Source organism: Dromiciops gliroides, chromosome 2 (genome assembly GCF_019393635.1).
Source record: "Dromiciops gliroides isolate mDroGli1 chromosome 2, mDroGli1.pri, whole genome shotgun sequence".
NCBI lineage: Eukaryota > Metazoa > Chordata > Mammalia > Microbiotheria > Microbiotheriidae > Dromiciops > Dromiciops gliroides.
This window is the reverse complement of record NC_057862.1, coordinates 548,098,747-548,170,835: the sequence shown is the minus strand read 5'-3', so window position 1 is coordinate 548,170,835 and position 72,089 is coordinate 548,098,747. Positions and strand designations below refer to the sequence as shown.

The 72,089-nt window shown below is 39.9% G+C and overlaps 3 protein-coding genes across 4 annotated transcripts; 1 reads left to right on the top strand and 2 right to left on the bottom strand.

Moving 5' to 3' along the window:
* The first annotated feature begins 12,119 nt into the window (after positions 1 to 12,119).
* LOC122742904 (zinc finger protein 239-like) lies at positions 12,120 to 25,555 on the top strand. 2 transcript variants are annotated; one of them, XM_043987490.1, is made up of 5 exons: positions 12,120 to 12,262; positions 16,068 to 16,156; positions 16,525 to 16,651; positions 23,657 to 23,770; positions 24,307 to 25,555. In XM_043987490.1, exons 2-5 carry the CDS (start codon positions 16,124 to 16,126, stop codon positions 25,302 to 25,304), a joined length of 1,272 nt encoding a protein of 423 aa, XP_043843425.1. In that variant the 5' UTR covers positions 12,120 to 12,262; positions 16,068 to 16,123; the 3' UTR covers positions 25,305 to 25,555. The 2 variants fall into 2 exon arrangements, with proteins under 2 accessions (XP_043843425.1, XP_043843426.1); XM_043987491.1 differs by lacking the exons at positions 12,120 to 12,262; positions 16,068 to 16,156; positions 16,525 to 16,651 and adding an exon at positions 22,188 to 22,660.
* A 10,638-nt stretch (positions 25,556 to 36,193) lies between these two features.
* LOC122739285 (zinc finger protein 2-like) lies at positions 36,194 to 36,759 on the bottom strand. Its single transcript, XM_043981086.1, has one exon. The coding sequence runs from the start codon at positions 36,662 to 36,664 to the stop codon at positions 36,194 to 36,196; it is 471 nt and encodes a 156-aa protein (XP_043837021.1). The 5' UTR covers positions 36,665 to 36,759.
* Positions 36,760 to 37,466: 707 nt separating this feature from the next.
* On the bottom strand, positions 37,467 to 60,956 carry LOC122742907 (zinc finger protein 90-like). Its single transcript, XM_043987499.1, has 5 exons — positions 60,836 to 60,956; positions 44,532 to 44,620; positions 43,982 to 44,108; positions 38,558 to 38,665; positions 37,467 to 37,598 (listed from the first exon to the last, which is right to left on the bottom strand). Exons 2-5 carry the CDS (start codon positions 44,562 to 44,564, stop codon positions 37,522 to 37,524), a joined length of 345 nt encoding a protein of 114 aa, XP_043843434.1. The 5' UTR covers positions 44,565 to 44,620; positions 60,836 to 60,956; the 3' UTR covers positions 37,467 to 37,521.
* Positions 60,957 to 72,089: the final 11,133 nt, after the last annotated feature.

Here is a 72,089-nt window from a genome sequence, read left to right as displayed (position 1 = left end):
CCAGCAGCCTCAATGCAAGAGGAAAGAACCCTATGCTTACAACAGAGTCAGTCAGTGCTACCTCTGAGACAGGACATGTGAAACCTTCAAGGATCTCTAAGGGCAGCAAGGGTGGAGCCCTGCCTTGAGAAAGACCAGGGTTGGTTAGCAAGCCACAGGGTGGGAACCTTATAAACCCCAGTGAGCAGCCTCAGACAGAGAAGCAGAATGATGACACAGTGCTCAGACCTGGACGGCCCAGGACTACAATCTCTGAAGTCCCTCACACCCTGTCCTGAGGATCCTCGGAAGACCCTGTTGATCTAGTGCCCTAAATCTTAATAACCTCTTTTTTTTTTGGTGAGACAATTGGACAGTGCCTTAAATCTTAAAGATAGTGGATATTGAGAAGGGGTGGACCTGACCTCAGAAAGTGAAGGTCACCATAAGAACCTAAGAGATTTGAGGTGAAACCAAGCAGGATTGACTGGCATAAAGCCCAGCTCAGAAGCTAAAGCCAGAAAGATGAGTAAGCCAAAGAAAACACCCACAAGTAACCAAAAAAGTATCATAAATCTAACACCATAACAACTGCAAGCAGAGACTCAAAGGGAAAAAATGGATTTTCTGCAAGGACTACAAGAATATCCATCTATGTAATAGGGGTCTGGTACAAGCAAGGCCTTTTTTGAAGATGATTATAGTTCCTGCTGTGAAGCCAACTGAGAAAGGTTCCTTTCAACCATCTGATAAGCCTACCAGTTATAGAATATCTACAGATGCTTCACAGTCTCTTAGGCATTTGCCTTACTCACTATCACAATTTTCCCAGAAGGCATCTTCTAAGCATCCTTCACTTGGAGAAGTTGTATCAATTGAGCAAGCTGAGGGGCTTTCCACATATTACACTAATAAGAAATAAAGCAAGAGATTTTTTTGAAATGAAATTAAAAGTCTGGAAGAATTTAAAGAAGAATTAGTAGCTTAGAAAAGAAAGTGGTCAATCTTACTTAAGAAATGGACTCCCTGAAAGCTAGAATAGAACAAACAGGAATCAATGACCCCATAAAACAGAGAGATATTAGAACAAAATCAAAAAATTGGAAAAATAAAAGAAAATGTAAGATATAGGATATAAACAACTGAACTAGGAAACAGGTCAAAGAAAGATTATTTATAATCACTGGGCACTCTGAAAACCTTGATTTAAAAAAAAAGTTATATGCTTTATTTCAAGAAATCATAAAGGAAAACTACCCAGATCTATTAGAACCAGAGGGCAAAGTAACAACACCACATTTCCTGGACAACTCAGAAACACCAAAAGAAGTCCCAGGAGTGTCATAACCAAAATCTACATTTTCTACATCCCAGAAAAAATATTGCAAGCATTCAGGAGGAAGTGATTTTCGACACAAAGGAGCTAGAGTCAGGCTCATATAAGACTTGACAGCTTCTCCTAAAAGCCCGGGAAGGGCTTGGAATACAGGTGAGTAACCTCTTCCACCTCAAGACTGTACAATTTAGCCAGCAGCCTGTAGGCAAAAGGAAAAGGTTCTCCCTTTACAGCAAATTCAGCACCACCTTTGAGACAAGACGCATGTAGCCTACGTCACTTTTTTAAAAAAAGTAATGAACATTATGTATAGTCGTGGGCTCCAATTTTCATCCCTCCTTCCCTCCCTCTCCTCCCCCCTCCCTGAGTCAGCAAGCAATCAGATATAGGATATACATGTACAATTATGTAAAACATTACTTTATTAATCATTTTGTATAAGAAATTTGAAGAAAAAATGAAAGAAATTGAAAATAGCATGCTTCAGTCTGTGTTCCATCAATATCAGTTCTTTCTTTGTAGGTGCATAGTATGTTTTATCAATAGTCCTTTGGTATTGTCTTGGATCATTGTATTCTTTTTTTTTTTTTTTGACTTTTTTTTTTTTTTTTAGTGAGGCAATTGGGGTTAAGTGACTTGCCCAGGGTCACACAGCTAGTAAGTGTCAAGTGTCTGAGGCCAGATTTGAACTCAGGTACTCCTGACTCCAGGGACGGTGCTCTATCCACTGCACCACCTAGCTGCCCCAGATCATTGTATTCTTGAGAATAGTTAAGTCGTTCACAGTTCTTCATCAAACAATATTGCTGTCAGGGCAGCTAGGTGGCACAGTGGATAAAGCACCGGCCCTGGATTCAGGAGGACCTAAGTTCAAATCCAGACTCAGACACATGACACTTACTAGCTATGTAACCCTGGGCAAGTCACATAACCCTCATTGCCCCCCGAAAAAAAAAATTAATTAATTAATTAAAAACAAAAACAAAAACAAAAAACCAATATTGCTGTCTCTGTGCAAAATGTTTTCTTGATTCTGCTCACTTCACTCCACATCAGTTCATACAAGTCTTTCCAGGCCTTTCTGAAATCATAGCACAATAACATTCCATCACCATCATATACCTCAGCTTGTTTAGCCATTCCCCAATTGATGGGCATTCCTTTGATTTCCAGTTCTTAGCCACCACAAAAAGAGCTGCTAGAAATATTACTATTATGATCTTTCCTGATTCCAGAGGTGATAGATTTAGTATGCAAAAAGAGACATGCATTTTTGTACAAATCATTGAGGAAATTTGTTTTGCTGATTATGCATACTGTATTTGTTACAAGAAAAGATGTTTTTTCTTTAACTTTTTTTCAGTGGGGGTGAATGTGGGAGGTAGAAGAAAGAGATTTCTATTATTTTTTTTTTGAGGGACAATGAGGGTTAAGTGACTTGCCTAGGGTCACATAGCTAGTAATTGTCAAATGTCAGGTCCTCCTGAATCCGGGGCTGGTGCTTTATCCACTGCTCCACCTAGCTGCCCCTCTATTATTTTTTAATTTTTTTATTAAGTGCCAGGCTCTGTGGTAAGTTTTTTACAGATATTATCTCATTTGATCCTCATAACAATCTTGTGTGGAAGGTGCTGCTATCATGCTCCCCTTTTTACAGGTCAGGAAACTGAGACAGAGGTTAAATGACTTGCCAACGGTCACTCAGCTAGTACATGTGTGAAACAAAATTTGAACTCAAGTCTTTCTGCCTCGAGGACCAGTGGGCTATAGAACTGTGCATACCTGACCCAACAATACTACTGCTAGGTTTATATCCCAAAGACATCCCCCTAAAGAGAAAAAGACCTATTTGTACAAAAATATTTATAGCAGCTCTTTTTGTGGTGGCTAAGAATTGGAAATCAAAGACATTTGCCTACAAAAATATTTCTCCATTTCAAATTACATATTTGTGTGAAACTAGATTTTCTTCACAAAATATCACCAGATTTAACACAGAAGTAGACATGAGAATCCAGCTATCTTTTATTAATCTAGACATTAAAGCAATTTTGCAAAAAAACATATGTAAAACAATGCCATTTTCCTCACTTGGGGCGGGGGAGTGTTTGGCAAAATAACATTTTTCATTTAAATGTTTATACATGTTAACATGTAATGGTTTGTTATTATTTTTTTCAGTGCAACAACATTTATTTTATTTTTCCAGTTACATGTAAGGGTAGTTTTCAACATTAATTTTCATAAGATTTAGAGTTCCAAATTTCTCTCCCTCCCTCCCTTTCCTCTCCCCTCCACAAGACACCAACTGATCTGATATAGGTTATATATGTACAAGGGCTCTTTTTATCAGTTCTTTCTATGGGGGTGGATAGTATGCTTCATCATTAGTCCTTTAAGGAATTAATTGTGATTTGGGGTTTCTGTGACCCCATCTTTGGCTAAAATTAGAAACCCCAGCATGCCCATGCATGCTGACCTTACGCTGGACACCTGCATGCCTACATGGGCCAGGCCAAATTATAATGGGGCAGCCAGGTGACTTTAGCATCTGGAAGCTGGCCCACTGGCAGCTGTAGAGCTTGGGGCTGTGTGTGTGGTCGGCCCTGTTTTCTGGTTTCACAGCCTTGTTTTCTGGTTTCACAGAGGTTTTTGGGAAGAAGCCAGGAAGGAGAGAGCTCACTCTTGTGTGCACGGGAGAGAGGAAGAGAGATGCTGGTGTGGTGGTGAGTTTGTCTATCCCCTTTTTCATTGTCCCTAGCTCTATTAACTTCACCTGTGTTGTAGATTTGTTCCCATTAATAAAACCTGTTTTGTTTATTGAAAAGCGGCTGTTAATTTCCTTTCTTACCCCAGTATTATGGCAAGCTGCCCAATTAATGCTCCCCATACTAAATTTGGCCCTTACAGTCCTTTGGTATTGTCTTAGATCATTGTATTGCTGAGAGTAGTTAAATCATTCACAAATCATAGAACAATACTACTGTCACTATGTACAATATCCTCACAGTTCTGCTCACTTCACTACACATCAGTTAATATTTTTTCCAGGTTTTTCTAGGATCATCCTGTTTGTCATTTCCTATAGCACAATACCATTCCACTACAATCATATACCACAGCTTCTTCAGTCATTCCTCAACTGATGGACACTTCCTTGATTCCCAATTCTTAGCCACCACAAAAAGTTGCTATAAATATTTTTTGTACAATTTTCCCCTTTTTCTCATTTTCATGATTACTGTTGTTAACTGTTTCCTGCCATCCTATTCCCTTCCCCATGATATTTACTCTATTATCTATCTTTTTTTCACCCTATCCCTCTTCAAAAGGGATTTGCTTCTGTCTGTCTCCTCCTGCAATCTGCCTTCCCTTCTTTTGCCCCTCTCTCTTTATCCCCTTCCCCTCCTATTTTCCTGCAGGCTTAGATAGATTACTCCACGTAGTTGAGTGTGTATGTTATTCCCTCCTTGAGCAATTCTGAGTAAATTAAGGTCTTTGAACCTATTCTGATGAGTGTAAAATTCATTTACTGCCCTCCTCCTCCCTCATCTCTTCCCCCATTTCATAAGCCCTTTCCTTTCCTGTTTCTTTCATGTGGGATTTCACCCCATGCTACCTCTGCCCTTCCTGCTCTCCCAGTGCATTCCCCTCACCCCTCAATTTAACCCTAAAGATGTCATCATGGGGCAGCTAGATGACACAGTGGACAAAGCATTCACCCTGGACCCAGGGGGATCCCAGCCAAAACCCGGCCTCAAACACAAGACAGTCACCTACTGCATGACCCCAGGTATGTCCCCCAACTCCAATTTTTTATGGTTCTCTAGAGTCTTATATTTGAAAGTCAAATTTGCCATTCAGTTCAGGTCTTTTCATCAGGAATACCCGAAAGTCCTCTTTTTCATTGAAGTCCCATTTTTTCCTCTGAAAGATTATGATCAGTTTTGCTGGGTATAGGTGATTCTTGGTTGTAATCCCAATTCCTTTGCCCTCTGGAATATCATGTTCCATGCCCTCCTGTCTTTTAATATAGAAGTTTCTAGATCTTGTACTATCCTGACTGGGGCTCCACAGTACTTGAATTCTTTCTCTTTGGTTGCTTGCAATATTTTCTCCTTGACCTGAGAGCTCTGGAATTTGGCTATAATATTCCTAGGAGTTTTCCTTTTGGGATCTCTTTCAGGAGGTGATCAGTGGATTCTTTCAATTTTTATTTTACCTTCTGCTTCTAGAATATCAGGGCAACTTGGAAGATGATGTTTAAGCTCTTTCCTTGATCATGGTTTTCAGGTATACCAATAATTTTCAAATTATCTCTCCTGGACCTATTCTCTAGGTCAGCAGTTTTTCCAAGAAGATATTTCACATTGCCCTCTATTTTTGGGGGGGGGGTGGTTTGGTTTGGTTTGTTTTTTTGGTGAGGCAATTGGAGTTAAGTAACTTGTCCAGGGTCACACAGCTAGTAAATGTCAAGTGTCTGAGGCTGGGTTTGAACTCAGGTCCTCCTGACTCTAGGGATGATGATCTATCCACTGCGCCACCTAGCTACCCCCTCTTTTTTTCATTCATTTGGATTTGCTTTATTGTGTCTTGGTTTCTCATAAAGTCACTGGCTTCCATTTGTTCAATCCTAATTCTTAGGCAATTATTTTCATCAGAGAGCTTTTGTACCTACTTTTCCATTTGGCCAATTTGGCTTTTCAAGCTGTTGACTTTTTTCTCATGTCTTTCCTGCATCTCCCTCATTTCTCTTCCCATTTTTTCCTCTACCTCTCTAACTTTATCTTCAAAGTCCTTTTTGAGCACCTCTATGGCCTGAGACCAATTCATATTTTTCTTGGAAGCTTTAGATATAGGGGCCCTGACGTTGACATCTTCCTCTAAGGTGCACCTCAATGTTCTTTGTCACCAAAGAAACTTTCTATGGTCCTCACCTTTCTCTGTCTGCTCATCTTGCCTTTCTTTTACTTGACTTTTAGCTCCTTAAAGTGGGGCACTGTTTCTAGGCTGCACTATACCAAGCTTCAGAAGGTCCTGATTGGTATGATTTAAGGAGGATCAGGTTCTTCACTCACCTGGGCTGTTCCCTGGTCCATAGATGACCCCAGACCAACTTGCTAATCAACCAGCTTTGTGTGTTGTGGTTGTCAGCTCTGAGGAGCCTGTGCCCCTCCCCCACCTGGGCCACTGCTACTCAAGCCTACCTACCTCCTGGTTCTTAGCAGGGGTGAAAAACCCAAATTCTGCCTTAGTACCAGCAGAGACCCCTGTAATCTCCCCCCTGCCAAGGGCTTAGCCCTCTCACCAGACTGTGAGCTTAGTTCCAAACGACATTGGTGCTGCAGCTGATTCAGAGGCTCCAGAGGAGGGGGGGTGGGTTCTCTCTCTGGAGAGGCCTTCCTGGGGTCAGTGTGACTGTGGGATTGGGCTCCACCCCTGTCTCAGCACAGCAGCTCCCTCCTTCTGACCTTCCAAGCTGTCCTTGGTTGGAAGATGATTTCAGCACATTCTTCTGTGGATTTTGCTGCTCCAGGAATTGTCCTATGGCATTATTTGGATGTTTTTTGGAGAGATCATGTCATGATTTTGATAGCTCACTGCCTTTCTCTGCCTTCTTGGATCCACCCCAAAAGTTTGTTGTTGTTGTTATTATTATTATTATTATTATTGTTTGTTTGGTGGGGCAATGAGGGTTAAGTGACTTGCCCAGGGTCACTCAACTAGTAAGTGGCAAGTGTCTGAGGCCGGATTTTAACTCAGGTCCTCCTGAATCCAGGGCCGGTACTTTATCCACTGCACCACCTAGCTGCCCAGTTTGTTATTATTTTTAAGGAATTGATCATTAATTTTTTTAAATTTTAATTTCTAATATGGAAAATATCAATACATATAAGTCACATAAACAAAAGTTCTTTGGTATCCTTAAGAGTGTAAAGGGATCCTGAGACCAAAAGCTTGGATTATATCAGACTACATAAACTCTTTTTTTGGGGGGGAGGGAGGCAATAAGTGTTAAGTGACTTGTCCAGGGTCATACAGCTAGTAAGTGTCAAGTGTCTGAGGCTAGATTTGAACTCAGGTCCCCCTGAATCCAGGGCCAGTGCTTTTTCCACTGTGCCGCCTTGCTGCCCTGACTACATAGACTCTTTTTGATTTTTTTTTTTTTTAGTGAGGCAATTGGGGTTAAGTGACTTGCCTAGGGTCACACAGCTAGTAAGTGTTAAGTGTCTAAGGCCGGATTTGAACTCAGGTACTCCTGACTCCAGGGCCAGTGCTCTATCCACTCCGTCACCTAGCTGCCCCCCTGACTACATAGACTCTTAAATGTCTTTTTCAGTTCTAGATCTATGATCTGTCAATTATTTTAATCCCAAATTAATGTTTTACTCTTTTAAAAATTGAGAGGGCATGCTAAGAACATTAGCTACAAAACCCTGACCACCCCACTAAATTTAGGATTCACTCTTCCAATAATTATCTTATGGGGAAAATGGGTGGGGTTTGGGGGTAGGGGTTCTTAGGAATTCCTCTTTAAAGAATTAGACCCTCTTGCACACAAATCCAATTAGAATAAAATAATAGGGGGCAGCTAGGTGGCACAGCGGATAAAGCACTGGCCCTGGATTCAGGAGGACCTGAGTTCAAATCTGACCTCAGACAGTTGACACTTACTAGCTGTGTGACCCTGGGCAAGTCACTTAACCCTCATTTTCCTGCAAAAAAACAAACAAAAAAATAAAATAATAGTTTCTTTAGGAGCTAGGGAAAGGAAACCAAGAGAAAAATCCTTGGACTTCTTCGCATGGGGAGAAGGCATGGCACAGAGGCGTGGCTCTCTGAGATACCTTTCTCCTCGAGCAGGGGACAGGCTAAAACTTTATAGAGGACTGATAGTGGTCTAATGTGGTGATCATCTTACTGTGGAAAGTTACCTTACTGAGGGAGGATCATCCCCCACTGGTGGTGGCTGGGGGAAGTTGGGTGACTGGTGGCTCTGGATCTCTCAAGCCATCTCTCTCTCCCTCACACCACAAAGACAGCAGCCACACCTTATCTTCCTTGTGAGAATCAGAGTGCCACTCCCCTGCTGAGAAAGACATTGTGAGAACCAGGGCACTGCCACCCTGAGAAGAAAGCATGTGACTAGCATCTGGAAGTTACATCTATTCATAGAAATGCCTGTAAGTCATGTCAATCAATGCTACCAGCCAATTAGCTTGGAGCTGTGTGTAGGGATGGTGCCTGGGTGGCCCTGCAGGAGTACGGGGATCTTCCTTTTCAGTTGGAGGTCCTGGCAAAGTCACCAGGGTAGCTAGGTTTCCTTCTGAACTACATGTGTTCTCTCTTTTGCTAACTTCCAAATACTTTAATAAATGCTTAATGCCCCAAAGACTGGTGCTATGAGCTTCTAATTTAAGGTGATCACACATTAGATTTTTAGTCACACATTTAGATTTCATACATCACACCCTGAGGGGTGGGGGAGACTGGAATGAAGAGTGGTGGTCCTGGAGCTAGCTCAGTCCCCATCTGGTGCCACTTATCTCTTTAGGTGTGTCTATCCTTTGGTTTAGTTTCTTAAGGAGAATGTTCTTTGTTGTACCCCAGAAAACTTCTGAGGTACCCTGGCCCATTCAAATGAGGTACCCAGATGAGGTACCCAGGCCCATAACAATTACCTATAACATCCCAAGAAGATCAAGCACAAACTTACTATTATAGTTTCCTTTATAGTAAGATACACATGCTGAGAACACTTGTGGACAAGGCACTCATGCCTTGGTTACTGCTTGACCCCAATGTCTTTTCTCATGGTCTCCCCACAATCACAGCATCTCTGCTAAGGTGGGCTATTGGGCCTGGTCCCTCCACAGCTCAGCTCCTAACTGCCAGGACTAAATTATTCCTTGAATCCAACATTGGCTCCCTTCTCTACTGCCACAGATCAGGCTTCTTGGAGCTGGTTCCTGCCTCCCAATCTCTAGATCTGACTGTCTCTCAACTCGCTTCTAAATGTGTTATTTCTTCTTCTTCTTCTTCTTCTTCTTCTTCTTCTTCTTCTTCTTCTTCTTCTTCTTTTTGCAGGGCAATGAGCGTTAAGTGACTTGCCCAGGGTCACACAGCTAGTGTCAAGTGTCTGCGGCTGGATTTGAACTCAGATCCTCCTGAATCTGAGGCCAGTGCTTTATCCACCGTGCCACCTAGCTGCCCCCTAAATGTGTTATTTCTTAATGGGCTGCAAAATACCAGAGTGAATGGGAGGGGAAGGAGAAAAAATTCCCCTTTCCAATTTACTTCTATAGAGAAATTATGATCACACTCCACAAACCTACTCCCTAACTTGAAAGACTAGTCAAAGCTGGCAAGCTTGACTCTTTAAAAGCCATTAGGAGGTGACCAATCTTTTGCCAACCAAAAGACAAGCTGCCCCTCTAATTCCATCTAGAAGAATTCTTTCACACAGAATAAAGGGGTAACATGGCATGATCTTTACTCTTTTAGGACAGTAGTGCCTTATTTTCTCCGCCCTTTCTGTGATTTTATCAAAAAGTCTAAGGGAAGATTGGATAAACTGTTCAGGGACCAATTCATCCTAGTTACATCTTTTTAGATCCAGAGCCCCCCACAGTGCCTGGCATATAGTAGATGTTTGATAATTGCCTGTTGGTTGGTTACAAAAGTAAGCACATTTGTAGTGTCCATGTATATGCCTTGGCCTCCCATTTCTTGTTGGTCCTTCATCCCAGAAGAGGACCATTGACATCATGAGTGTGATGTCACAAGTCACTACTTGTGAGTGAATTGGATTTGGGTGAGTCAGAGCTGAGGAAAGTCAATGGAGTCCAGTAGCAAGACAAAGGTTAAGACCATGGTCAATGGCTCAGGATGCAGTGGGTGACCTTGGCCTTTCTAAATCAAAGTCTTTCCTAGGTCTCAGTTTGTCTGAGGTTCCACCCATTCAATAACTAAGGGCAAGTTAGGACTGAGACAAAAGATGGCTCAATTTACAGTCCCAAGGATATAAATCTAGGAGGGAAAGAACCTCAGAGTTTTGGACTGGAACAGAAAATAAATGCTATTTACAGTCATTCTAAGCCATCAAAACCCAAACAGTAAGTCACAGAGGCTTGGGCTGGGCCTATGATTGACCATTCCAAGAAAACCAGAATGATTTGGGTTTAAAGTCTTAGTCAAGTAGCCCTATTTAAAACACAATGAGCTTTTTAAAAGCCTGTGTTTCAATAAATTAAAAATGAAAACTACACAAAAGTAAATTGTCTTAGCTTTGTAAGGGGAAAAAGGAGAGAAGGAGGAGAAGGAGAAGAGCATTTCCTAGTTCCTGTTTGGACTGAAAGGTTGGGTTCCCCAGACGCCAGATACTACTAGTACTATCATATAATATGATAAAGACACAATAGAAAACCTTCTCCTAAGAACTTGGTTCACTACTTCCCACAAACATACACAGCATCCATGGAAGAAGTAGGCTTAAACTTAGGCCAGAATAGTAGTGATATCCCCATTTTATATTAAGGAGACTGGGGCAAAGAGAGGTCAAGTGACTTGTTCAGGGTCACACACAGCTAGTAAATGTCTGTGGACAAATTTGAACTCAGGTCTTCCTGACTCTAGGACAAGCCGCTTTAGACATTGAACCACCTTTAGACAATGCACCACCTAGCTGCTTTTGTTGATAGAATTAGGAAAATACTCATGTATTTTCTCTTATTCAGCAGGCAAAGATTGTATTAACATATACATACATGCTTACCAATGTTATTCAACAAATGTAACGTGCCTATGTATATGTCCCTTCTTGCATAGTGATGTTTTGTGTGTAGATGCCCAATAGAAGTGTGGTAACTGGTAGGAATGTGCCATTGTGAACATAGGAAGATCTTGTCATCACTTAAATGACTATATTTTTTAAAATTAAATGTCTTTTGGTTTGAGCTAATAAGCTCTTTCTGGTTGCCTTAGTAAAAGTAAACATATAAATGTGGGATCATGAACTATGGTTTTGAGGAGGTGCTGATCCACAAAGTACTTCGAACCTGGTGTCCAGGTTTTTGGTTTTTTTTTTTTTTTATTTGTTTTTATTTTGGGAAGGGGACCGACCACGTGTGAAGCAGCCCTGGGTGTTGGACTTTTCCTTCTAAAGAATTTAGAGTGGACTCCAGTCCTCCTGAGAGTCCAGTGATGCTCCAGGTGTGTATGCAGAGCTCAGACCTGGCACACCTGAACTTGTAGGTGGGGCAGAGGGCGGAGAAAGACAGCAGAGATCTGGGCTCCGTCTGCAGCCTTAAGGCTCCCTGGCATTAAATGCATATCTTGGGCCCAGGGTAGATATGAGGCACTCTATAAACAACACCCAAAGACAGGCGAAGGCGGCTCCCAGAGCTTCTCTTCCTCTAGGTGGAGCGTACTGTAGGGAAAGGGATCAGCTCCGTCTCCGGATCCCCTCAGCTACCAACTAGCTGTACAACCTCAGAAAAGCCTCATCTACTACTCTCTGGGCCCACAGCCAGTTGACAAATGGGACCCCGCACCGCTCCTCCTCAGTAGTAAGGAGAAAAGAGACACAGAGAGCTACCAAGTATTTCAAGGTTCTTTTTTCGGAGTCGCGGAGGAGGTCGTTGCCATGGCAACCGAGAAGCGTGGTGGTGGGGAGTCAAATCTGAAAGTCTACCCATGGCGACTGCATAGGTGGGAATCCCGGACTACATTTCCCAGAGGCCATAGAGCCACGCCGACTCTTACACTCAGACTCAATCCCCCAGAATCCCCCTCTCGAGGCTGGTCCAGGCAGTCTGGGCTCTGGAGGCGAAGCTCCCTGGGGAGAGAGCAAGCTTGGCTTCCTCTTCGGACCATAACCTCTGTGGCCTCATAACTCAGGATCGGACCTGGAGAATAGCAGTTTTTCTGGACCGTCTCGGGTCGGAGGTAAAGGCTGGTCTGTGGGGGCGTTCAGGGACTGAGGGAAGTGGGGTCTGCAAACACTGGGCAGGTTGGGGGCTTGAAGATCCCCATTTGACACATCGGGAAACTGAGGCGCAGAGAAGGGAAGTCCTGCCCCGACTCGCTCAGTCTGTCGGTGGCAGAGACAGGAATCGGACCGAGAACATTGGATTCCCAAGGCTAGGCTCTCTGCTCCCCATGATGCGATCCTTCTCTTCCCTCCCCCTTTCCTATCAGAAGCCCAGCCCCATGTCACACATGTCACTCCCCCACTCAAGCAGCTTCGGTGGCTCCCTATATCCCTTGAAACAGAGTTCAGATTCCTCAGGGTAGCCCTTTGTGATTTGGCTGTGGACCCAGCCTATCTCTCCAGCACGACTGCACTTTACCCAGTGACTGGCGAGTGCCCCCGTACTGATGTTATCTTCCATCTGTACCTTGGCAAAACCTATGGCGATCTAGCATAGGGTGTCAGAGGCTTGGCTCTCTGGTAGGGATAAATCCTCCAACCCCCAAGAAGAGAGAGAGACCCTATCCTTTAGTTAGTCCTTCCCCAGAAACCTTAAATCCTGGCTTTGCTGATACAATTAAAGCTCCCAAAGAGAAGCATTCCTTCCGTTCAGGACCAAAATACAGTCTTAGAAGTCACTTTCTGTTTTAGAAAATATTGATGTATTTTGGTTTTGTATTATTTTCATATCCCTATCCAGCGAACCATCCCTTATAAGAAATACAAAACAAACAAACAGTTCAACAAAACTGACACCTTAAGCTGACAGTCTACCTCTGCAAAGAGGAGAGGGAAGTTCATTTTTTCATCTCTCCTCTAGGGCCTAGTTCTTTCCACTTTCAGTAAACCTTCAGGGAATTCCAGTACCAAAATGGAGGGAAGGACCCCCTTTCTGGTTTTTTGTTGAACCCATCCCTGGAGCTCTGTCTGTTAAGGGAGGCCTAAGATTGATACAGAATCAGTCCTGTTATAGCCAATGCAAGAAGAACAATTCTTGACCATTCTACCCGGGGACTTGGGTGAGAGCATAATATCCAAGTCTTGTTTTTGTTTTTGATTTGGGGTTTTTTGGTGAAGCAATTGGGGTTAAGTGACTTGCCCAAGGTCATACAGGTAGTAAGTGTCAAGTGTCTGAGGCTGGATTTGAACTCAGGTCCTCCTGACTCCAGGACCAGTGCTCTAGCCACTGTGCCACCTAGCAGCCCCATGAGAGCATAATATCCAGAGAACAATAAGGACCTCAAATGTTTCAAGATGTGAAAATGAACCATCTCCAAACAAACAAAAAAACTTGAGTTGGGGAGAATACAGTGGCTATAACTGACCAGGTCTGGGCTGCCTTCTGGTCTCACTGAGTTATTGCTTGAGGCTTCAATACTGGACTTCTCATATCATCTCTTTTCATATTCTCCTCTCTTTTCCCCATGTTCAACAAGCCTGAAAGGTAAAGGTGGGGACAAAACGGTTTCCACTGGTTTCTCCCATAAATAGCATGTAGATAGGTGAACATGCATACCTGTGCATATGTATACATATGTGCAAGTGAGTAAACTTGTATGGAGAGACTTGTGGCAGGCAGACCAACCAGAAGGCTATGACCACAATTTAGATATGAGGAGATGAGGGCCTGCACCAGGGTGGTGGCAGTATCTTTTTATTCTGCAGGCCACAAGTCTCTCAACACTTCAGTTTTCCACTCAGCCATCAAAGTGAGTTTCCTAACCAAGTCCATCCATGTCAATCCTCTGCTTGTTAAACTCCAGTGGCTCCCTGTCACCTCCAGGATCAAATATAAAATCCTCTTTTTAGCTTCTAAAGTCCTTCATAACCCAGCTCCCCCAGCCTTTCTGGTCTGTACAACTTACCCCCCTACACATACTCTTCAATCCAGCATCACTAGCCTTCTTACTGTTCCTAAAACAAAACACTCCCTCTCCTGACTCCAGACATACTCTCTTCCTAGAATACCTTCCTCTTTCATCTCTGCCTCCTGGCTTCCCTGAAGGCCCGGATAAAATCTCACCTTCTAATTCCAGTACCCCTTCCTCTGGTGATTATTTCCTCTTTGTCCTGTCTATATAGCTTGTTTGTAGATATTTGTTTACCTGTTGTCTCCCCCTTTAGACTGGGAGTCCCTCGAGGTCAGGGACTGACTGTCTTTTTCTTTTTTTTCATATCTCCAGAGCTTAATACAGTACTTGGCTCTTATTAGGCACTTAATAAATGTTGTTAACTGACATTGACATCCTAACCTAACAAAAATAGGATTCTCTTTAGTAGGTAAGGGTATATTTGAAGTATGTTACTAAAAAAAGTAGTGAAATTGATTTGTAGAATCACTATCATTTTTAGTCATATATTAATATCCCTGTTTTATAATAAAGTAGCTAGAATTATCTAATGCTTTAAGGCTGGATAGTACAGTAGATAAGGCAATGGGCCTGGCTCTGTGTTAGCTAGTTGGCACAGTGGATAGAGTGCTGGGCCCAGAGTCAGGAAGACTTGAATTCAAATACAGTCTCAATAACTTATTAGCTGTGTGACCCTCAATAAGCCACTTAACTTCTGATTTCCTTAGTTTCCTCATCTGTAAATGGAAATAATACTAGCATCCATATCCCAGGATTGAGGTGAGGATCAAATGATGCCTGACACATAGTAGGTGCTATATAAATCTTAGCCATCCTTATTAGCAAAGTGCTTTTAACACATCATCTCATTTGATCCTCACCTTGCGTACCACAGATACTGTTGTCTCTATTTTACCAGATGACCACTATGAAGCTGATAAAAAAGCTGGTTAAAAAGGGGAGTGGGGAGGAGTGATCATCCTCAGCTCATTGTCTCACCTATATATCCAAGTAGTTATCAAGTCTCGTGAATTCTACCTTCCAGCATCTTTTTTCCTTTTCTACCTCCTCCCCAACACATTGAAAAAAGAAGAAAAACAAAACCCATGTAAGAAATATATATAAAAATAAAACAAATTCCAGTGATTGGCCATGCCCCCCCAAAATAACTATTTAATTATGTAATTAATATATCAATAATTAGTAATAAAATTTAAATGTATTATATTAATAATTAACAATATATCAATGATAAATTTATTAATTATATAAAACATATAATTCATTCCGTATCTCGAATCCATCACCTCTCAGTCCAGAGGTGGGTAGCATCCTTCATTAGCAGCCCTCTGGAATTGTGGATGGACACCACATTGATGTTTGTTTGTACAATATTTTTGTCTACTACTCTGTACTAGTTCACCTAAGTCTTCCCAAGTTCCTCTGAAACTGTCCCTTTATCATTTCTTATGACAATATAACATTCTCAGACCATAATTTGTCCAGCCGTTTCCCAATTGATTGACACTTCGTTAATTTCCAGTTCTTTGCCACTATACAAGAGAAGCTCTAAATTTTTTGTTTGTTTTTTTGAGAGGCAATGAGGGTTAAGTGACTTGCCCAGGGTCACACAGCTAGTAAGTGTTAAGTGTTTGAAGCTGGCTTTGAACTCATGTCCTCCTGAATCCAGGGCCGGTGTTTTATCCACTGCACCACCTAGCTGCCCCAGCTCTAAATATTTTTGTAGATAGGGGTTCTTTTCCTCTTCTCTGATCTTGGAAGGGGCAAGGCTACTGTGCCTGGGCTACCTTTGACATCCTTTGTAGAGTTTAGAGAGACAGAGAAATCACATGCTTCAGTTATTTAGATATTTCTAACCTGGTGAATCTGGTAGCTCCAAGGCATGATCATTGCCCCTCTTCTCGCCTAGGCCTGCATTCTCAGAACTCTGCCTTTTTCCAAGAGAGGGCCACAGAAGAGGAGGGAATGGCTGCTGTGACCCTGATAACCAAAGCCCAGGTGAGCTGATTTTTCCTCTCTTTTCTAAATGAAATTTCAGTTTCCAGAGTGTGGATACTTACCCTTCTCATCGTCATGTAACTTCTCTGGCTCTCTGACCCCCCTCCTTGTGGATGAAGGATTAAGGAAGACAAGAGTTTTGCTTGACCAGTGGTCATCCTCATTGGAGCTTAGTGATAAGCATACCAACATGGAAGAGATACCTTCCTACCTCAGGTCAAATGCTGCAACTTCTCTCCTACTCAGAGTTCTTACTATCATCAGAACTACTCTATCCATCCCATCAATCCCTCCAAATGTTCTTATTTCCACACTTTCCCATTAGGTAGGAAAGGTTTTATGGGTGAGCAAGAATATGTTTGTTTCAGGAATCAGTGACATTCAAGGATGTGGCTGTAAACTTCACCCAGGAGGAATGGGGACAACTGACTCCTGCTCAGAGGGACCTCTACAGGGACGTGATGCTGGAGAACTATAGAAACCTCATCTCACTGGGTAAGGATGGCTTCTCCCTGTGATTCAGGACCTGTCTTAAATTAAGCAAATTCTCCTCTTTGCTAAAGAGTAGTGGATGCAGGGTTGGGATTGGATTTATTGATGTCTCATTGTGACTGTGTGTCTTAAAGATAGTCATGTAACAGATATCTGTAGGAACTGCTTTGAAACAACAGTAATGGCTGTGTAACTGTGAAGGTGATCGGGAGGTCCTACTGTGTGCTCTGGGACCAGGTGAAGGGTGGGGTCCTGGAGAGGATGAGGACCTTAAGAGGTCTGAATGCATCAGGAGTAAGAACAGGTTGCAGAGCTGCCAGATGAGCCCATGGATTTAGAAGTGATGAGCCAAAAGGTAAAGAGAAGAGGCATGGAGGAGGGAGAGGAGTCACTGTAGAGTCAGCAAAGCAAGGGCCCAACCTTTCAAGAACCACTCAGGCAGACATTTGGTAGAACAGAATTCGGTAGGCCTTCAGGGAAACTATAGAACTTGAGTCAAGAGCAGTGGATAAAGAAGGGGGTAGAGAAAAATATGATTTCTTAAGTCTAAAGGGAGGGAACCAGAAGTAAAGGTGAATCAGGCAATAGTAATGGCAAGGTAATTTCCACATGGAGCCTAGACCTGAAATGAATAGAAACATCCTAATCTAGAAACCAAACTGAGCAGAAAAAGAAAGCTAATATGCCCTAGAACTGATAACAGGTGTGGCAAATTGATTAAAGAAAGCGAAGGCAAGTGGTACCTATGAAGAAATAAGCCAAGCAAGAAGCAGGGCAGGGGAGGGGGGCTGGGTTGCCAAGGGCTGGTGTCAACAGTATAGCAGTTCTGGAGTTGTCAGTGTATGAGAGAGAATTGGTAAGAACCATGGAGCCTCTGAATTTCTTACCTGAATTTTGACTCAGGGTTTGGGTCAGAGATTTCAAATACTTTATTGGCCAAGAAACAAAGCATTTCTTCTCTCCTTAACAGGTGAAAATGATGTACATCTTAAGTTGAAATGAAGAAGCTTCAATACACTATTCCTGAGACTGTAACTTCCTTGTCCTCTTCTCCTACAGGTCAAGGGCTTTCACCTAAGATAAGAGCACATATCTGCTTTCTGGAAAGATAATCCTGAACCTCCTTCAGAAGTTACCACAACTCCTTTTGAGTTTTCCTATCATATCCTTTTTGGATAAGGAGGTGGATTAGCATAGGGAAAAGAAAAGTCAGGAGGCCTGAGTTCAAGTCTCATCCTCATTAACCATTCAAACCTGGGCGAGTCCTTTCACCTCTTACCTTAAGCTTTCTTTCTGATGGTGGGGGTTGAATTATATGATCTCTTAGTTCTCTCTAGCTCTAACATTATTTGATTCACAAAATCTCAGAGTTGGAAGCTACTCTTTTCTTCACTAGGCAAAGATCCTTGTTTCCTTTAAGCAGTCATATGGTGTGAACTCAAGGCCGTTCACTATCCTGATTATCTTCCTCTGGTTGCTTTCCACTTTATCAGTATCCTTACTGAATTATATCCTTCCAGATGTGGCCTGACCAGGACAAAATAGAGCAAAAGTATCCCCACCCTAGCCTCAGATTACGTTTCATGGTGGCCAGATGACATTCTTGACTCATCCTGAGCTTTCAGGCTACTAATCCTTCCAGATCTTTTTTTTTTTCAGATGAATAGCTCTTTAGCCATGCCTCCTCCATTTTGTACTTTGGAAATTGAGTATTTGGAATCCAATTGTAAGACAAAGATTCTCTGTTTCTCTTCTCTTACTGAACACAAGTATTAGGACTCAAAACCCCAATGTAGGGCAGACAGATTGCTCATGGAAGGTGAAGGTTGTATGCAACTCTCTACAATTGCTGATTAACCCCCATGCCTAAAAGTTTCCTGAAGTTGGTATCCAGTGCAGGCATCTTCTAGATTCTGGCTTTTATTATTATTATTATTATTATTATTTTTAATTTTTAGTGAGGCAATTGGGGTTAAGTGACTTGCCCAGGGTCACACAGCTAGTAAGTGTTAAGTGTCTGAGGCCAGATTTGAACTCAGGTACTCCTGACTCCAGGGCCGGTGCTCTATCCACTGCGCCACCTAGCTGCCCCTAGATTCTGGCTTTTAAAGACAGTACTTAGAGCAGTTACTTAGTGCATGCAGAATGAAGCACTGAGATACATTTAATGTTGGTTAGAAGAATTAGGAGAGAGTAGTTCTGTGCTCTGAAGAGAAAGGTGAGAATAAGTCTATGTTGGGACTTGGTGTAGCAGGGAACTGTCACTCTAATCCAATGTAAAGCTTAGGACATAAGTACTTGGGAAACTCTTCCCAGGGAGGGATGTCAGAGTGTTCATTATGGGTTGGACATTGTTGTGGATTTTGCCATCTCTGATTCATGGATACCAGTCAGTTGTCCAGGGCTTCGATGGAGACCCCAGTCAGATTTTGTGTGTGGAAATGTTTTGCTCTCCTTGTAGTCTCCACATGGAAAAGAGAAGGCTGGGGGAAGGGGGTAGGCAGGGCATGCCACAAACAACCTCAGATGCTAGTGGTAAAGTGCTGACCAGTCTGTGCTAGTGAGTCCATGCTGGAATTAGCATTTCCCAGGAAGGCAGTTCCCCCTTTTCCCGTCACCTTAGAGTGTTTTGCATAAGCAGTCAGGAGGGATAATTGCATTAGCCTCTGCTGCTCAGTTTTGTTGTTGTTGTTTTGTTTTTTGTAACTGGTGGAGCAGCAGACCTGCCTGAGGGAAAGTATTTGAGTGGAAGTCACCCTGTCATTGCCTCTAGAGCAGGGCTTCTTAAACTTTTTCCACTCATGACCCCTTTTCACCAGAGAAATTTTTACACAACCCTGGGCATATAAGTATATAAAATAGGTATACATAAACCTTTTACTGTTGCCAGATTTTTCTCAACCTCCACATTCAGTTACTCGACCCCATGTGGGGTCACAACCCACAGTTTAAGAAGCTTTGCTCTAGAGTAGCTGGAGCCAACCAAGTGGTTAAAGGATAAACAATTAAGTCTAGAGCCTTTGTGGCTACGGCCTAGCAGGTAAAGGTAGGTATTTTAACAAGGGCACTATAGGGCATACCAACAGCCATCTTTATCAAGGCTTAAGGTTATATTTCACAATTATTTTAATTTTCATTTATTTAATTATTTGGATATTTAAATGTTTTGGGTTTAGAAACCTGGGCCATCCAGCCAATCATTGTTTCTGGGGCTGTGCTCCAGATGGTACATGACACCCTGATGAGTAGATGCAAGGGAAACTACCACTAGGGATAATGGGGAGGTCCCTGTGGTGTGCCCATACTGATCTAGTCTAGGGCTATGTTTCCAATGTAATGATCTAGGGAACTTGCAGGCAACCCTCACTTTGAGTAGGGAGATTTGAGTAGCACCCTTTTTCTTTCTTTTTTTAATTTTTCTTTTCTTTTTTTATTTCTTTTAATTTTTTAGCAACCTTTTCCAGATTGAGTTCTGAGAGATAGGACTAAAACTCCCTCATAAAGTCTCATATAATAACAAGAGTCTAAGTCTATAGTTCTCAGAATTTCCAATGACTGCCCTGAAGCTTTTAGGGTGGGAAAGAGTACATCTATATACCATCCACTTCAAGGAATAACATTGTTAGAGTCCTGAAAAATTTCTGGGTTGAAAGTATGGACTGATGCAAGGCAGGGGGCTGCTGTTTTATGAAGAAATGTATCTTGGTGAAAGGGAGTGGGGAAGAAGCAAGGAAAAAAACACAGAGGACTCAGTATCAAAAAAATGTCCTGAACAGGCTGATGAATAAACAGGAAGAAAATAGAGAAAAGGAACCTCTCCAGGCAGAGGAGAGAGCAAAAGTAAAAAGAAGGAAAAGTGAGGAAGGAGTTAACAGATGAGATAGATGTTCTCACCGGAAGCAAAAAGACCACTTAAAAGTGCATTGAGAGGCAGCTAGGTGGTACAATAGGTAAAGCACTGGCCCTGGATTCAGGAGTACCCGAGTTCAAATCTGGCCTCAGATACTTGATACTTACTAGCTGTGTGACCCTGGGCAAATCACTTAACCCTCATTGCCCAGAAAAAAAAGAGTAGATGATGGCAACCAAACCTCATTTAAAAAAATAAAAACAAACAAACAAAAAAAAGTGCATTGAATATAGGGAAACTTGGTTAGATGGCAAAACTGTCTAAATACTGAAAAAAAATCACAGAACATGTGTAATGTGACTCCACTTTCCTCTCTGGGACCCAAGAACACAGTCTTCCTTAAACTCTACTCTAGGTAGAGATGCTGTTGTTGTCATCCTTCGTTCTCGAAGAGGACCACACAAAGAAAAGCAGCAGAGGGAAGAAAAAAATGCTTGTTTAAAACAGAAGGACAACTATGCTGAACCACAGTGATTAATTACTCCATGGTCTGCAAAAGAACAGTCAGGCTTTCCTTAACACTGATAAATAGTCCAAGTACCTTGTTAGAAACCAGTTCACAGGGAAGTTAAGTTAATATCTGGAGTAGTTACTGGACTAGTGGATGTAGAAAGTAGAGTTGCAGTACTGGCATTAGTGAAAGGGGGAAAATGAGAAAAATAAATTTAAAATAATTTTTAAAATAAAAAATTTTAAAAGAGTATTTATTAACCACTTACTGTCTAAGTGCTGAAGAGGAAACATAGAAAAACAAGGCAGTCTCTGCTTTTAAGGAGTTTACATTCTAATGGGGGAAACAACATATATAGATTTCAGCTGTAAGTCAGATGGAAAGATCCCATGGTCCTTAGGGTAAAGCAACAAAGCTGATGATAATGAATATTCTTTAATGTCATTTCTACTGATAATCATATCAACTTGTAATGTTAAACCATTAGACAATGCCAGGACTTTGGTGGCAAGAACTTTCCTTTCTAAGTAGTTGACCCAGTCACATCTTCATAGAGGTTGCTTCCTGGGAAGGTGGTTATGGAGTGCTGGGCTGGAAGCAGGGCCTGTTGTATAGAGACTTCTGTCACTCCCCAAGCTTGGGCTTATCTTCCTGATGGTGACAGTCAGCATTTGAGGTTGATGGTGTCAAGAAAGCGAGCCCTTTCTTCACAGTGATTTCTCTGCTTGATGATGGCTACAAAGCATCAGCTGCAAACAAGGCCAGTAGTCTTGCTAAGGCTCTTGGGTTCTGGGTCCTCAGCTATCTCATTAGGTCTGAGAGGAGGTTGTGGTTTGACTTCCCTTGCACATGCTACCTCATCTCTCCTTAGGATGCCTTATTGCTTCAGCTAAGCTTGATGCCTGGCCCACAGGTGGCACTTGACCAGTTAGTTATGGTTCATGTTCTGCCACCAACTGATCAACAAGTCAGTTTTTTCTCTGTTCTTCATTTATAAGATAAACAGACAGAGGGGGCAGCTAGATGGTGCAGTGGATAGAGCACTGGCCCTGGAGTCAGGAGAACCTGAGTACAAATCCGGCCTCAGACACTTAACACTTACTAGCTGTGTGGACCCTGGGGCAAGTCACTTAACCCCAATTGCCTCACTAAAAAAAAAAAACAAACAAAAAAAAACCCCAGATAAACAGACAGAGCTTGAATGACAGGATATGGGAAAGTTAGGAGAGATCTGTCTAAAGCCTCAGGTTTACAGAGGTGGCTAGAGAGAATAAATCTTTGTACAGAAGGAGGAGATGGTATGTCTGCATCAGGACTGTATATGTCTGGAGAGGATGAAAGGCTAAACAGATCAATGTATGTGAAAGTTGTGGTTTGTCACCCCATGGAAATTCTCTGGGTGAGAATGAATGTGTATATTGGTGGAGAGGCAGGGTAGATAGGGGCAGGGTTGGGCAATGCTTTGGGTCATAATGTACCCCACATACGTTAATACCAGTGAGGGGGTGAGGTAGGGGCTGGAATTAAAAAAAACAACAACAAAACACCTTAATTACATATTATATACCTGAATGGCAAAGTTCTGAGCTTCTTGTTTCCATAAGGGGAAAAGTGATCCAGAGATGTAGTATGAATGAAAAACCTGGCAAGTGTAAGTGTTCAAAGGATTTGAACAGCTTTCAGAAGAAATATAAATGATGAACAACCATATGGAAAACATGCCTCAATTATAAATAATGAGAAAAAACACCTGAAGTTTCCATTGACAGTCATCAAATTAATAAAGGTGATAAAGAACATAAATTGTCAGTGGCAGAGGGGTTTTGGAAAATAAGAGACACTTATACACTGTTGGTGGGGTTATGAATTAAAGCAACAGCACTAGGAAACAATTTAGAATTGTACAAGAAAAGCTGATCTTGGTTAGCGACCCTTCCTCCCATAATTCCAAATGGTTTTCAAGAACAGTTTGACTAATTCACACCTCCACCAATTAGTGTGTCTGACTTCCCACAATGACTTGGTGATTCCAGTACTAGATATATAGCCCCAAAGTAAACAATGATAGAAAAATGCCATGTAAACATATTCCTAGCAGGACTTTCTGTAAAAAACAAATTGAAAATAAAGTGGGTGTCCATTGAATGGGGAATGGTTGAACAAACTGTGGTATATGAATATAATCAAATATTATATTCTATAATTGTAATTCTATTAGAAATGATATGAGGAAGTCATAGAAATATGGGACAGTTTATATGAGGTGATGAAGAATGAAGAAAGTGGAACCAAGAAAACAATACACACAAATAGTTACAGAAATGAAAATAACATTAAAAGGTAGCTGAATTTAAATTAACTGCATGAAACATTCCTAGTTCCAAGATACAGAGAAATATATATATATATATATATATATCCCTCCTCCCTAGGGACTAGGTAGGAGACTACAGGTGTAGAACATTGCATGCATTCTCATGCAGTTGCTTTGTTGATTGTAATGCAAAAGACAACAACAAAAGATACCAATAATTATTTTTAAAGAAAGATGAAGTAAGTTAATGCAAGTGAGTCCTGTCAGAGGATCTTGGATAATTCTTTGTCCTCATAAGAAACAGTTGTGTTTTATTTTCTTCCATACAAACAGGGTTTCCTATCTCTAAACCAGATGTGATCTTCAAATTGGAGCAAGGGAAAGAGCCATGGATATTCAATCTGCAGAAATCCAGAGAGAGAGAGATCCCAAGAAACTCCTCTCCAGGTGAGTAAGGGACTCAGTAGAAGAAACAGGACAATCATTTAATGAGAGAAAGCTCTCTTCCAACTTTGGGGGTAAAGGAAAGGTGTGTCTCACCTGTGGCTGTCCTTCTTCACGTGTATCCTTACCTGCCATTTCTTCTCTTTTCCTCATGCTTTCTAGAGACTACCTTTCCTTACTTACTAAAAGTTCATTTTCCCCGATTACATTCTGTTTCTTATTTATTTGCTATTGCTATTTATCACTGTCCCCTGCACTTAACACACACTCTAGTGACCCTTACCACACTCCTGGATAGGAACTTTATATTTTCTGTTCACCTTATTTGATGATATAGCCACTCTCCCCCTACTTCTATTCCCTTTTCGGTTCTCTCCCACCTCTTAGCCTCTTTCCAGATTACAAGACTGTTTTTGGAAGTGACAATAACATGGGTACCTAGTGGGCATTTTTTTCTTTCACTATCTTCTTCCCAGTATAGCATTTCTTTTTTTTACAGCACAGAGAATAGATTAATTTGTTTTTTCTCTTGGTTCTAGACTGGGAGAGTAAACCTGAAACCCAACAGTCAACTCAAAATGAGAACATTTCTGAAGAAGCAGAATCACCAGGGATATTAGTTCCTCTAGACCCTACATTCAGAGACATTCTTCTGTCCAAGGGCAGATTAGAGAAGCATCAGGAAAACTCTGAAGGAGGAAAATGGAAGAAATCCCTTTCCTATGACAATACTTTCAACCAGTTGTCAATTAGTCTCACAGAAAGTCCCATTAAAGAAAGAGAGCACGAATGTAAAGAATGTGGAAAAAAATTCTTTGACCGCCCATCCCTTACTCGACATAAGCGGGCTCATAAAGGAGAGAAGCGCTATAAATGTAATGAATGTGGAAAAGCCTTCTCTAAACATTCATCTCTTACTGAACATGACAGAATTCATACTGGAGAGAAACCCTATGAATGTGATGAATGTGGAAAGGCCTTCAGCCTGAAAAGTAACCTAACTCGACATCAGCTAACACATACTGGACAGAAACCCTATGAATGTGATGAATGTGGGAAGGCCTTTAGCCGTAGAAGTGGACTTATGAGGCATCATATGACTCATACAGGAGAAAGTCCTTATAAATGTTATGAATGTGGAAAAGCCTTCTTTAACCCATCATCTCTTACCGAACATGAAAGAATTCATACTGGAGAAAAGCCCTATGAGTGTGATGAATGTGGGAAAGCCTTCTCTAACCAGTCATCTCTTACTGTACATGAGAGAATTCATACTGGAGAAAAACCCTATGAATGTGATGAATGTGGGAAAGCCTTCTCTATACATTCATCCCTTACTGTACATCAGAGAATTCATACTGGAGAGAAGCCTTATGAGTGTGATGAGTGTGGGAAAGCCTTCTTTGACTGTTCATCCCTTACCAGGCATCAAAGAACTCATACTGGAGAGAAACCCTATTTATGTAGTGTGTGCGGGAAAGTCTTCAGTAGCAAGGCATCTGTCATCCAACATCAACGACGTTATGCCAGAGAGTAATGTAGGAATATAATAATTTAAGGAAAATTTCCATCATATTTGTCATTTTATTGACTACCAAAAAGTCAACGTGGGAAAATGGGTCCCCATAGACACTTAAAAATGGTATTATCTTAAACAGATGGGTGGAGGAGTAGGAAACAGACATTTATTAAGCACCTACTATTTGTCAGGCACTATGCTAAGCACTTTACAAATTTCTTATTGATATTCTCACAACAACCCAATGTTATGATTTCCATTACACATGAAGAAACTGAGGCAGACAGAAATTAGGTGACTTGTTGAGGGTTAAATAGCTAGTAAGTATCTGAAGGCTGGGATTGAACCAAACCTTCCTGACTGAACCCAGAACTTTATCCACTATGCCAACTAGCTAATGGAGATCTATATAAACCTGCTACCCCTTTTAGCTGTTATTCAATTTCTCTTTTTTTCTATTCAAACTCCTTTTTCTACATATACTATGTTGTGAATCTGATCCAAGGTACCCCAGATTCAAGATATAACTCTGAGGCTCCCCCTTCAAGAAAATCCCTGGCCTGTCAGTCTCATAGATTCATAGTTCTTGGTGTGCATAAATACTTGAAAGGAGACTTCTGAGAAAATGGAAGAATGAGTCATCAAAAGAGAACATATTTCCTTAGTTTTCCCCTATAAAATATCAGTTTTATAAAATCTTCCCAAATTATCAGGAGCGTCAGAAGCATTGGAAACAATATTGTTTTCAGAATAAATTAGTATGCTGTCTTTGGCTAACAGTGGCAAAAAGGAGAGTAAATCCACATTTCCCAGCATATAGTATAATAAATTTCCAGTAGAAAAGAGATCTAATATAAAATGAAGTATGTAAAACAATTAGTTGTGGAATATGTGTATATTTCGCAATTACAGAGATGTAGAACATGTTTAACCTCAAAAGAAATTTTGGGAGACAAGTCAAATTTGATTATAAAAAAGGACTTTCACAAAAAGCAATCTAGATTTTAAAAAGAAGGAAACAGACTAGGGAGAGTCCTTTAAATACTTCTGATAAAAGTTTGGCATCTGAAATCTGCAAGAATCATAGGTTTTTAACCCAGAAGAGACAAAGTCATCTAATCCAATCCCTTCCTTTTACAGATTAGAAAACTCAGGCACAGAGAAGAAATGACAAGTTTATGAGAGTAAATTTTATTCTTTAATTAAAGAATATGAACGGTCAGTTTGAGGGTAAGGGAGGACAACGTATAATGAACCACCTGGGGGGCAGTTAGTTGGCTTAGTGGATAAAGCACCAGCCCTGGATTCAGGAGGACCTGAGTTCAAATTCAGCCTCAGACACTTGACACTTAATAGCTGTGTGACCTTGGTCAAGTCACTTAAACCTCATTGCCCAGCCAAAACAAAAAAAATGAATCACCTGAAAAAAAATTTTCAAATGCTCAAATAACCAAGTAAATAAGAATGAAAATTACTTTGAAATATAACCATAAAGGCATTACATTGTCAATAGTAATTTAAAATGGTAAAAATACAATGCTTCAGGGACTTTGAAGAAACAGGCAGAATATTACACTACTAGTATGAAATGATGTAACCATTTTGGAAAGTATTATGTATGCTGAAGAGCTCTAAGATCATGCCACATGAGGATTTGTTGAAGAAACCAGGGATGCATAGCATGGAGAAGAAAAGAGCAATACATTAGCTAGCTTCAAATATTTGAAGGGCTTTTATCTAGAAGAGGGGTTAGAGTTCTGTTTGGCTCCAAAAGACAGAACTAGAAGCAATGGGGTGAAGCTTCAAAAAGACTAACTTAGGCTTGATGTAAGAACAAAACATTTATTAATGATGAAAACTATCCAAGAGTGGAATGGGCTACCTCAAGAAGTAGTTTCTCCTTGGATATTTTCAAGCAGAAGCTCAAAAAGCACTAAGATATAATATGTAAAGAGGTTACTTAATTCAGATATGGATTCAAATAGTTCTGAGGTCCCTCCCAAATCTGAAATTCCATGACTCTATGGCATTATACAATAAAAGCTATAAAACTGTTCATATCCTTTGATCCAGGGATACCATTACAAAGATTGTAAGGATATTGACAAGGAAAGAGTCCTACCTTTACAATGGTATTAACAGCATTCAGTAGTAATGGGTAGACCTTAAAAAGAGGCATACTTAGGCTTGATAGAAGGAAAACTGTTTTTAGATTAGAGCTGTCCAAAAATGGGAGACTCTAAGAATTTCAGAGTTGGAAAATTCTCCAAGCTGGATGCCTACTTGCCAGGGATATTAGAGAAGGGATTTTGGATTAGGTAGGGATTTGGACTTGATATCTGAGGTTTCTTCCAAATTATTTCAGGTTCTATGGAAGAAAAAAGAAGGAACAAGGCTATGGCCAACAACTGGGAAATCATAACAAATTGTAGTATAAGAATAATGTAATTGAATATTATTGTGCATTTTAAGTGCTAAATATGTAGACAAATAGGGGAAACATGAAGTGATGCCAGACTGAAGAAAATAGAACCAAAACAAAAACATGCTGACTCTAGACACACTAAACACTGTTCTAGCACAAGGTCATGCTCTGCTAGTTCTAAGCTCTTGGTCCTTCTGATAGCATCCATCCAATCAATCTACTAGTATTTCCAAGCTGTAGAACACTGCTGGGGATAAATCACAACTCTGTTGCAACTGGCCCCTATGAAAATCCATGTACCTTATTTCTGTTGAATCCTCGTTGTTATTCAGTTGTTTAAGATCCACATATTCGTGACCCCATTTGGGGTTTCTTGGCAAAGATACTGAGTGTTTTGCCATGTCCTATCAACTTATTTTACTGATGAGGAAACTAAGGCAAACGGGTTAAGCGGCTTGTCCAGAGTCACCCAGCTAGTAAATGTTGTAGCCAGCTTTGGACTCCAAGCCGAGCACTCTATCCCACGAATCACTTAGCTGCCCCATGGGCCTCTCATTGCTGCACAGCAAAACTTTTGCCTTTCCTTGCCTCCCCTTTCCACTTTCCTAATGACTTTTCCAAACCTTTTCTAATGAGCCCAACAACTCCAATTGCTCTCTGAGCAAACATCATTGCCTTCTATTTTACAGAGAAAATAGAAGCCATCCACCCTAAGCACCCACTTTCCCCTATTTTGTACCTCAAAGTATTGTCACTCATCCTTGCTTACCCCTTTTTCTGAGGAAGAGGCCTTTTGCAAAGGCCGTCTCTCTGTACCCTTAATCTATCCCTTTCTGTCTTATCAACAGCTTGCCTCAAGTTAATATCCTTTATTTTTCAAGCGAATATCCTCTCACGGACTACCAAACTTCGAGAAAGATTATCTCTTCTAATTTTCTCCATTTCTCACCACCCCCACTCTCAGTACCTTACAGTTAGACTGTAGACATTTATTAATGGCCTATGATGTGCCAGGCACTGTGCTAAGCACCGGGAAAACGGGGAGGGGGACTCCAAAGAAAGGCAAAAACCAGTACCTCCCCTCTAGGAGTTCACAATCTAATGGGAGAACACTAAAAGAACCTCTGAAAAGGGAGTGAGAGAGGAGTGCAACAGTGGAAAATGAAGACATGGTTGACCAGGGCATTCTTCAATGTTCCGGGAGAAGCATTACACTTTACATTACATTATTACATTATCCTCTCCAATCAGAAGGAGGGTAGGGCCCCAGCGGTAGGGGTTACTGATCAGGTAAGTTTCAGAGTCCAGAGAAGTGCAGTTTGGTTTAGGTCCCACCACTTGATTTAAACTGCCATCTCCTAGGTTATCAATGCTTAATTAACTGCTAATTCTTTATCATTCTTGAGTTTTTGGTAGATTTTAATACAGTTGCCTACCCCCTTCTAGACACACTCTCTTCCCTTGGCTTCCATGATGCAGTTTTCTACCTGAATTTCTTTTGCTAGATCATCCCTTTCCTGATTCTGGGTTTAGAGTGATTTGATGAGCTCTACTCTTGTTTCTCTCGTCTCTTGGAGAGCTAATCAACTCCCATGGATTCAAGTCTCACCCTTATATGAATCTCAGATATTTGTATCACACTTTAATTTCTAATTGCAACTACCCAAGAGCCTACTGCATACGTCCTTTTGGATGACCCATAAGCATCTCAAACTCTTTATCTCCCATCCTTCCCCAAATCCTCTAAACTTCACCTATTTCTCATGAAGATACCACTCTCCTTCCAAGTAATCCATGCTCAAAACCTTGTAATCATACTTGACCCATTAGAATATCTTTTTAAAAAAATTTTTTTTTAAGCAAGGCAATTGGGGTTAAGTGACTTGCCCAGGGTCACACAGCTAGTAAATGTTAAGTGTCTGAGCTCGGATTTGAACTCAGGTACTCCTGACTCCAGGGCTAGTGCTCTATCCACTGCACCACCTAGCTACCCTTTTTTAAAAATTTTTTTTGTTTTTTTAGAATCTTTTGAGAAGAGGGTACCATTTTACTTTTCATTTTGTGTCCCAGCACTTAGCACTGTGCCTGATAATAAGCACTTATTAAATGCTGGCTTGATTGACTTTTCCTCTTCTCATTCTTTACATCCAATAAGTTAACAGTCTTATCAGTTCTACTTCTACTCCATATTGCCCATCAGCCCACTTCTCTGAACTCACACAGTGACTACCATAACCTATCTCCCATCACCTTTTGCCCTGTTCTAGTGGAATAACTAGCCTTCTCATTGATCTCCCAAACTCCCAGTTCCTTCCCTTTTCCATAAGGCTGCCAAAAATAATTTTCTAAGACACAGATCTGACCATGTCACTACTTGGCTCAAAAATTTTCAGTGGCTTCTCTGTTGTATCTAAGATAAAAATATCTCTTAACAGCATGTAAGACCCTCCACAACATTGCTCCTACCTATCTTTTCAGTATCATCTAATAGTATTTCCTATTACAAATGCTATGTTCCAGCCAGACAACACTACATTTGCCCCCTGTCTGCTTCCCCACAAATCATGTTTGGAATGTACTCCTTGATCTACTTTTCATAATCCTTTCAAAGCTCAGCTCAAGTGCCACCTACTACAGGATGCCTTTCCTGATTCCCTAAGTTGTTAATGTTCTTCTGTCTTGGTTTTCCTTTATACTTGCATCTGTGTTATAAACACACACACACACACACAAAAGAATGTATATTTTTATAGCCATAAATTATGTCAATTGTAATCTATATTCCTAGCATCTTAGTACAGTACTCTGCACATAGCAGGTACTTCGAAAGTTTCATTAAATCCAGAAAAGTATACAGAAGAGAAAATGAAGTTCAGAAAGGAATGGAAATGTTGTTTTTTATTACCTTCTGAAAATTAGTGTGCCCTTTTAAATATAAAACATACTGAAAATAATTAAAGTTTATAGTTTCATGTACAATCTCTTTTTAAAATTATTCTTATTTGAATTGTTTCTGGTTACAATATCTATAACAAAAATTTTAAGCCAAAATACTCAGAAGTAACCTCAAACGTCCCTTTAATCATAATAAAATATACTTCCTCTATGTGTTTCTAAGGATTCAGTCCTATACCATATGATGACAGTTTTGTATCCTGGGTCCATAAAGAGAAGGCATGAGCACTTTAAATACCAGAAGCAATTAAAATGGAAGGTAGAATTAAATCCACAGGATTATACATGCATTTAGAAGACACAGGACTTAGTTGTCTTAGCTTAGCCTTTCTATCATATATGGCAGAGGAAAGACATTTAGAATTTAATCCCTCAATCCCTAATGTACAAAAATGAGGAACTTGAAATAACCATTTAAAAGCCACAAAATTGGGAGGAGCAGCTGGAGCAGACCAAGTACACAAAGAGGAAGTGCATTCTGGAGGTTTCTCCACAGATGTAGCCTCCATACTCTTAAAGTTCTGGAGAGAAGCAGTGTCACAGAGCAGAGAGCTAGATTGGGGGTTAAGAAGCCTGGGTTCAAATCTCACTTCTTATATTTATTTTTTTAATTATTAATTTTTTTGTGGGGCAATGAGGGGTTAAGTGACTTGCCCAGAGTCACACAGCTAGTAAGTGTCAAGTGTCTGAGGCTGGATTTGAACTCAGATCCTCCTCAATCCAGTGCTGGTTCTTTATTCACTGTGCCACCTAGCTGCCCCTCACTTCTTCTAGTTAATAACTAGATGGCTATGGATAAATCATTTTACCTGAGATTCATTTTGCTCATCTATAAAATGGGGATCATACCTGTCATCCTATCATTCTCATAGGATTAAGTAGGGCTCAAATGAATCAGGTATATAAAGTGCTTCTTCGGACCTTAAAGAGCTATATAAATATCAGCTATTATTATTAAGGAATCACTTTCTAAATAGGGAGCAAAGAGTAGGGAAAAATAACATAATATTTTTGCCAAAAAAAGATAATCAAGAAGATAGTCGTAACTACCAAACCATAAGCCTTTCTTATTTCCATAATGTTTTAGTGAAATGGTCTGTACATATATTGAAGGTATCCTTCTACAACTGACCAAATCTCTGTGGCTAGAACTAACTATAAAACAGATTCTGTTATTTATTGCTTGTTGATTAAAAAAAAATCATTTGACTTGGTAGAACAAATGCAACATTAAAGTTTTACCTCAAACAAGGTATCTAATACATGTTATTATCATACAAGAATTAATAAAAGCAACCACAGAAATAACTCAGTTCAATGATTCTCAGATTATTGCCCAAGAATTAAACAATGACATGTATAGGCTCCAGTGTCATGAAAGATGTCTTAGAGTTCAAATGGAAAAGCAGCATATACTTATAGATTAATAGTGGAAAGAGACCTTGAAGTTCCCCTCATCCAACTCCTTTGTCATGAAGATGAAGAAATTCAATCATAGAGAGGGTAAGTCATTCCCCCCAAGTTCAACTTCTAATAGTGAATTCAAGATGCTTACATTTGTGGGATGGAATGTACCAAGCTCCAAAATATTGAAGGACCAGCTCAATGAGATTCATGAATTCAAAATATTGGCCTAATGATCTATACAGGAAAAACTAACTGCATGAAAAATGCTGATTGTCCAGCCTATGCCATGCAGTTGGAAAGCCAGTATATTGGATTAGTATATTATTTCACATATCTGAGATAGGCACTATACCTGAAACAGAATAAGCACCTTCGCATTTGATCCTGAGAGTTATGTGCTAAGACACCCATTTTATAGTTGAAGAAACTGAGGAAGAGGTTAAGTGATTTGCCCAGGGTCACATGGCTATTAAGTGTATTCAGTCATTTTTTTTTTTAAACTCAGATCTTCCTGACAGCAGGCCCAGTGCCTTATCCACTGTGACACTTAACTGCCCTTATTCATTGAATAATTTCTTCCTCACTGTTTTGTAGGCTTCCATTTATCAAACATTAATCTGTTATGTGTCTTTGGTTACCACTCTGGATTATTTAGATAAGTAGATGTTAACAAACCGACTTGGATCCATGACAAGAAGTTATTCTTTTTGTCAGTATGTATGTGCACATACATTTATATTAAATATATGCACACCAATTCCCTGTCAGGAATCTATGAATTTGTCAGTGTGGATAATCTCTCTACCATGTAGATCACAACCTCTATACACTTTAGTGGATAGTCTTCATAAGAAGCTTTGGTCTTATTGCTCTGTGAATGAATAGAGCATCTATTTCATTGTTCTGTGCAAAACCCACATCAGAAACAATACTAGTAGTTTTCCAGCTTTCCAAACTAGTAGTTTACCAGTAGATTTCCAGACCTCTGCAGGCATAACCTTTAAGAACCTAGTTCACCTCCACTCAATAATGAGGCAGTGGAAAAAGACTGATGGATGATGCTTCCTTCTTTTGTGGTCTTTAGTCCCTTTCTCTGTTTTGTCCTGATTATTTGATTTGCAGCTTGAGCTTTGTTTTCAGCATTTCCAACATTTTATTATACAACTTTCTGTAATCTAATCATCAGACTCCTTCAGTTTTCAGGGAGCCCAAAAGCTATCTCTCCATGCTCTATCTTCCAGATCTATAACATTTGTTTGCATAGCTTCCAGATACTTTTTGAGTTGGGTGCTTTTTTGGATCATTTTGTCCTCTAGCATAAACTAATCTGTTTCTCTGAGAATCCACTGTTTTACATACATTCTCCAAGCAAGTTTCCAGGCTGTTGAGTTTTATCATCACCATCTTCTTAGCTTCATAATATTTTTGCTAATTTCATTACATCTTTTTCTTTCTTCAGAGTGTTTAATATGATGTCTTACAATAATTTCAGCTTTATTTTTGTGCCTGCTTTTGCACCATAATATTTTCCTTCTACATTTTTTTGGCCCCAGCTTCTTTAAAGAGACACATGCTGGCAACAGTTGGGCAGCAGTATATTTCTACACAAGAGAAGTGGCATAAAGAAAATATTCAGGAAATGTATTATGGGGGGGCAGGAGGGTAAGTGTCCTAGAACAATGCTAATAAATCAACCAAAAATAGTATTTGTTTATCATGTTGGAACTTTTATTTGCCTATTTCATTGTATTTCTTTTCTTTTCTTTTTTGCAGGTAATGAGGGTTAAGTAACTTGCCCAAGGTCACACAGCTAGTAAGTGTCAAGTGTCTGAGGCCAGATTTGAACTCAGGTCCTCCTGAATCCAGGGCTGGTGCTTTATCCACTGTACCACCTAGCTACCCCTGTATGCTGTTTTACAATCTGCCCCCCCCCATTTTCCTATAAGTTCTCCCTTCAATTATTTGTGTACCACAAGGGTTGGGACTTAATAGGGCTTGGGCCTGCTAGCTTTGGGGAAGGTGGGGTTCTCAAGAGATACATTTTGTATTTGAGGTACCTGAGGCCAGGTTCACAATAGAGATCAGTCACCCAAAAAAAGACTGGTGGCAAAGGGATAGCAATTGAATAAAAGTAAGAAGCACCATCAGTTTTGAATACTTTAACATAGGAGCAATTTAAGTCTCTTGGGGTGTCTTGTCTTAACTCTCAATCTGACGTTTTAAAAAGTGACTAATATTAAAAGTACAATTCAAATTTCTCTTATTTAATTATAACCCTAGGACTTACGCTCTGGCGTAACATCAACATGGCTGTCCTAACAGATGACTTGCTACTGAACATTTATCCACACCAGCTACATAATTTAAAGTTCTTTCTAATATGAAACTATCTCATGTATAATACGGGATGGCAAGAAGATTTGCCACATTATATTCTTAGGGACTAACCAGTATGAATTCTTTGATGTCGAGTAAGAAGAAGAAGCCATAAAGAAGGCTTTCCCACATTTATCACATTTGTAGGCTTCTCACCAGTATGAATTCTCTCATGTACAGTAAGGGATGAATGTTTAAGGAAGGCTTTTCCACAGTTATTACATTTGTAGGGCTTCTCTCCAGAATGAATTCTCTGATGTTGAGTAAGAGATGAGCGCTCCAAGAAGGTTTTCCCACATTCATTGCATTCATGGGGACTTTCTCCTTTATGAGTAGCTCATGTCTCCAAAAACTACTTCTATGGCTGAAAGCTTTCCCACATTTGTTACCACTTATAGGGCTTTTCTCCTGTATGAAGCCTCTGATGTTGAATAAGAGTTGAGCGATCAAGGAAGGGCTTTCCCACATTATCGCATTCATAGGGCCTCAGGGTAGTATGAATTCTCTGATTGTCGATTAATGGGATTTTTGGTAAAAAAAGGTTTTCCCACATTCATTACATGCATAGGACTTTCTCCTCTGTGAATCATTTGATGTGTCATAAAGCTACTTTTAGAGTTGAGGCTTTCTCACATTTGCCACATTCATAAGGCTTCTCTCCTGTAGGAATCCTTTCAAGTTCATTAAAGGATGAATGTTTAGAGTAGGATTTTCCACATTCCATTATATTCATAGTGATTCTTGCCCGTATGAGTTTCCTGATATTGAGTAAGGGATGAGGAATCAAAAAAGCCTTCATAGGTCTTCTCTCCATAATGTATCTTTTGATGTTGTTTAAGAGCTGAGCAGTCAAAGAAGGTTTTGCTACATTTATTACATTCATAATAATTCTCTCCAGTATGAATTTTCTGATGTTGGATAAAGGATGAATTGTTTCAGAAAGGCTTTTCTACAATAATTACATTCCAAAGGCTTTTTCCAGTATGTGTTAGATGATGTAGAGTAAGGGTACCTTTTTGTCGGAAGGCTTTCCACATTCTTTGCATTCATAAAGGACTCTCACCAGTATGATTCTTGATGTCGACGAAGAGATGAGCAGTTAATGAAGGCTTTCCCACACTCTCCACATTTGTAGGACTTTCTCCTGTGTGAGTAATCTGATGTCTCAAAAAACTACTTTCGATGGCTGAAAGTTTTACCACAGTCATTACATTTATAGGGCTTTTCTCTAGTATGTGTCAACAGATGCAGATTAAGTGTGCCTTTCTGTCGGAATGCTTTCCCACATTCATTACATTTATAGGGACTCTCCCCAGTATGAATTCTCTGATGCCGATTGAGGGATGAACAATTAACAAAGGCTTTATCACATTCATCACATTCATAGGGCTTCTCTCCAGTATGGAATTCTCTCATGTTCAGTAAGGGATGAATGTGTAGAAAAGCCTTTTCCACATTCATTACATTCATAATGTTTCTCTCCTTTGTGAGATCTCTGATGCCGAGTAATGGATGAGAGGTCAAAGAAGACTTTTCCACATTCTTTGCATTCATAAGGGCTCTCACCAGTATGAATTCTGTGATGATGACTAAGAGATGAGAAATTAATGAAGGCTTCCCACATTCCCCACATTTGTAGGGACTTTCTCCTGTGTGAGTAATCTGATGTCTCAAAAAAACTACTTCGATGGCTGAAAGTTTAACCACAGTCATTACATTTATAGGGCTTCTCCTCTAGTATGTGTCAACAGATGCCGATTAAGTGTACCTTTCTGTCGGAATGCTTTCCACATTCATTACATTTATAGGACTCTCCCCAGTATGAAATTCTCTGATGCCGATTGAGGGATGAACAATTAACAAAGGCTTTACCACATTCATCACATTCATAAGGTTTCTCTCCAGTATGAATTCTCTCATGTTCAGTAAGGGATGAATGTGTAGAAAAGCCTTTTCTACATTCATTACATTCATAATGTTTCTCTCCTTTGTGAGATCTCTGATGCCGAGTAATGGATGAGAGGTCAAAGAAGACTTTCCCCACATGCTTTGATTCATAAGGACTCTCACCAGTATGAATTCTCTGATGACGACAAAGAGATGAAAAATTAATGAAGGCTTTCCCACACTCCCCACATTTGTAGGACTTTCTCCTGTGTGAGTAATCTGATGTCTCAAAAACTACTTCGATGGCTGAAAGTTTTACCACAGTCATTACATTTATAGGGCTTTTCTCTAGTATGTGTTAACAGATGCCGATTAAGTGTACCTTTCTGTCCGGAATGCTTTCCCACATTCATTACATTTATAGGGACTCTCCCCAGTATGAATTCTCTGATGCCGATTGAGGGATGAACAATTAACAAAGCTTTACCACATTCATCACATTCATAGGGCTTCTCTCCAGTATGAATTCTCTCATGTTCAGTAAGGGATGAATGTGTAGAAAAGACTTTCCCACATTCATTACACTTATAAGGATTCTTCTCATTATGAATTCTCTGATGATGACTAAGAGATGAGAAATTAATGAAGGCTTTCCCACATTCAATGCACTTGTAAGAACTTTCTCCTGTGTGAGTTACCTGGTGTCTCAAAAAGCTACTTCTAAGACTAAAAGTTTTCTGACATTCTTTACATTCATAAAGCTTCTCTCCAGTATGTGTTAGCTGATGTAGAATAGGGTGCCTTTTTGTTGAAAGGCCCTTCCCACATTCATCACATTCATATGGCCTTCTCTACAGTATGAATTCTCTCATGTTCAATTAGGAATAAATGTTAGAGAAGACTTTTCCATATTCATTACATTTAAAGTGCTTCTCTTCATTATGAGTTCTTGATGTCTAGTAAGAGATGGGTGGTCAAAGAATTTTTTCCCACATTCTTTACATTCGTGACTTCTCTCCTTAGTGGGACTTTCTGGAAAGTTGACTGATAATTGTTTAAAATTGGTCTTGTGGAAAAGGAATTTATTCAACTCTCTTCTTTAAAATTTCCTTCTGCATCTCTAATCTGTCCTCAGGTATATAAACTCTTGAAGCAGGATGTAGAAGACCCCTTCTTAGTCTTTCCTTAATGTCGCTGAGAATTCTCTTTCAGAAATACTCTTCTTTGGAGCTGATGCCTTGGTTTAGGCCTACTCTTCCAATCTGAAATCAAAGAAAAAATAAATGCAATCTATTCTCTGTGAAGTAAGAAAAGAAAATGCTGTTGGGGGTGGGATACAATACAATGAAACAAAAAAATTTCCACAGATGTGTATGTGTGTGTATACACATACATGTATACTTACGCATTTACACATATCCATATACAAAATATAACACATATGTGTAGTATATATACACACATTTATATTCTATATACTACATGTATGTATGTTATAGACTACAGATATATGTGTATATATGTATCTGTGTGTACATATGTATGTATGCATACATACATATACAAAATTGTGTCTGTGTATACTACATATATACACACACTTTTTACCTCTTAAAATAACCTTGTAATCCAGGAAAAAGCTAACAAGTGGGAGGAAACGAGCAGATGACAGAAATGGAGGGAAGGCTGTTAGGTCACTAAGTAAAGTGATCAGAAAGAAAGGATTACCAGGGTTTTACATTAAGTAGAGGACAATGTGATGAGTAGAAATAGCAAAGTATAAATAAAGAGATGGTATAGGATCTAGGAAAATTATCTTTCAGGGAGTAAGGGTGGGAGAGAGGCACCCCTAAAAGAAGATAGTAATGGTTAAGTGTGTAGTAGCTAGATGTGCTATTTATATCACTTGCCACATATTTAACCTTTACCACTTTCTCTTCTCATTCTTTCCAGAGACTCCCCCCTTCCTTATTTACTGAAAGATTGTGTGGGGGGTATGTGTCCATATGCATATGTGCACATGTTTGTGTATGATGTATGAAAAGGAAAACAGAGAAATCACATTTGAAGGAAAGGAGGCAGACTCTTCTTACCCTCCCCCACCAAAAAATGAAGTAGGAAGAGAGCTTTCCTGCCTGCATCTATGGGTCTTGAGTGTAAAGGAAAACTTTCATCAAATTGTTGTTACATCCAATATATCTCATGTTTAGTTCTTACTCACCTAGAGAGTCTTTTGGCATGTCTTCTTCAGATCTCTGTAGGTTAAATATCCATGGGTCTTTCCCTTGCTCCAATTTGAAGATCACATCAGGTTTAGAAATAGAAAATCCTGTTTGTGGAGAAGGATATGAAACACACTAGTCTCTTCAGGAGACACAAATGTCCAGAAAGTTAGTCCCTAATCCTTTGATATGAACCCACCCTCATACATAGTCATTAGCATTTTACCAGTTGCCAATCTTTCCACTAATACTCAAACTATGGTCTGTCTGTGCCCCTCTAGGAATACTTTTAGCCTTGCAGAGATCATAAGGGGCTTAGAATTTTGCCGTTAAGATAAGGCTGAGCTCTTTTCATCAAAAACTCTCAGAAATTGTATTGATACATGAGGATACCAGAAAACTGTACCCCCTCTTCATATACTCTGATTTTAGCAGAATCCACAGTGGGATGGCATTGCCCAGTGACACTGACAAATATACATTTACTCTTTCCTGTTTCCTTGGATCCAGGACATTCTCTGGGAAGTCAATAGCTAGTGAAAAGTTAGGAATGGAATGTACACAACAAGCTGTAATGATAACGTATTTAACTGGTATCTTGCCAATCTAGCCAAAAGGGTTTTTAAACTGAAAAGGGAAGGGTAAGAGAGAAAAATGTTTATGTATACTTATCAAAGTGTAAAACAGCTATACCCAAGAGGAAAAAAAAATAGAAGTAGAGATGGTCCAGAAATTCACTGGACACAAAATCCAAGAAAAGAGCAAGCAATAAAATCCATAGCACCTCAAATGTCTTTTCAAACATGCATGAAATAAGGATAGCAAGGTGAATAAAGAATCTAATACCCTCTGGCAGTCTGGTAAAGTCTATGGACAGCTTCTCACAATGTCTTTAAATACATAAAATAAAATACAAAGGATTACAAAGGAAACCAATTATACTGAAATGAAGATGTAATTTTTTTCACATCAAGTTAATAAAACCCCCTGATATTTATCCATTGAGGTTATGTGGAGACCAGCTTAAGAACCCCTGAACTGACACAAGAAGGTTCAACTGACCTCATAAATAACCCCAATATTTGGAAGAACAGGAGCCATGACTAGATTATGCCTCTAGAAGTGTATACCTTCTTCAAAGAAGGATAGTTTTAAAAAGAAGTGTGCTTGACTTGGAATAATAGTTTTAAGTTTGATATCTGAATAAAATGAAACACTCGTGGAGGTGATTCAATAGTTAAGAAAAGGACATTTATTTAGTTATAGCAGGGAAAAGATACTGACACACATCAAGGATTCCATGAGTTGATTCATCTCATGAAAACTCCCCTCCCTCTTAATTGCCCATGGTGGTTCACCAGCCAAGCAACAGAGAGCACCTGGTTCTTCTTGTGGCTGTTTTGTACTTGGCAACCAGGAAATTTTGTCCACAGCCTAAGCTGAGCCAATTAAGTCTTTTAAGGAATAAACTAATCTAACTTTAATGGATACAGGTGGTTAGGATATTGCTCCCACCCCAGAGGGGGTATAGAAGTATTGTGTATTAAAAAGAGACATTCATATGATGAAATCCAGGAATTAGAGGTAAGAAGTATAGTAAAAAAAACAATTTCAAAAAGATCAATATAAGTAAAAACATAAGTAAAATATCCTACAAATTACCTAGACCAAAAGTGGAGGTCAATGAGTTCAGGGAAAAGGGAACAAGCCAGAACCAAGGCATAATAGAGTAGTGACAGAGCATGTTAATCATCCAGATGTCTTCTGCAGTCTCTAGCAAAAACAGAGCAGCTAACAATTTCTTGACCTGAATTAATGATAACTTCATCTTCCAAACATAAAAGAACTAACAAAAGAAATGTCTATTCTATATCCTATTCTCAGCAATAAGACATGGAATTAGAGAATGGAATGAAAGTGATAGGAAACATTGAGAGAAATGACCATTTCATATTCAAATTTCTGATAGAGAAAGAGAGGTAAGCCAGGCAGAATGTGACCTATACCCTAGACTTTGGGAGAAGAGATTTCAAAGGGTTCACAGAAAGGAAAGGTAGGCTCCTAAAATTCTATACAGGAAGTCATCTTAGGAAGCTTTCAAGAATTCAGTTTTGAAGACATAAAAACAATTCTGATAAGGAAAAGGGAGAGTGTTTAAGGGGACCAATGTGAATTCATGGAGAATTAATTACCTGCTTAGATTGTTGAAAATAAGCATACAGAAGAAGACATCTGGTAACAGCAGAAGTTAACAGGATAAATAAGAAAGATTAAAAACTGTTAGAATAAGCTAAGGCTGGCAAGGAAAGCTAAAGATAACAAAATTATTTTTTAAAGCTGGGGCAGCAAAGGGCAATAAAGCTGTGCATACCCTTTGACCCAGCAATCCCACCTTTTAGGTCTTTTGCCCAAGAAATCATGGAAGGGGGAAAGGGACCCACATGTACAAAAATATTTATAGCTGCTCTTTACATGGTAGCAAGGAATTGGAAGTTGAGGGGGTGCCATCAATTGGGGAATGGCTGGACAAGTTGTGGTATATGAATACAATGGAATACTATTGTGCTGTAAGAAATGATGAGCAGGAAGAGTTCAGAGAAACCTGGAGGGTCTTACGTGAGCTGATGATGAGTGAGATGAGCAGAACCAGAAGAACATTGTACACAGTATCATCAACATTGAGTGTTGACCTACTGTGATGGACTATATTCTTCTCACCAATGCAATGGTACAGAAGAGTTCCAGGGAACTCATGATAGAAGAGGATCTCCAAATCCAAGAAAAAAAAAAGAAAGAAAGAACTGTGGAGTATAGATGCTGATTGAACCATATTATTTCTTTTGTTTTGGGTGCTGTTGGTTTTTTTTTCTTTCTATTTTGAGGTTTTGCATCACTGCTCTGATTCTTTCTCTTGTAACAGGATTAATGCAGAAATAGGATTAATGTTATTATGTGTATATATATATATGTGTGTGTGTATATATATATATATATATGTATATGTATATGTATAGAGATATATAGATATAAACCTATATCAGATTACCTGCTGTCTAGGGAGGGGAAGGGAGGGGTGGGAGGGAGAAAAATCTGAAATTGTAAAGCATGTATAAACAAAAGTTGAGAACTATCTTTACATGTAATGGAAAAAAATAAAATAACCTCATACATTAAAAAAAAAAAAAAGCTGGGGCAGGTTAGGTGGCACAGTGGATAGAGCACCAGCCCTGGAGTCAGGAGAACCTGAATTCAAATCCGAACAAGTCACTTAACCCTCATTGCCTGCAAAAAAAGAAAAAACAAAACAAAAGCTACACTGGGAAAAGAGGATCAAAGGAGTAAATAGGACCATTGTATGGGAAAAGATAGGATAATGATAACAGATGATGGAGAGAAGGCGGAGCTGCTCAACTATATTTTATTTTTTGTTTCTGTATTCTCTGACAAGGAGAAAACATCTTTGTACAGGAAGAAATAAAACAAAAATCACTAATAAGGAGGTGAAGTTGAGAAGGATGAGAAGGGCTGTAGTGAGAGCTACCCTGATGAGTTCAAATCATTGGACCTATATCCACTACATCCTAGGGTATTCAAAAAACTGGTAGATGGGATTACTGAGACACTCACTGATTTTTGAAATATAATGTAGAAAGGAATGCCACAAGACTTCCAAAAAAGGAAAGAGACTGAAGTATGCAAACTATAGGTCAATGAACTTAATCTTGACTCTTGGGAAAATTCTAGACAGAATTATAAAAACAACAGTTAGTGAACATCAAAAACAGGTCATGCCAGACCAACTTCATTTATTTTTTGACAGGGTTACTATTTTGCTAGATTGGAGAATACTGTAGATATAGTTTATCTAAACTTTAGCAAAATACTTGATAGAGTCTTACTACATACTTGTAGACAAGATAAAGAGATGTGGATAACCTTGTCTTATTTTATGTAAAAGGCAGTACAGTTAGGATAATTCAAAATTGGCTAAATAGCCAAACCCAAAGGATTTGAAATCAGCCTGGAAGATTGTCTCTAGCGGATTGCCCTGGGGAACCTGTGTTTGGTTTCAGACTATTTAATCTTTCTCAATGACCTGGAGCATAAATGGTATATTTATCAAATTTGCTAACAACACAAAGTTAGTAAGAATAGCTAACTCACTATAACAAGATCAAAAACATTTTGATAAGTGGAACATTAGGTTGCATCTAAAAAGATGAATTTAATGAGAGTCAGTGTAAAATCTTGCATATACATTCAAAAAATTAATTTCACAAGTATAAGATGATGAAGTAGGGTTAGACTGTGGTTTGTATGAAAAAGATCTGTGGTTGTAATGCACTGCAAGCTCAGTACTGAATCGATAGTATGACTAATAGAGCAGACAACACAACAATTGTGATCTTAGGCTTCCTTAAAAAAGAGATGGTATCTTTTTATTTCTATTAGAAGGGATGACTCTCTGGTTGGAGGAAGGTAGGTATTGGGAAATGCAGGTGATATAAAACCAAAATATGTCAATAAATTTTTTTAAAAGGCAGTGTCCAATCCATATCAATTCCATTGTTTATGTACTAATATTCTGCACCAGGTACTGTGTTAGGTCCTGTGGCTACAAAGACAAAAATAAAACAAAACTCTACCCACAAGAATTTTATACTTCACTGCACTGGGGAGGTTTTAATCCTGCTTTCCTCTAATCTGGTCAAATCACATCTGAAGAATTATGTTAAAAAAAATAAAAGAATTATGTTCACTTCTGGGCACCGCATTTTAGGAGGGACATTGATAAGTTGGAGTGCATCCAGAAGAGAGTGAGTGAGGGCTTTGAGATCACTCCATATAGGCACCAAGTGAAGAAACTCAGGATATTTTACCTAAAGAAGAGAAGACTCAGAGAGGGCTGTGATAGTTGTCTTCAAGTAACTGAAGGGCTGTAATGTGGAAAAATGATTAGATTTGTTGTGTTTGGCCCCAGGGGGCAGAACTAGAAGTAATGGGTAGAAACTGCAGAGAAACATATTAGGCTAGCTGTGAGGAAGAACTTCCAATTATAATTACCATGTGACTCTCCCTGGTATCTCTCTCTTGCCTTTAGTTACCACTTCTAAATCCATGGGCTCCATCTGGCAGCTCTGCATCCTATTCTTACTCCTGATGCATTCAGACCTCTTAAGGTCCTCATCCTCTCCAGGACCCCACCCTTCACCTGGTCCTGATCACCTTCACAGTTACACATCTATAATGTTGTTTTAAAGCAGTTCCTACAGGTATCCGTTACATGACTATCCTTAAGACACACAGTCACAGTGAGACAGCAATAAATCCAATCCCAACCCTGCATCCACTACTCTTTAGCAAAGAGGAGAATTTGCTTAATTTAAGACAGGTCCTGAATCACAGGGAGAAGCCATCCTTACCCAGTGAGATGAGGTTTCTATAGTTCTCCAGCATCACGTCCCTGTAGAGGTCCCTCTGAGCAGGAGTCAGTTGTCCCCATTCCTCCTGGGTGAAGTTTACAGCCACATCCTTGAATGTCACTGATTCCTGAAACAAACATATTCTTGCTCACCCATAAAACCTTTCCTACCTAATGGGAAAGTGTGGAAATAAGAACATTTGGAGGGATTGATGGGATGGATAGAGTGATTCTAATAATTTTAAGGCATCTGAGTATATGGAATGTGAAAGGAGGTACAAGCATGTGACACGTCAAAGAAAGGTCTCTTAGTTCCACATCACCATGCCTATAGAATAGGTACCCACTGAAGAAAAGCACAACAGTAAAGGGTATTTCTTATGATAGCCTGCATCTACTGGGATGGGCCCAGTTTCTTATGATGAAGAACTGGATTTCTCATCTCTGATGGGGAAATAGCTGAACAGAGACACTCAGGTTCTATGATGAGGAAAAGAATGTTCTAGCAAGTGAGAAGACATCTCAGGGAAGAGTAAGGAAGGTAAATTCACCTGGTACTTGGCTGTCAGGAACAAGGTGGCCATTGCTTCCAAGTCTGTACAACCTGCTTAGAGAGGAGGCTCCGTCTCAAGAACATGGACTGGGGAAAGAGAAAGACAATATGAGGGAGACGAGCGATATTCGGAAACTCCCAGAGCTGCCGAGTTAAAAGTCTCTAAACCCCATCTTTAATCCCTTCCAAAGAGGAAGTCAGAAGGAGCATGGACAGAGCAGCTCCTCTCCTTCCAAGGATCAGAAGAGAGGACCTCAGGCACTGCTCCCCAGGATCTTCACTCTATCTCTCCTTTAACATACTGCGAGAAACAAATGACTGACTGTTTCTGAGTCAGGAATCCTGGTTTGAATAAACGGCTCAACCACATTTATGATCTGGAACATAACATTCTCTCTGTTCCTCCTTATTTGCTTTCTCCTCTGATTAAGCCACCTCATATACTAGACAAGATCTCTTATCTCCATGTCACGACTTTTATAGTACTGGTCCCCACTGAGAAAGAGTGTCTTAGCAGGGAACATTCAATGCAATGTTTATATATGTATTCTGTGAAGTAGGGAAGAATTCATGCCCCTCTTTCTTTAAAAGAGGCTTATAGATAGAAGACAGTATCACAGAGACATCCTGGATAACCAAATTGTAGATTTAGAGCTGGGAGTGGCTCCAGAAACCATTTTATCCAGCTCTTCATTTTACATATGAGGAAGAATGAGGTCCAAAGGTAAAGTGATTTCCCTGCCCAGTGTTAAAAAAAACAACAAGTGCTAAGTAGTAGACACAGAACATGAGTTCAGGTCCTCTGACTTCCTGTACTTTCCCCTCTAAACCCTGTATAAAGCCAGGAATAAAGAGACTTGAATGATTTTTCTGGCTCTGCTATTCACTTAGCCTCTAACCTGCTACCTATCTCAGTACTTTATGTGACTAATAACTTTAATAATAATGATAATGACAAGCATTTGTTAAGGTCCTCCTAGGTGACAGGCACTGTCTCAAGCATTTTACATTCTCTCATTTTATCCTCACAACAACCCTGGAAATTAGGTGCTATTATCATTGTACCCATTTTACAGAAGAAGAGACTGAGGCCAACAGAGGTGAAGTGACCTGCCCACAGTTACAAAGCTAGTAAGTATCTGAGGCCAGATCTGAACTAGGGTCTTCCTGACTCTGATTCCAGGGTTCTATCTACTGCACCACTTAGCTACTTCATTAATATAAAGTAATGAGAATGAGTCCACAGATCACTCATGAAAAGTGACTTCATTACTTTTTTTTTTTTTAAGTGAGGCAATTGGGGTTAAGTGACTTGCCCAGGGTCACACAGCTAGTAAGTGTTAAGTGTCTGAGCCCGGATTTGAACTCAGGTACTCCTGACTCCAGGGCCGGTGCTCCATCCACTGCACCATCTAGCTGCCCCCCCTACTTCATTACTTCTTAATAAAATACCTCACCAAGTTTATGTTAGGGACATTGGAGAAAGCATGTGAAATATTAAGTGTCAGACATGCAAGGAATTCTTATTACATCATTCCAATTCTCAAAAACATTGATTTAAGACTGCAATCACATTTTAGACCTCTAGGTTCCCAGAATAATGTTTTTAAGTGCATAAAATCCATTGATAAACAAAGAAAACCAATTATTTTGAAACACAATTATAAAAATATTTTTTAAAACAGTTCATGGAGCCCAGGTTAAGCACATAATGTGCTCTAGAGGGACCTCCTTGGACATGTTTTTGAGAGTGTAGGGAATAAGTGAGTAGTGCTCTTTTTTTTTTTTAATTTTGTTGAGGCAATTGGGGTTAAGTGACTTGCCCAGGGTCACACAGCTAGTAAGTATTGAGTGTCTGAGGCTGGATTTGAACTCAGGTTCTCCTGAATCCAAGGCCAGTGCTCTATTCACCGCGCCACCTAGCTGCCCTGAGTAGTGCTCTTAATTCAAATGGCCAATAGAAGCTACTCTCCTCTAATCACTGCTTCCAAATGTGTGTGGTTACATATAGTCAAATTGAAAGAGGGTAGGGTGAACTAGAAGACCTATTATAATAGCCTTATGCTGCAGCCTCAAATATGCTCAATTAATGAACCAATGAGCAGCCCTGACAGCCAGCCAGTCAACAATCATTTATTATGCACCTACTATGTGTCAGGTACACAGGAGGTACCTAGGTGGCTCAATGGATACAGCACTGGGCCTGAAGTCAGGAAGACCTGAATTCAAATCTGGCTTCACACACTTACTAGCTGTGTGACACTGAACAAGTCACTTAACCTCTGTTTGCCTTAATCCATTAGAGAATGAAATGGCAAACAACTCCAGTATCTTTGCCAAGAAAACCTCATGGATAGTATGGTCCGACAGGGTCACAAAGTCATGACTGAACAACAATATGTGTTGGCACTAAGCACTATGAATAAAAAGAATGGAAAAAACTCACCCCTGCTCTCTGACATCAGATCAAAGTCTACTTCTCCTTAATTTTCAATTTGGTTTTTTTTTTTTTCATTCTCTTTTGTCTGCAAGCATCTGGGTCAGTTTCTCCAATCAATGTGGGTCATTGCATCCTCATTGTTCTCAGGATGCTATGTTCCTACCTAAGTCCCTAACAGAATGGTCAGGCACTGTACTAACAGAGAGTAATAGGACCTGCCTGTTCTGTGAAAACCTTAGGCTTCAGTTTAAGATCAGAGCTTCTCAAGTATCTGTTAAGGCATTGCTCAGTCCTGGTATTTAAACTATGTCAGAGTGTAATGGGTATATCTAGATTGGATTCAGGATCCAATAGATAGATTTCTTCTTCTCAGCAGCCAAATACATCTCTGGAGAGTCAAGATTTCAGGTTCAAGGGCACAGCTAAGAGGCAGACTCAATTCAGGGTTTTATTGTTTTTTAAATTCTGGGTCATGGTAGAGATGATAGGAATGGTTAATAGCAGAAGGGAAAAGCCTATAGAAACACACATATTAAAACTCTTGGGGAGAAGATAATCATGTTGAGATGTTGTTGGAGAAGGTTGGGAGCGGATAGTATCCAGAGGTAAAGAAGTTACTTTTAAAAATTACTTTTTCCTCTGATACAGAAGGGAAAAGTATAGTCAGTAAATGTGGGATCACTGAGATAAAAATGTAAGTCTATAATAAACTCATAATACTTCATCGTCTCAGGAGGTGGGGGGAGGCATAATCTACTTGGCATAAAGTCAACTCTCTTGAACCATAGGCAGCATCACTGTAGGTTCTGGTAAGATCTTCTATTGTTGGACTATGGTATGAGAGACATGCATCAGCTGTTCCTCTATCATTTTCAGTTCCTGAGTATGTCTCTTATCATATGTCTCCTCTCCATGACTGTGATCCTACACTCTCTCCTTCATTATGCAGTTTATTCATTCTGCTTAAACTAGTAGCAGACATCCCCTTGTGTTTCTTTTTACTTCCCTGTGTCCTTTCATGCCTCATGAAGTAAGAAGAAGAAAACAGTTAAGCAGAGGTATAAATACCCTCTAATATAATATAACTGATGTGTAAAGCCCTTTCAAGAATATTTTTCCCCTATTCTTCAGTTTTCTTGACAGCTAGATCTTTTATTTCAATAGAAGTCATGGTCTATGCTTCTCTTATGGATACTTTAGAATCTAGCTTCTTAAACTGTTGGTCATGGCCCATATGGGGTCAAGTAACTGAATGTAGGGGTCATGAAAAATTTGGCAACTATAAAAGATTATTTTATATACCTATGTACCCAGGATCAGGCAAAACTTTCTCAGGCAAAAAGGAGTCACAAGTGGAAAAAGTTTAAGAAACCTTGCTTTAAAATATTAAAATTACATTCCATTGTTTTTATAACAACCATCTCAGGCCCACCTAACATCTGATACTACCTTCCTTAAAAGATACCCCTGGGGCAGCTAGGTGGCACAGTGGGTAGAGCACTGACCCTGGATTCAGGAGGACCTTAGTTCAAATCCAGCCTCAGACACTTGACACTTCCTAGCTGTGTGACCCTGGGCAAATCACTTAACCCCAATTGCCTCACCCCCCCCCAAAAAAAAGATACCCTTGTCCCTTTCTAGCCAAGCATTTTTTTTTTGAGATATTTTATTTTTTCCGTTACATGTAAAGATAGTTCTCAACTTTTGTTTATACATGCTTTACACTTTCAGATTTTTCTCCCTCCCTCCCTCCCCTCCCTCCCCCCTCCCCTAGACAGCAGGTAATCTGATATAGGTTATATCTATATATATATCTATACATATACATATAGATATATATATACACACACATATATATACACATAATAACATTAATCCTATTTCTGCATTAATCCTGTTACAAGAGAAAGAATCAGAGCAGTGATGCAAAACCTCAAAATAGAAAAAAAAAAAAACAACAGCACCCAAAACAAAAGAAATAATATGGTTCAATCAGCATCTATACTCCACAGTTCTTTCTTTCTTTTTTTTTTCTTGGATTTGGAGATCCTCTTCTATCATGAGTTCCCTGGAACTCTTCTGTACCATTGCATTGGTGAGAAGAATATAGTCCATCACAGTAGGTCAACACTCAATGTTGATGATACTGTGTACAATGTTCTTCTGGTTCTGCTCATCTCACTCATCATCAGCTCACGTAAGACCCTCCAGGTTTCTCTGAACTCTTCCTGCTCATCATTTCTTACAGCACAATAGTATTCCATTGTATTCATATACCACAACTTGTCCAGCCATTCCCCAATTGATGGGCACCCCCTCAACTTCCAATTCCTTGCTACCACGTAAAGAGCAGCTATAAATATTTTTGTACATGTGGGTCCCTTTCCCCCTTCCATGATTTCTTTGGGCAAAAGACCTAAAAGTGGGATTGCTGGGTCAAAGGGTATGCACAGCTTTATCGCCCTTTGGGCATAATTCCAAATTGCTCTCCAGAATGGTTGGATCAGCTCACAGCTCCACCAACAATGCATTAGTGTTCCAATTTTCCCACAGCCTCTCCAACATTTATTATCTTCCTTTTTTGTCATTTTAGCCAATCTGATAGGTGTCAGGTGGTACCTCAGAGTTGTTTTAATTTGCATCTCTCTAATCATTAGAGATTTAGAGCATTTTTTCATATGGGAATAGATAGCTTTGGTTTCTTCATCAGAAAACTGCCTGTTCATATCCTTTGACCATTTCTCAATTGGGGAATGACTTGGATTCTTATAAATTTGATTTAATTCCCTATATATTTTAGAGATGAGGCCTTTATCAGAAGCACTGGCCTCAAAAATTGTTTCCCAGCTTAGCCAAGCATTTTAAAGATATTGTACTGAATATGTGGCATTTTAAGGTTTTTTTTTTAGGGTAATTTAAACAATGTTTGATTTTGAGTTTACAGAATTACTTTGGAATTCAACCAAAAATATAATTCAACTGAATATGAGATCCAGAGACTAAATACTAACTGTACTCTGACTCTTTAGTTTTAGCCTCCTTTTACTGCCAAAACCCTTCAGTGGGTGGATTATATTTTATCTCTACTTCCTCATTGCTTATTTCTTCCCTAATCCTGAGTAATCTGATTCCACCCAATGTTTCCTTTAATTCTTTTTTTTTTTTCCGGGGCAATGGGGGTTAAGTGACTTGCCCAGGGTCACACAGCTAGTAAGTGTCAAGTATCTGAGGCTAGATTTGGACTCAGGTCCTCCTGAACCCAGAGCCGGTGCTTTATCCACTGTGCCACCTAGCCGCTCCCTCCTTTAATTCTTAAAATATGAGCAGATAATCATGCTCTATGAGCAACAGCCTATAAAGAATGTGCATGTTTGCTGCAGTTAATGTATAAGCTCCTTGAAACCACCAGATCACCCCTCTTACTTATCTTTATAATTCCCCTAACCCCTAACAAAATAACTAACACAGAAGCAATGAAAATTTACAGCAATTAAACAGATACATATTTAATGAAAATCTGGCTTATATAAGACTAGTTGAAGAAAGGACTTGAACTCAATAAAAAAAGAAAGGAAATCATGTAGGGACTTAGAGAGGATGGGGTGGAATGGACTAGGTTTGAGAGATTGGAGGGGTCTGAGATTTAATTTGGAGAGGAGAAATTTGGCAAAATTTAGGGACGATGAGGAAAATTTGAAAGAACACTATTGTGCCAAGAACAAGGAAGCAGCCCACCAGTCTGGCAGGAAAGGTCTGTCTTACCTGAGTGGGTGGGAAGTGAGGTCCAGGAGCAAAAGGAACAGCAGCTTCTGAGCTCACAGCAGGGGGCCTGAAGCAGGGCTCTGAGCCTGGGGCAATCCACCAATCACTTGCAAACCAGCAGCTCCCTGGGCAGGTGAGCAGTCTAGGCAGCATAGCAAGGACCCTCACCAGGCACTCCAAAGCTAGTACATACCATCAGGGAGGTTTTGACCCCACGGCAGACCAGTAGTGAAGCCCCGCCCAAGACTGGTCAACAGCAAGTTCCTGCCCCTGCCACCTCCCAGCAAAGAGACTGTTTCCAGGGCAAACCAACATCAGGGTGCTCCAACCCTCAGCAAATCACATCAAAATTACCCTTCCAGGTTTCAGGGCCTGCTAGCAGACTGACAGGTTACCATAGCAACACAGCAGCAGAACCCCCCCCCCCCCACACACACACACACACTTGAGCAGACCAACAAGATCACTCCTCCAGGGCCAGCCATCAGAGACTTTTGTTAACTTTAGCTGAGTTGCAAAAGCAAGTGGCTAAGCCCTGAAGCCCATCAAAAACCACCAGTAAGACCCAGAGCCTAAGCACAAAAATATGGGACAGTTTAGGAATAGAGCCCAACTTGAATAAAAACATCAACACACCAAAAAAAAAAAAGCTAAAATGAGCCAAAAAAAAAAAAAAAAAGCTTGACTATTGACAGTTACTATGGTGACAGGGAAAATCAAGGCATAAACATAGAGGACAATAGTGAAGCTTCAAAGAAAAATGCAAATTAGTCTCAGGCCAAAAAAGAATTCCTGAAAGAGCTTAAAAAAGACTTTAAAAAAGAAACTAGAGGCGGGGCAGCTAGGTGGCACAGTGGATAAAGCACCGGCCCTGGATTCAGCAGGACCTGAGTTCAAATCTGGATTCAGACACTTGACATTTACTAGCTGTGTGACCCTGGGCAAGTCACTTAACCCTCATTGCCCTGCCCCCCCCCAAAAGAAATTAGAGAAGTAGAAGAAAAATTGGGGAAAGTAATGAAAATAATACAAGAGAACCATGAAAAAGAAATAGAAAAATTTATTGAGGAAATAACTCCCTAAAAAACAAATTTAGCCAAATGGAAAAAGAAATACAAAAGGTCACTAAAGAAAATAATTCTTTAAAGATTAGAATTGAACAAATGGAAACTAATGACTCTATGAGACACTAAGATACAATAAAACAAAAGTAAAAAAGTAAAAAAATAGAAGAAAATGTGAAATTTCTCACTGGAAAAATAATTGACTGACCTAGAAAATAAGCAGATATCAGAATGGATTAAAAACCAAAATCCTACAATATGTTGATTACTAGAAACACATTTAAAGCAGAGAGATACACATAATGTACATGTAAGGGGCTATAATAGAATCTATTATTCTTCAGCTGAAGCAAGGAAAGCAGGGGTAATAATCATGATTTCAGACAAAGGAAAAGCAAAAATAGATCTATTTAAAAGAGATAAAGAAGGAAACTATATCTTGCTGAAAGATTCCACAGACAATGAAGTCATGTAAATACTTAATATATATGCACCAAATGGTATAGCATCTAAATTTCTGAAGAAGAAATTGAATGAGTTACAGAAATAGATAATAAAACTATCCTAGTAGGGGACCTTAACCTTCCCCTCTCAGAACTGGATAAATCTAACCAAAAAATAAACAAGAAGTTAAGGAAATAAGTAAAATTCTTGAAAAGTTAGATATGATAGATCTCTGGAGAAAACTGAATGGGAACAGAAAGGAATATACCTTTTTCTCAGCAGTACGTGGGAACTATATGAAAACTGACCATGTATTAGGGCATAAAAACCTTACAACCAGATGCAGAAAAGCAGAAACAGTAAACACATCCTTTTCAGATCATAATGCAATAAAAATTACATTCAATAATGGACAATTGAAAGATTAAAAGTCAATTGGAAATTAAATAATCTGATTCTAAAAAACAAGTGGGTCAAACAAAAAATCATAGAAACAATCAATGATTTCATTAAAGAAAATGACAATGATGAGACAACATATCAAAATTTATGGGATGCAGCCAAAGCACTACTTAGGTGAAAATTTATATCCCTAACCACTTACATCAATAAAACAGAAAAAGCAGAACAATGAATTGGGCATGCAACTGAAAAAAACAATAATAGCGATAAAACATTAGTTAATTTGATCAAAAAAAGGAAAGAAGAAAACCAAATTGCAGACCAATCTCACTAATGAAAACTGATTCAAAAATTTTAAATAAAATGCTAGCAAAAAGATTATAGCAATATATCACAAGGATCATACACTATGACCAGGTAGGATTTATACCAAGAATGCAGGGCTGGTTCAATATTAGGAAAACTGTTGGCATAATTGACCATATCAATAAAAAAAGCAACAGAAATCATATGATTATCTCAATAGATGCAGAAAAGACCTTTGACAAAACACAGCACACATTCCTATTAAAAACACTAGAGAACATAGGAATAAAAGGAGCCTACCTTAAAATGTTAAGTACTATTTATCTAAAACCGTCAGCAAGCATTATCTGTAATGGGGATAAGCTAAAAGCCTTCCCAATACAATCAGGGGTGAAGTAAGGATGCCCATTATCACCTCTATTATTTACTATTGTACTAGAAATGTTAGCTATAGCAATAAGAGAAGAAAAAGAAATTAAAGGGATTAGAATAGGTAATGAGGAAACAAAACAAAACTCTTTGCAGATGTTTTACTTAGAAAATCCTAGAGAATCAACAAAAAAGCTACTTGAAATTATTAACAACTTTAGCAAAGTTGCAGGATACAAAATAAACCCACAAAAATCATCAGCATTTCTATATATTACCAATAAAGTCCAGCAACAACAGATAGAAAGAGAAATTCCATTTAAAATAACAGTGGCCCAGGGCAGCTAGGTGGAGCAGTGGAAAAAGCACCTGCCCTGGATTCAGGAGGACCTAAATTCAAATCCAGCCTTAGACACTTGACAATAGCTGTGTAACTCTGGGCAAGTCACTTAACCCTCATTAGCCCCCCACACACACACACACACATATACACGAAATCCTGGGGCAGCTAGGTGGTGCATTGGATAAAGTACCGACACTAGATTCAGGAGGACCTGAGTTCAAATATGACCTCAGACACTTGACACTTACTAGCTGTGTGACCTGGACAAGTCACTTAACCCCAATAGCCTCACCAAAAAAATAAAATGAAATAACTGTGGCCAATATAAAATACTTGAGAATCTATCTGCCAAGACAAACACAGCAACTATATAACCAGAACTACAAAACACTTTTCACAGAAATGAAGTCAGATCTAAACAATTGGAAAAATATTAATTGCTCATGGGTAGGCAGAGCCAATATAATAAAAATTACAATCCTACCTATGTTAATTTATTTATTTAGTGTTAAACCAATCAAACTATTAAACAATATTTTATAGAGCTAGAAAAAATAATAAAATTCATCTGGAAAAAACAAAAGTTCAAGGATATCATGGGAATCAATAAAAAATACAAAAGAAGGTGATCTAGTAGTATTGTTTTATAAAGCAGTAATTATCAAAACAATGTGGTACTGGCTAAGAAATAGAGAGATGGATCAGTGGAATAGAATAAATAGAAATTACGCTATAATAAACAACTATAGTAATCTAGTATATGATAAACCAAAAGGTCCAAGTTTTTGGAACAAAAACTCATTATTTGACAAAAACTGCTGGGAAAAGTGGAAAACAGTATGGTAGAAACTAGACCAACATCTCACACCATATACTAAATTAAGGTCAAAATGGGTAAGTGATTTATACTTTTTGTTTTGTTTTGTTTTTGTTTTTTTAGTGAGGCAATTGGGGTTAAGTGACTTGCCCAGGGTCACACAGCTAGTAGGTGCCAAGTGTCTGAGGCTGGATTTGAACTCAGGTCCTCCTGATTCCAGGGCCAGTGCTCTATCCACTGTACCACTTAGTTGCCCCATGATTTATACATAAAGGATGATACCATAAGCAAATTTAGAGAATATGGAATCATCTATCTGTCAGATTTATGGGCAGAAGAAGAATTTAGGACCAAAGAAGATCTAGAGAGTAAAACAAAAGGTAAAATATATTGTTTTGATTATATAAAATTAAAAAGTTTTTGCACAAACAAAACTAATGTAACCAAGATTACAAGGGAAGCAGAAAACTGGAAAAGAATTTTTGAAAAAAATATCTCTGATAAAGTCCTATATTTCTCAAATATATAGAGAACTCAGTCACATTTATAAAAATACAAGTCATTCCCCAGTTGATAAATGGTCAAAGGATATGAACAGGCAGTTTTCAGACAAAGAAATCAAAGCTATCTATAATCATATGAGGGGCAGCTAGGTGGCTAAATATATATATATATATATATATATATATATATATATAAATCATCTGAAAAAATGTTCTAAATCAGTACTGATCAGAGAAATGCAAATTAAAACAACTCTTAAGTATTACCTCACACCTATCAGACTGACAAATATAACAAAAACAGAATATATTGGATGTTGGAGGGGATGTGGGAAAGCTGGAATGCCAATCCACTGTTGGTGGAGTTGTGAAAAGATCCAACTATTCTGGAGAACAATTTGGAACTATGCCCAAAGGGCTATAGAACTGTGCATACCCTTTGATCCAGCAATACCACTGCTAGGTTTATATCCCAAAGACATCCCCCCAAAAAGAAAAAGATCTATTTGTACAAAAATATTTATAGCAGCTCTTTTTGTGGTAGCTAAGAATAGAAATCAAAGGAATGTCTATCAATTGGGAAATAGTTAAACAAGCTGTGGTATATGATGGTGATGGAATATTATTGTGCTATAAGAAATAACAAGCAGGATGATTTCAGAAAGGCCTGGAAAGACATGCATGAAATGATATATAGTGAAGTGAGCAGAACTAAGAGAACATTGTGCACAGAGACAGCAGTATTGTTTGATGAAGAACCGTGAATGACTTGACTATTCTCAACAATACAATGATCCAAGACAATCCCAAAGGACCACTGAAGAAACATACTATCCACATCCAAAGAAAGACCTGATGTTGATGGAACAGGCTGACGCATGTAATTTTTCACTTTTTTCTTTTAATTAAGTTTTCTTGAACAAACTGAAAAATATGGTCATGTTTTACATAATCATACTATAACCCATATCTGATTGCTTGTTGCCAAAGGGAGGAGGTAGGGGAGGGAGGGAAGGAGGGATAAGAATTGGAACCCCAAACTATAAATAAAAAATTTAAAAATAGTTATTATCCCCATTTTACAGATGAGTAAACTGAGGGAGACAGAGGTTAAGGGACTTGCCCAGGGTCACCCAGACTGCTTTTGAACTCTAGTGAACCTTCCTTATTCCTGGCCCAGATCTCTCTCCACAGCGCCCCCTAGATAAAGGTCTAAATGAATGCCTCATCACACTCCAGGTTTTTAGGGAGTGGAGTTCTGAGGTACAGGAGGGACAGCTTATCCTTGTCAGGGTAATGGAAAATGGAAGAGTGCTGCAGAGAGGGAAAAATGAAGGGAAAATTGCACTTAAATTAGAGCTTACAAAGAGGCTCTGCTGAAGAAGAGAACTCTGAGGAAGACGCTGTTTGTTCTTTCAAGAAAGATATAGTGAAGTCATGGGAGCAATCAAGTGAGAGATTATCTAGTGAAAAACATAGGAAGAAGAGTGGTAGTACTTGGTAATTCCCTAATCAGAGGTACCAGGACAGTTTTTTAGCATCTTGATTACAAGCGTGATGTCTATCGTCTTCCTGGGGCATGTGCCAAAACATAACAGAAAACCTCCCAAGATTTATCAAGACAGACACCAACTACCCATTTCTTGGGATACGTGTGGGTACAAATGACAATTTGAGAAGGAACATAAAAAGTATGGCAAAAAAAGGCCAACAATTATGAAGTTCTGGGCAAGAAACTGAATACCATAACGTCACAGGCTGTGTTTTCATTACTGTTACTGAATAAGTCAAGGGATGAAGAAGAGAGAAAAACTGGAAAGTGATGGCTAAGAAGGTGGTATCTGAGAAAGTGATTTGGATTTCTAGATCATGGCCTGTCATACAGGTTAACAGATTCCTGGCCAGAGATGGAGCACACCTAACAATGGAAGTAAGAATGTATTTGCCAAGTGTCTTACAAATATAATGGGCAGTTAGGTGGCACAGTAGATGGAGCACCAGCCCTGAAGTTGGGAGGACCTGAATTAAAATATGACCCTGGACAAATCACTTAACCCCAATTGCCTTAAAACAACCAGGACCATCTCCAGTCATCTGGTTGTATATCTTGACACTGGACTCAGATGGTTCTGGAGGAAAAAGTAAGGTTTTCAACCTTGCACTGTCCTCCCTCACTTAAATCCAATTCATTGCAAGTTATGACATCACCTAGATATCACGGTCCTCTTTGAGAATGAAGGACAATAAAGAACTTAAAACTTAAAAAGGATTGGGAGATGAGAAGACTGCCTAGACATATCCTCCAAGTTAGATATTCTAAAGAGTAGCCACAAAGAAGGAAGACTAACAGAAAAGACACCCAGAAATTCACTAGAGACCAAAATCCAGGAAAAGAGTCAGTAGTAAAATCTATGGCAGATAAGGAAACTTAGACCTCAGAATCACCAAGACTCGGTGCAATAAAACCCATGAATGAATTATGGTTCTGGATTGTTATACTTTATTCAAAATAAACAGGATCGGCGGGGGGGGGGGGATGGAAAGAATAACAGTACTACATATTAATAAGGTGTAGTTATATAAGAAAATCCAGGAATGGGGAGGGGAGAGGATGAACTGGATGTGGGTGGAGAGGGAAGATGGTTAGCTTTTTAAATCCATATGATCTATCTATTCCACCTTCTTCAATTGTCACTACTGTTGTAACCCATTTCACATCCTTAGATTACATCAATGTTCCCTAAATATTTTACCTCTTGTTTTATACCATTTATTTGATCCTCGTATTACCCTTATAAAGTTGGTCCACTGAGGAAAAGGAAGCTCAGAGATTTTAAGTGTGTTGTTCCAGGTCAGACTGCTACAAAATGGCAGATAAGATAGAGACCTCAGTGCTCTTACCATTACAACACCAGCCTCCTACCTCTGTCTTCATCCAGCAAACATTCTCCATGCTTTTTAACATTGATGACCATTCATGTTACTCTTTAACTTTATAATTCCTTGATCTTAGACTTACCACTTCCATTCTATATCAATTGTAGGAGAGAAGAGTATGTTTCCAAAAATGATGTTTTATAAAAACTGAAGAAACTGAAAGATTTAGAGAAAACATAATTGCTATCTTCAATAGCAATGGGCTGATGGGCTTTCATGTTAAAGAAGATATAAATTTGTTTTGCATGGCCCATGGGGACAGAAAGAGGAACAACAGATGGAAGTTTCAGAGATACAGATTTAGCTTGTTTCTCTTTTTAAAAATAAATTTGGGGGGCAGCTAGGTGGCACAGTGGATAGAGCACCAGCCCTGGAGTCAGGAGGACCTGAGTTCAAATCCGGCTTCAGACATTTGACACTAGCTGTGTGACCCTTGGCAAGTCACTTAACCCCATTTGCCTCACCAAAAAAAAAAATGTCTTTGTCTTTTATTTTAACATGTAAGAAAATAATGGGCTTTTGCCAATGACCAAAGGCCCCAGATTGATTTGGACTGATTGGAATGACTGAGAGTGATTGACTTCCCTGATTAACCCACTTGAAGTTAATTCAATTGAAGCCACACCTGCCTGACTCTGAAGAGGGTATTGTTCTCAGCTCAGCTCAACAGGGGACTACCCTCAAGTCCAGTGAACCAATGGATTTGGGTGATGCTAGCCAATTAGCTTGAAGCAGTGTGTAAGGACTGCCTCTTGGGGACACAGGAAGAGTTTCCTGTTTGTTGCTCAAACAGGCAGGTGGTAGGTTTAGTTGAGGACACTAGGTTAGATAGGTCTTTTCTTAACTTTCTTACCCAGGTGTTCTCTTTTTCACTAATAAATGCTTAATGCCAAAACTTGGTACTAAACCCTAACTAGTTTTCCCTACACTTTGGGACATTCAATTTTAAATGTCATAAACATCAGCTACATTTCCCATTGTATCCCTGTCTACTCCCTCTCAGAAAGCCATCCCTTATAATAGAAACATTAAAAAGTGGAATAAAGGGGGCAGCTAGGTGGCTCAGTGGATAAAGCAATGGCCCTGGATTCAGAAGGACCTGAGTTCAAATCTGCCCTCAGGCACTTGACACTCACCAGCTGTGTGACCCTGGGCAAGTTGCTTAACCCTCATTGCCCTGGAAAAAAAAAAGTGGAAGAAAAAATTTAGCAAAAACTAACCAGCATAGGAAAAAGTCTGACATAATAAGCACAGTTCCTCCTCACTATTCCACATCTACAAAGAAGCAGGGGGGAGTATCTCGTAGTTTTTCTTTGATGAGAAGGGTGCTCATTGTAATTTCATTTCAGTTGTTTTGTTGTTGTTTCCATTTATCTTGTTGTCATAGTGTAAATTCATTTTCTAGTTCTGTTTACTTCACTTTGCAGATTTCCTTAATCAGAGAACAACCCAAAAGTAAGAATGGGTTGTCTGGAAAATAGCTTGTACTCCCTTAGAGGTCACTAAGTGGTATAGTGGATAGAGAGTTGGACCTAGAGTCACAGTTCACTCCCAGCCTGAGACACTTCCTAGCTTCTAACTCTTGTTTAGTTATTTAACCTCTGTCTGACTAACTTTCCTCAAATTTAAACTGGGGAGAATGATAGCATCTACTTCCCTGGGTCATTGTGAGATAAAATGAGAAAATATTTGTAAAATGTTTTCTTTGCAAACCTTAAAATGCTATATAAATGTTAGCCCTAATAATAGTTATTATATGACACACTGACCAAATTTATGAAAGGGACAAACTTTAAAGGGCTATGTGAACAAATACTAGCTATCATTATCATCATCTCTCGAGCTTTTCATGCAATGGTTAGATAACCACTTACTGAGATGACAGAGAAAAGATTCCTATCCAGGTATAACTTGAAACAGAAGGAAAATGGGTGGACCTTACAGGGAAGTAAATTTTGGCTCAATATAGAGAGAAAACTTTCCAACAATTGGAACTTTTCCAAATTGAGGAGATACTTAAGTTGATGTTGCTTGGCCAGAAATGTTATAAAAAAATATTCACGCTTCATGTTCGTACTCCATTAGATAAACTCCAATGAAGGAAGGTCGCTTCCAGTGCTATGAATCCCCTGATCCACTAACAACCAACCAGCCTCCAATCGGGGTGGCCACCACTTCAGCCTCCTGCCTCATCAGAAAAGCTCATGATGAGTCTGAACTGACCTCGATGTTTATCCGATTTCTCTGCCTCCAACCAAGCTTTTGCGAAGGTACTTTATGTTCCTCTTGCACCCTCCCCACATCGGCTATGAACCCTCCTCCCCTTCTCTCTCCCCTCCCCTCCTCTTCCCCCTCCTCCTCTCCTCCTTCTCCCACTCCCCTTCCCTCTCCTTCCCTTCCCCTCCTCGGTTTTCTTTCCTTCCCCTCCCCTTTTCCTCTCCCCTCCCCGTACTCCCCCCACCATTTACTTCTCCTCTTTCCCTCTCCTCCCCCCTCCCCTCTCTTACCTTCTCCTTCTCCCCTCCGCTCCCCTCTCTTATCTCCCTCCTTCCCCGTCTCTCTGCTCCCTTCCACCAAGCCGTTACCGCTCTCCTCCCCACTCTTTCCTACTAACAGGGGCTAGGGCACAGCTGTCATAGGAGGACAGGGCTTTTGTTTCGGAAAGGGGGGGAGGGGCGGGATTCTGCATCCTATGAGGCAGGCACTGCACTAGGTGTCTGAGCATCTGGGTGCGAATCTTGCTATGCCACTGACAGCTGTATGACCCTGGGCAAATCACATCTCCTCTCTGGGTCTCGGTTTCTCCATCTGTCGATTGTGGTTCCTCCGAGACACCGCCCCCACCTCCTCCAGCACCTGCCCACCGGCAGACCCTGTTTTACACACAGACACAGACGCACACCCTGGCTTTTTACCTCCGACCAAGGCCAGCCCAGAGATGCAAACTCTGGGTCCAAGCCGGAGCTACGCCTGCGCACACGTTCCCCGAAGGATGAGTCCCAAATTTCTTCCCGCAGCTTCCGGGCCACACTGGAGAGCAGCTGGCCAGGCTCGAGAGGAATTCTGGGAAATGAGGCGGTGCTGGAGTCTGCGTGGCTGCTCCATGCTGGCCCCAGATTGCACCTGCCCCACGGCCGGGGGCGGGGCTCGGAGTGTCACCTTACCCCTCTCCCCAGGGCCTCCCCTGTCATTTTAGAGAAGGAAACTGAGGCCCAGGAAGGAGAAGCACCTTGTGCAAGATCCCGCGAGGACGCTCTGGAGGCGGAAAAGCTTGGCTGTTGTCACTGACGACTGATGTCGCCCCAGGGGGAAGGCAGGAGACACGTCGTCCCTGTCTGGGGCAGGGATGTAGCCCCCTGGTGAGCCTCTGGAGGAAAGGGCACTACGACCCAGCCGTGGGAGGCTGTGGAAAGAACGGCCTCTGCAAATCCTGACTGAGCCTTGCGAAGTGGTCATGACAGGGTACTGCCTCCCCCGCTTCTGGGCAGAGGCAGAGGGCCAAAGAGGTGCAGTGTGTTAACCTGTAATTAATGAAACAATCAATATAAGAGAAAATAAGGTCTTTAATCAGGGCAGAGAAACTATAGCTTATGGTATCACAAAGCAAGAGCTAGGAATACCCAAAGATGGGAACCCAGGACAGGGTTTTTATCTGGTAACAGAACAAAAGGGAATCAAAAGGCTGCTCCAGAGTCACATACAACTACTTAATGTAAATGAACCTTTGACAAAATACACTATAGAACTGCTCCTGAGTTAAACGTAGAAGCTACTTAACTCCAAATAGAAATTACTTAATGTAGGTGGACCATTTTACATAATAACATAAAGTCCAAGGAATAAGGTGGAAAATCATTGGGAGGGGATAGTTTTCTTGGAGTAGATCCATAAGTCAATCAAGAGTCTGGAATTGACAAAGATTGGTTAGTCCCAGGCAATTCATTGGCCTGGCAATGGAGAGTATGTGGGGATCAGTCAGTTCTTGGTAAATTTGTAGTTATCAAGTGTGAGGTCAGATTCACACACACACACACACACACACACACACACACACACACACACACACACACTCCAGTTAATTTGGGGGAACTTTTTTCTTCCTCTTTTCCATATTCTTTATTATAAGGGGGAAGGATATAGTAGGAAATATTAGTGAAGTAAAAACAAAAGATAGCAATTTTTTTTAATTGGGCATTGGTAATTTTGGAGTCTCATTTGAGTGACTAGATATTGTTGATGTAGGAGGCAAAATGGGGTTAATAGAAAAACCCAAGACCCAAGCTCTAATTCAGATATTAGCTCTAAAAGGGAATCAGATCCCAGTTAATGGATAACTTATATACTAGGTTCTTGTACCCATAGAAATCAGTGCCCATAACAGAAACAGAAGAAGAGAGGCCATGATGACCTTAGACTAAATGACAAGGGTATAGAAATTCTAATGAAAAATGGAGATATTTTGAAACTAGTCATGGCGACCAGAAAGAGACATGCACAGAAAAAGCCAAATTTGTCCCCAGATTCACCTTATGATGTGTAAACTGCCAAAACACACCTCCACTGAAAAAGGTACCTGCCTCAGGGGTTGGCTTAGGACCCCAGGAACTTCAAATTAGGATAAACCCTCCCTTGTAACACCCCTAGGTGGAGAATATTATAATGATTTGGACAGGCCCTCTCCTGTACCTCCCCCCTAAGGTGGAGATTATTATAATGAGACAGATAATCAATTTATCCATACTATAAATATGACTCTCCCAAATGCCATCCCGCATCATTGTGAAGGAGAAGCTTGAGGTTATAAGGGAAAGGACATCGAGCAAATGAAGACAAATTTTCCAAGCTCTCTTTTCGCAACAAAATTGAGTCTTTTAGTCTTTGCAAGCATTCTTGGATACCAGCCTCAGTATCTCAGAATCAAATTGAGTTTGAGACCAATTTCTGGTCTCTTAAGGCTTATCATCAGCCTCCTTTGTTTCTTCGAATCAGTCCTAAACCACTGTTGTAGTATGTTAGTGGTATGTTTTATCCAGGACTAAAATTATTCCTTCCTAGAGGGACATATTCCACTCAGAAGCTTCTTAGTTTGAGCCATGCACTGGGCAGTGTAGAGGGTTACAAATGAGATAGTATTATGGTGCTTAGCACAGTACCTGAAACATAATAGGTGCTATATAAATTTCCTCCCTTCATTACCCCTACCTTTACCAACATCTTTAACTGTTTGTAATTCCAGAGATGTCTGTCTTTACAGGGTCAATCATAATGATATATCTTTGGATAGTCTTCTAATCAAGAGAGTTTTGACTTTATGTATTGTCTTCTTGTTTGCAGTTACTTAGTGATCACTTTCTCTTTTTAAAATGTTTTTATTATTAATTTAGTCATCAATAAACTTAGGGATAGGATTTTACTTGAGTTAATATTGGTAAAGGGAACTAATGTGAGAAAATACCCTCTACCATTGCAGGTCAGCACCTTGTTTGCAATTAATAGTCTTGGTTGCCTGGATCACTGAGAGATTAACTTGTCCAGTGTCACACAGCCAATGTGTGAGAAGCAAGACAGAGCCATGAAAGCAATGGACATTAGAACAAATAGGAAAAAGGCAACTGTATGTAGAGTTGTGACAGCCACCATTTGTACCATCATTAGACGAAACGTTAGTTTCTAAGACCTAGCAGTAGGCTGTGTCAACCAGTTGCTGTTCATCCTTCATTTTCATAAAGTGCCAATGATATCATGGAGTGATATCTTGATTATGCATAAGATGGATTTTAGTGAGGCAGAGATGCACAAAATTGTCAGCCTCATTCTTTCTTCCAGAGTCATCCCAGCGGCAAGACAAAAACCAAGACAACTGGCCAAGAATGCAGTGGATTTCCTTGGCATCTTTGATGTCTGACCAAACTCTAAGTGCTCTACAATACCAGCTTTGGCTGCCATCATAGCCACTGAAACAAATTGTTCTCATCTACCCATTGTGATGGGTGAAGTCTTCAGATGCTTGGGGTAGACATCCCCTTAACTAACATGAGTTTAAGGGCTATTGGTTACCCTCAATTTGGTTTAGCTTATCTGTTGAGAAGCTTTTTGCCAGGGTATGACTGCTGCACATGCTATAGTTTCTTGGAGTCATAGGTGAGAGTTGGGTGCCAAGTGGACACCAAAGTTGGATGAGCAGCCCTGAAAAGGGCTTGGCAAGCCCTCAGACCAGAAGTGCTAGTCCTCCCTGAACACCCCAACCACCCTACACTGTCAACCAATAACAGAAAAGTGAGACACCAGGACAGGAAATGCCAAGAACAATCTCCATGAAAACAGGGGCTAAACTTCAGCGCTAGGGTTGTCAGCATTGAACTTTAAGACCACAAAGCAGATCCTGGTTTTGCTGAAATTTGCTTTCAGGGAGTCCAGTAATTCTTAAATTATCTTTCCTTAATCTGTTTTCCCATGCAGTTATTTTTCCTATGAGATAGTTCACATTTTCTTCTATTTTTTGTCTTTTGACTATGTTTTCTTCTTGAAGTCTTATGGAGTCATTAACTACCACTTTGGCAATTCTCATTTTTAAGGAGTTATTTTCTTCAGTATTTTTTGTACCTCTTTTACTATCTGGCCTATTTTGATTTTTGAAGAGTTATTTTTGTCAGTATTTTTTGTGTCTCTTTTACCAATTTGTTATCTTTTCATAATTTTCTTACATAGCTCTCATTTCTTTTTCCAAGTTTTCCTCTACCTCTATTATTTGATTTTTAAAATCATGTTTTGCTCTTTTAAAACTTTCTTTAGCCCTTCTAGGAATGTTTGTTGTGCTTGTATCCAACATGCATTTTTCTTTGAAGCTGTTTTTGTAGGTATCTTCAAGTCATTGTCTTCTTTCGAGTTGCTATCTTGAGCTTCCGTGTCACCATTGTAGCTTTTTATAGTCAGGTTCTCTTTTGTTTCTTGTTTGCTCATTTTTCTAGTCTATTTTTTGGCTTTGGACTTTATGCTATATTTAGGCTCTGCTCACCTCTAGGGGGATGACTGTCCTGAACTGTCTTTTATGTTCTTCTGCTGCTTTCATAGCTCATTAAGGGGTCTGTAAGTTTAGAATGCTTTCAAAGTGGTGTTATCTTGGAAGAGGTCTGGTCTTTGTTTTCCCATTCTGTGCTCTGCTCCTTAGCCAGGTGGGGTCCCAGTTCCCTTATGACTATGATTGTTCCTCTCCCCCTTGGAACTGTGACCTGGAACTGGGAAATGGGGCCCATCACAGGTGCTGTTTTGGCCATATTGCACTCCCAGCCAGCTCCCATACCAATATCTGTAGATTTCTCATTCTGATTTCCATAGCTGTCCTGGGCAGGAAAAATGAGTCAATGTAACTTTTTTTGTTTGTTTGTTTTTTGTTTTTTAGTGAGGCAATTGGGGTTAAGTGACTTGCCCAGGGTCACACAGCTAGTAAGTGTTAAGTGTCTGAGGCCGGATTTGAACTCAGGTACTCCTGACTCCAGGGCCGGTGCTCTATCAACTGCGCCACCTAGCTGCCCCTCAAAGTAACTTATATTGGCTTTCCCACTCAGAATTTGGTTTTGTGTGTTTTTTAATTGTTTTAGAGAGGGTGTGTGGAGAGAACTCAGAAAACAATGCTGGCTTCACTCCACTATCTTAACTCTACCCCTATCACAACCTTCTCATTCATCCTCCCACCCCATAGGAAGCCTTTTCGTATTATTATTATTCATTATTATTATTAATAACAATAATAAACAAAGTCAAGCAAAATAAATCAACAAATTAATCATGTCTAAAAATATCTCATTCAACACCTCTAGTCCATCACTTCTCTGCCAGTCTTTTGAAGCCATGACTGGTCACTGCATTAATCAGTTTTAAATTTTTAAAATTGTTTCAAACTGTTTTCCTTACGTTATTGTGGTTATTTTTTACAATGTTGCTCTGAATCTGTTCGTTTCAACATATATCAATTAATGTTTCCCGTTTCTCTGAATCTGTCATTTCACTTCTTATAACATAAGAATAATAATCTCACCACATTCCTGCCACTATTTGTCCAACCATTTTTCAGTTGATCAGAACCCATTTTCTTTTTTCTTTTTTGGTGAGGCAATTGGGATTAAGTGACTTGCCCAGGGTCACACAGCTAGTAAGTATTAAGTGTCTGAGGTCAGATTTGAACTCAGGTCCTCCTGAATCCAGGGCTGGTGCTTTATTCACTGTGCCATCTAGCTGCCCCCCTATTTTCTTTTAATATGTGTATGTCATTTCCCTCTATCTTTGACCTCTTTGGGGAGTTTGCCTACTAGTGGTATTTCTGAGTCAAAGGGTATGTACAGTTTTGTGATTTGGGGGATATAGTTCCAAATTGTTTCCCAGAATTATTAGATCAATTCACAATTCCATTAATAGTGCATTGGGAGGAAGACCAAGATCCCGCTGCATGCCCCCAGCTTCACTACAGAGATGTATGCAAGTGAGACTTGAGGGCTCTGGAAATAGACATTGGCAGCTGGGAGGAGATGGCCAAGGACCACACCTGATGGAGTTCAGTACTCAGGAGCAGCTTGCCCACAGCTGAGATGGGCCTTCAAGCTCGGGAGAAAGAAAAACAAATGAGACATAGGAACCAACGGGCAACAGAGAGCACAGTTTTCCAATGTCCTCCTTGTGGCAGGAGCTGCGGCTCCCGTATTGGACTGCACAGCCACACTGTGGCCTGTGGCTTCAAGGCTCTGATCCATGGTTGTCCACGACTGGTGGAAGCCTATTACTGCTACTGGGAGGAAGGGAGAGGAGGGAAAGATGGGCAAAATCAAAATGACAAGTGAAAGGAGGCATTTTTGCATAGCTCACCCAGTCCACCTCCTCCACAATGATGTAGAAAATGGACCAGATAAAATTCTGATTGGGAAAGACAAGGGAAAAAAATCACAGTATTTTTTCCAGTCCAGGGAAGCTTAGGAAGACAAAGAAGTCTTTGGATACTGAAGGCAAGGATTGGCTAAGAGTATGCAAAGCAACAGTAGTGGGGAATATTTGAGTGTGCAGAGATGGAAAGAGGGCTAAGACAACACTGTAACAGGATGCACCAGAAAAGAAAGAGATCCCAAGGGATCCTTTACTGCTGGGAGCAGGAACAGGTGCCATCTGGCAGCTCTGTCATCCATCCCTGAGTTCTGGGTCATGGATTCAGGGTGGAGAGGAACAGCTACCAGCAAATGGAGACACTAGTTGAGTACTGAACAAGAAACAAGTTCCAGAAACATAGTTATGTGACTTTGAGCCCAATACCTGTGACTCATTTCTAGTCTTTAGTCTAGGATATAAGCCTATAGTGGAATAACCAGGGCAGGAGTCCCAGACCAAAGGAGAGCCAACAGTTCAATCACTCTGAACCTGCAGAACTCCCCAGAGGCTTAACAGTGACTAAACCCAGCAAGACTACTGAAATTCAACTACACACAAGCAAAAAGACCCAAACCTGAATAAGGAACTTGCAAAACTTAGACTAGGAGGGAAATGAAGGTAATATATCTCTCCCCAGATCACAATACTTTAGAGGTACTGAAAACCTTCAGTTGCCAGAATCAGAGGTGAAAACAGCAGAAGGATATAAAAGGACAGACACTCTAAGCAGACATTCCCCAAGTCCCCAGAAATGTACAGAGCCCAACACTAGCGTAAAATCCAAAGTCAAAAAGTAGGTTGTAACAGAGCAAACAGGCACACACAAAAAAGAATCATTCCATAAAGAGATACTATGGTGACAGGGAAATTCAAGGCACAAACACAGAAGAAGACAATGACATGGGGGCAGCTAGGTGGCACAGTAGATAAAGCACTGGCCCTGAATTCAGGAGGACCTGAGTTTAAATCCAGCTTCAGACACTTGACACTTACTAGCTGTGTGACCCTGGGCAAGTCACAACCCTCATTGCCCTGCAAAAAAAAAAAAAAAAAGGATTATCTTTTCACGTAAGATGGGTGAAGGAGAGGATGGATGGTGGCAAAAGGAATAAAAGATGCAAGAGAAGGACAAAGAAAGAAGTTGCTCTCAGTTAATGGACTCAATTTTTCAGTGAAACATGAGGCATGGTTCTCAATTGACAGGGTGGAAGAAGGGGGAATCCATGGGAGGTTTGAAGAACAATAAAAACATTTGGAAAAGCCACTATGATGAGTGGGATAGTGACTAAGTTAGGAAGATGTAAAAGGATTGCCTAGCAGCAGTGAGGGACCAGTTGAGATTATGTAACACAAACCTGTGGTAGACTTTGTCAGCAGAGTCTTGTGATTTTCTTCAGCTTTGTTCAGTAGCACAACATAGGAGTGAAGGCAACAAATGATGTAAGTAATCGAAGGATGAAGCTTGGCAGGGAATAATCAGTGATAGGCTAAGGGGGAAAGAGATACGAGAGGGCAGAATAGTTGAATTGCTTCACCAAGGGGTCAAGATTGGGAAGAGAGTTGATGCAAGAATGATGGCTTGGAGAAAGCTGGGAAACAATTATTGCAGCCAGTGTTTCTGATAAAATTGATAGAGAACTGCATATAAGAATGCAAGTCATTCCACAATTGAGAAATGGTCAAAGAATATGAACAGGCAGTTTTCTGATGAAGAAATTAAAGCTATTTACAGCCATGTGGAAAAATGTTCTCAATCACTACCAATTAGAGAAATGTAAATTAAAACTACTCTGAGGTACCACCTCACACCTATCCAATTTTCTAATATGACAGAAAAGGAAAATGATAAGATGTGGAGAAGATGTGGGAAAATTGGAACACTAATGCACTGTTGGTGGGCCTGTGAACTGATCTAACCATTCTGGAAAGCAATATTGAACCATGCCTAAATAGCTATAAAACTGTGTATACCCTTGATCTAGTAATGCCACTACTAGATCTATACCCCAAAGAAATAATAAAAAAGGGAAAAGGACCCACATGGACAAAAATATTTACAGCTGCTCTTTTTGTGGTGGCAAAGAATTGGAAATTGAGGGGATGATGTTCATCAATTGGGGAATGACTAAACAAGTTGTGGTATATGAATGTCATGGAATATTACTGTTCTGTAAGAAATGATAAGAAGATGGATTTCAGAAAAACTTGGAAAGACTTCATGAAATGATGCTGACTGAAATGAGAAGAAGCAAGAGGACAGTGTACACAGTATCAACAACATTGTGTGATGATCAACTGTGATAGACAACTCTTCTCAGCAATACAATGATCTAAGACCATGCCAAAAGACTCATGATGGAAAAATGATCTCCACATTCAGAAAAAGAACTATGGAGTCTGAATGCAGATTGAAGCATACTATTTTCACTTTTATTGTTGCTTTGTTGTGGTTGTTGTTTATTCCTTCTTGTGTTTTTTCCTTTTGTTCTGATTCTTCTCTTGCAACATGACTAATGTGGAAATATGTTTAGCATGATTGTAATGTAAAACATATCATATTGCTTCCTGGCTTTGGGAGGGGGAGGTGAGGGGTTAATTATGAAATCAGGAAGATCTTCCCTGTTCATGAGAATATAGACTTGCTGGGACCCTTTTGTTTTTGGAATCAATCAGGATGATTGATAGTTTTGTTTTCTTCCTCGAAAGCTTGGCCTGTTTCCTTGGAACAAAACAGAATTTTTGCAGAAGTTCAGAAACAGATAAATATATTCCAGTCAAAGCAGGATGTTCTTCCTATCTAATGGACTTGGCCAGCCCTTGAGGAAGGAAATAAACATCGCTGCTGGTCAAGCTAGCAGTTGACTTAATGTCTTCTTTGTTTAAAACTGTATGTGGGCAGCTCGGTGGTGCAGTGGATAGAGCACCGGCCCTGGAGTCAGGAGGACCTGAGTTCAAATCCGGCCTCAGACACTTAACAGCTGTGTGACCCTGGGCAAGTCACTTAACCCCAATTGCCTCACTAAAAAAAAAACTAAAACAAACAAAACCCAAACAAAACAAAACTGTATGTAAGTCTTCACTGGGAAAGTGGTCTTTGGAATCTCACCCATGGGTGGAGAGGATGCTCTGCCTGGGACCTTTCCCAGTCAGGACTCTGGAAGCTGTGAACTGGGATTCTCCAGCAAGAAATCCAGATGTTGGTGCTTCCCTGATTTGGTGATGTGTGTCTTTTATTACTGTAGTTGTGATAGGAATTGTTATTGTGTCTTTGTTTCTCTATTTCTATGCTTCTGAAACGTATTGTCCTTATCTAACTTGCTATCCTATAATTGAGTTCTTGTAACTCTAAAAGTATGCATGTGTTTATTATCATTTGCAAATCTCAAAAACTTTATGATGCAAATTGGTGTCACAAATAGGATTTGCTTAGTATAAATGCCACTCTTTACTAAGAAAGTGCCTGCCCCCCAAGAACTGGAAGTGCCAGGCTGGGGAGATATGCCTTATTCCTCCCTAGCAACTGTGGGGGCAAAATTTAATATAGGGAGAGTTAATTGAGTGGCTCGAGGTAATGTTGGGGTCCCAGAAATAATGAGGGACCTCTAGGTCCAAAGCTCCCTCCCCTCCAAACTGCCTTTTTAGAAATTTCTCCCAGGCCAATAAGAAAGGAGCCTAACAGCCTCTTTTCCACAAAAAAATCAGGTTTTATTAATGGGAATAAAATAAACAGCAAAGGTGAAATTAATAAAATCAAAGACAAGGGAATAGGGAAAAAGAAAAATGGATAATCCCCCTAACTCTAACCTAAGTCTATACAATCCCCAAACTTGCTTCCAGTTCAGCTAATTCAAAAGAGCAAGGCTCATGTGTTAACTCACCACCTGGGGTCTGTAGCTTCAATGGGAAACAGCTTTACAGTCAGAGCCCACAGGACAAACTGCCAAGAAAGAACCTCTTTCTGCCCACTCCTGCAGCTCACACCACCGGAAAGCAAGTGCGCTCCCCTCAGTGAACGTTTACTCTCCCTCCCCCAAAAGAGGAGGTCCTTCAAACTTGATTGGAGAGTGGTTTCTCCTGCTGACATCACTCAGGACAGGACAGGTGGGGCCCATCCCAATCAGTTTGCCAAATTCCATTATTTTACCACACAATGGAATGGGCTAACCAGACAGGGCCATGTGAAAATTGGGATCCTAAATTAAAGAAAGGGAACTCCCTTGATGTCTTAAGTTGCTTGTAAAACATCCCTGTGGAAAAAGGGAAAGAAATTATAGGAATTTGAAGAAGAGGATGGGCTTTGCTCTCTGCTTATAGAATTATGTGTAAAAATAGAGAAGAATTAATAAAAGAAAAGGTAGCCATGGAAAAAGAATGAGCAGAATTACAGGGGAAATATCCATGCTACAATGTCAAAACTTTATTTTGGGAAAACAAGTTAGGAATTATCAAAGTGTGGCTGAAAAAGCTGCCACACAGGTGGCTCAGTTTAAGTATAGAAAGAGAAAAGGGAAAGTGAACAAAAAGAAGGCGCATGCTGTTATGGCTAATGCCACAGCAGAGTGGGAGCCAGACAGACGGGACCGAGATATCTGAGATGATACTGATGAGGATGTCATTCCAGATGAGGAGGCAGGGAAGGAACATGAAGGGAAGTATCCTAATGATGGTTTTGATGCCCACCCTATAACTAGAAGGAAGAAAGTCAGAATGGGAACAAGATATTTAAGGAGGTAACTGAGAACTTCACTCAACAGGAGGTGACTGATATACTATCTAGGTAAACACAGAAGTCTGGAGAACCTTTGATTTCATGGATGGTCAGAATTAGTGATAGTGGAGGAGGAGGAATGGCTTGATAGGATGGATTGACTGAAATTATGTGTAAAAATAGGGATGAATTAATAGAAGAAAAGGTAGCCATGGAAAAAGAATGAGCAGAATTATGGGAAGAAATTTGGGAAATGTCACAAAACACTAGCCTTTCAGTTTTTCATGTGGATACTCATTCTTCACTGAATTCAACGGAATGTGAGTATAATGCCCATGTGGACCAACTTGCTAAGATTGCCATGGCACAAGGGGACGTGCAAGCAACAGAAGAGAAAAACTATGCTCTAGCCAAGTGGGTGCACAACAATGCAGGACATTTAGGAATACAAGCCACCTACAGGTGGGCACAAGATGGAAGAATTCCCTTGCCTCTATCAGTAATTAAGAGAGATAGAGGAGAGCTTAATATATGCCAATTAGATCAGGAAA

Excerpts from the sequence above, each read along its gene's own strand:
- LOC122742904 (XM_043987490.1), top strand. The coding sequence starts at position 16,124 with ATGGCTGCTGTGACCCTGATAACCAAAGCCCAG. Across the intron at positions 16,157-16,524 it reads CCCTGATAACCAAAGCCCAG|GAATCAGTGACATTCAAGGA; the intron begins GTGAGCTGATTT and ends TGTTTGTTTCAG. Across the intron at positions 16,652-23,656 it reads TAGAAACCTCATCTCACTGG|GGTTTCCTATCTCTAAACCA; the intron begins GTAAGGATGGCT and ends CCATACAAACAG.
- LOC122742907 (XM_043987499.1), bottom strand. The coding sequence starts at position 44,564 with ATGGCCACCTTGTTCCTGACAGCCAAGTACCAG. Across the intron at positions 38,666-43,981 it reads TAGAAACCTCATCTCACTGG|GATTTTCTATTTCTAAACCT; the intron begins GTAAGGATGGCT and ends CTCCACAAACAG. Across the intron at positions 37,599-38,557 it reads CATGCCAAAAGACTCTCTAG|ATTGGAAGAGTAGGCCTAAA; the intron begins GTGAGTAAGAAC and ends CTTTGATTTCAG.
- LOC122739285 (XM_043981086.1), bottom strand. The coding sequence starts at position 36,664 with ATGACTGTGGTAAAACTTTCAGCCATCGAAGTAGTTTTTGAGACATCA.